Raw genomic sequence first — 60,948 nt, 5'->3', positions numbered from 1 at the left:
ATATAAGCGAGCGCCGCTCGTAAACCCTTTCAGTTATGATTGAACAGTGATTGGAGCATGTTGTCGCTGTTGTTGTGAAGCTAATTTCGTTTATCATGAAAGCGCTGATGAACGGTGTCACCAAGAGCCTGTTTGTGCACCTTAGGCCAGAAGGGAATCCATCAGGAGGAGAGTGATGCCAAGGTTCCGCTTGAAACATCGCAGCCGCCACCAACCACACACACTGGGAATTGAAAAATATATTCATGCGAAAGAGTTTATTTTAATGTTTTCTATCCATATAACACTGCAACCAAATACATTTGGTTTTGTGATTTTTCAATCAATCGTAATTAACAAGAAAGCTTCTGAATATTTTTTCCCCATCAGTGGAAAATTTTCGTATCCAATATTGGATGCATAACATGAAAAATGGAAAATGTTTCAAATCGCGAAAATCAAGTCATTTTCGAGCGATTATTTGCTTTCTACTCATATAATGCTGCGACCAAATACATTTCGTTTTGGATTTTTTCAATCAAGTGCGATCAACGTAAGACCACGTCTTTCGGCAATTTATTAGAGGTGCAATGAATCTTTAGGAATTCCCGCTCTACCCCAGCAAACATTAAATCGTATAATTTTGCACGTGCCAAGTCTTACAAGAAATCCGAATAAATCATAATCGCATATAATATCAATCAAAGTATGTATCGTGTATATTTGAAATCGCATAAAATGTAAAAACTCGATTTTATATACCATTATCAAATTAAGTCGCAATTCGATATAATAAACATCAATTTTATGATGTACATTGTCGTAAAATATATTTAATCCGCATCATATGCGTATATTACGCAGATGCAGTTTGTGTGTCGTATAAGCGTATAATTCAAATCGATTCAGTACTTTAGTAAAGCGTGTTGCATGCTGAAGAAAATCATGAAACAGTAAATCATATTAAATCCTAATAAAGAACATATTACATCATATTGAAATGTCATTGAAATGCTGATGCACTTGAAAGTTTTAACCGCTGTTAAATTGAATTTCAGATAGCCGCGCGAGATAGCTGGTGGATGATAATCCATACAACCGGAGTTCGAACCCACATCGGAGCAGTTTTCACCAAACATCAACCTGAGGCATTTAAAACATTCATATTCCACTTCCAATACAAATCAATCAAACAATTATTATTTCTACGAACATAAATACTCATATATAAAAATGGCGATTCGTGAGGTTGTAATAAACATTTCACGAAAATATTTTGCGCCATTTGTTTTTTTCTATGTCTGTAATAAATCGTATATAAGTATGACAAAAGTCGTATTTGGTGCCTTGACAATTCATGAATATATTTATATTAGATCGCAATTCAATTCCAACATAATCGCTATTATAGCCGTTCAAAGTTGCATATTCATCCAAAAAAATTCAGTAAGCATTTGCCATGTATGTATATGGCCTCCACTTTTGCATGCATATGCCAGTTAGGCGCATTATATGCCAACCAAATTTTAGGGCATATGATGTTATATATACGCTTGTTATGCGATTTAATGTTTGCTGGGACGCGCACTGGCAAACAATGTTTACTTAACAATTTCTCAAACGAGAAATGGGTGTTGTGAGAAAGGATTAGCGAACGCGAGAACGACAAACGGGAGAAGGATATGTTTGGAGGTTGAAGGAAATTGGCAGAAAACTTCTTCATTCTATCTTTCAAATAATGTGATTCATACCTCTTCGTTTTGCCAGAAAGAGATTATTAATGCTCAAAGGAGGAATCGAGTCCTCCGAAGAAATTACCCAGCGCAAATTAGAGTCGACTATCGATTGCGGCATTCGTACACAAATAATTTTATAATGCAGTTTCACCAAAGTGATTTCTTCGATATATTCACTACATCATGTCATGTATTTCATATTCTTCATTATGAAATCCATATCCATGGCACCTATCGGTATCGAATTATTATCGAAACCACGATTTTCGCTAAATGCTCCTTTCAGTTCGGCCTGTAAAAAACTTGTCTAAACTCTAATCCATCAAATTTGGAGCCCTGAAAAGGGCCGTTGATTATATGCTAAGCTAATATAGCACGCTCTCCTCGGATACGATGGGCCAGCTGGATATCCTTGGGCATGTTGTGACGCGTTTTGCATGGATAGCACACAAATTGGTATCTTCGAATAAGCCTCCTGCAGCGTCATAACCGCGGAACTTTGGAAGCGCAAGTCGGTTTTGAAGTCCTGAGCAATTCCACGATCCAAATGCTGTAAAGGTTGCTTGCGGATCAGCAGTTCGGTCGACTTCTGATAGCGACGAATTTCACGCAAAGTACCCGGTCGATAGCGATGTGGCTTCTTCATCTATCCTGCGGCTGGTGCGCTTATCCGAGCTGCTTTCGTGTGCCTTACCACCAAAAGACTAACGAGCTGTCGATGATAATTCGATACCGATAGGTGCCATGGATATGGATTTCATAATGAAGAATATGAAATATATGACATGATGTAGTGAATAAAGGGTGTGTCACATCAAATTGCATCACGGAAAAAACGCTGTAGAAATTTAATTTTTAGGAATTATATCTTCAGCTTTCGCTTATAATCAGATAAGAGTGTATAGATCACGTTGGCCATGCTTCACTGTCAATTTTTCGTAAATTTGGAAAAATGTCGTCGAGCGAAAAAGAGCGTCGTGAATTAATCCTGCGCACTCATTTCGAGAATCCGGAGTTGTCACATCGAGACATCGGTAAGATGCTGGGAATCGTCCAATCCACGGTCAGCAGAGTACTAAAACGATACTTCGAGAACCTAATCATCGACCGGAAGGTGAAGAACGGCAAAAATGGATGCTCCGTCAGTGAAAAAGATCACAAGCGCGTAGTTAAGCAGTTTAGACGTGATCCGAGGAGTTCGGTCGGGGATATCGCCAATAAGCTGAATTTGTCAAGTTCATTCGTCCAGCGGACCAAGCAGCGGGAGGGCCTGCGTACATACAAGGTTCAGAAGGCTCCTAACCGCGACGAAAGGCAAAACATGGTGGGGAAGACGCGAGCCCGGAAGCTGTACACCGAAATGCTGACGAAGCCTGGTAATGGACGACGAAACCTACGTCAAAGCGGACTTTCGTCAGCGGCCGGGCCTGTTGTTCTTCTCCGCAGAGGACAAATTCAGGGTTCCGGAGGAGATTCACAAGCAGAAACTTTCCAAGTTTGCCAAAAAGTACATGGTGTGGCAAGCGATCTGCTCTTGCGGAAAGCGAAGCGCCCCCTTCGTGATGACCGGCACGGTAAACGGGCAGGTTTACCTTAAGGAGTGCCTACAGAAGCGCTTACTACCACTATTGAAGCAGCACGAGGGCCCAACCATCTTCTGGCCGGATCTCGCTTCGTGCCACTATTCAAAGGACGTGTTGGAGTGGTACGAAGCCAACGGGGTCACCTTCTTGCCAAAGGAAATGAACCCGCCCAACGCGCCGGAGCTTCGACCAATAGAGAAATATTGGGCGATTATGAAGCAGGCCCTCCGGAAGAACCCAAAAGTTTTCAAATCGGAGGCGGACTTCAAGAGAAAATGGATTTCTGTTCAAAAAAAAACTACAACCTGACGTTGCACAGAACCTTATGGACGGGGTAAAGAGGAAGGTGCGAGCATACGGGCTTGGGCTCGAAGTATGAATAAAAAGAAAATGACAAAAGTTGTTTAATAGTTTTTATTTTACTGTCTAAAATTTTCAAAAGGATCGGTCTACTGGGCGAATTTCTACAGCGTTTTTTCCGTGATGCAATTTGATGTGACACACCCTTTATATCCCCATATCGAAGAAATCACTTTGATGAAACTGTTTACCGTTTGTCGTTTTCAATTGTTGGGAAAGGGCATTATTTTTGCTGAGTAAATTCCAAGAAAAAATCCATTCCTTCTTTAAGCGTGATTCATTCTGCTTCAGATCAACGGAACAGTATGATAATCATTTCATACAAAAGATAAAATGTCCAAGAGTTATATGATTGCTATTTATTGAGTCGAAAAATTGTTTCAATAGCTTAATGATAGCTTCGAAAACAGGTTATTGAAATCATTCGTATCCATATGTAGCGCGCCCACTTGGAAACCCATTAATCTTATTGGAATGTGAGATGGGGAAGCTCCGAGATGAAGACTAGAAGGTGGGAAGATTCACGGGTTTTGGTTGTGTTGAACTTTGATTGTATTAGTAGCCAGGAAGATAGGAAGTTCACATACCAGGCATACCAGTCAGTTACTCAAATGGTACAAAATTGAATGTGTCAACGAATAACGTTGAAAGAGGATATACAGAAGCTAATTACAGATATTCAAATCATATTTTTCGCATCATGTAAAAAAAAACAGAACATATCACGAACTAAAATGTTTAATTATTTCTTTGATTTCAGATATAGTATTCTAATGTCTACTAGGTTTGGATTCTAGAGCAACTTCATGGAAGTTCGACTTTTGTCAGCAATTGTAATTACTTTTTCACAATTAGGGTGCTAAAAATTTCAGTCGTCTAAAACTAAGACGCAAGCGGAAAGTTTTTCGTCTCAATCTAAGTCATACGGAGTCAATTATAATTATTTTTAAAGTTGGTTTTACGTGAAAAAAACTTGCAACCTTCCCATGCACTGTCAAATGTTTATCCGTCAGAGGAACAAAAGATTGTATGACTCTGACTTTGTTCGTTTACGTTTTTGGTCGACGTAACGAGAAGTAAAATTGAATTGAAATTATGTTTAGAACACTTCAAAAACACTGAAATTTCAGTTTCTGTTAAAATGTCGGGCCCTTGTGATTTTGAACGCTAGCATTGATTTAGGAAAAAAAAAGTAGTTCATTTCATTTGTTTATTTTTACTTTTAATAACAACACTTTTCCTATGTAGTGGACTATTATAAGAAAAGTAACATACATAAACAAAATCTGTGACGTCACAGATTTAAAAAATCTTCCCACCTTTCATTTTCCATCTCGGGGAAGCTCATACTTACGTCTATGCATTATGCTGTACACTTCAATTAGAGCCTCCGCACACTACAGACTTTTTTTCAGCCGACAGTTTGGTCGGATCGGCCTACTGGTGCAAAAACCGACCCAACTGAATCGGTGTAATGTGCGCACATGCATACCTCTCCGTACTGATTAAGAAGCCGACCGAACTATCCGTCGACAAGTCAGTCTGCAGTCTGCGGGGGCTCTTAATTTCGTTTTTGCAGGCCGAACCGAAAAATTTTCAGTCGAGTTAACTCTTTTTTACAGTAATGCTTTTGAATCCGGACACTTTGCATAACATTCAATATCATACCACAGCCATAACATTTTTTTCATGTTGAATTTATGCGATTAATAGTTACTAATATAGTTACTGATAGTTTCTTGATAGTTACTAATCAATCGCATTAATTCAACATGCAGAAAATGTTGTGGCTGCGGTATGGTATTAAATGTAACGCAAAGTGTCCGCCCACATTCCGTTTTGCCTGCCAAGATCGGGTTGATGAAATGTCAACAATCGACCTCAAATGCTGCCACCTTGCAATCGGGTTATCGACCTTTCATATGCATTCATCGAACAACTTGACGCCACTTTTTCGCCAACATGTGCAAGGCGTCGACCTGCTTCCAGCACTGCTTGCTGCTTGTTTGTATTGGTGTGTTATTGAAAATGAAAAGGAAATACTGTTACCGACGATCACCACCGAGATGGCAACCCGGCTGTAGACTTGCCACAAGGGTAATTATTTGACACATAAGAACAGGAAGTATAGCTGTCAGACAAACACTCATTTTCAATTGTAACACAGAACAGTTAGACACGCATAAAAATCGACAGTCTTGTGAATTATAAATTTGTACTTGCATTGGATTACTCAAAAACACTAAAACGGACTAAAATCTTGAAGCTAACTCCATCAAAAAGCGAGTTTGCTCTCTAGAAAGTTCCCGAAACACGTGTGGCGGAATTTGTTCGCAGTATTTTCCACGTAACAAATCTTCAAGATTTTATTCGACAAGTTGCAAATCGTTAGATTCATTTGCGGAGAACCCTTTTGCTGTGTCCAAGTGGAATTATGCCGTCGAGAAAAACGAGTAAAGGAGCATACCCGAAATCATCGACTCAACATAACCTCAACGTAACACCAAGAAATTGCAATGCGTGCAATGAGCCAGACTCCATTGACGATCAGGTCGAGTGCGAGAAATGTTTAGCATGGTACCATTTCCAATGTGCCGGAGTAAACGAATCTGTAAAAAATCACAGTTTCGTTTGTGCTGAGTGCAACTCACAAGTTCCGGTCGGGTCATCAAGTTGTCACTCTGGCAAATCCAACACATCGAGTGCAAGAGCGCTCCGAATGCAGATTGAGCTTCAACGTATGGAAGAGGAGAAATTATTACGCGAAAAGTTACTTCGCGAGCGGACGGAGGAAGAAAGGAGTATGCAGGAAAAGGAGAATGCGTTACATGAGAAGATTCTTCGGCAGGAAAAAGAAAGGAGAGCGAAGGAAATGCAGGAAAGGCAGAGCATCGAAGCGGAGCACATAGCGAAGCGGTTTGATATTATGCTCAGTCTCGTGGAGGAAAAACATGGGAGCGAAGGCTCAAAAAGTTGTGTAACAAGCAGGAGCGGCGTAAGCAAGGTAAAGCAGTGGTTAAATACCCAGCCGGCTACGACTTCGGAAACGATCTCCGGGAGCAAAATTACCCCGATCGTTATCCCGTCTGCCGATGAAGAGATAACCAAACACGTCAGCCAGATGCAGCAACTCGATATGTTTATTTCACCACAGAAGAAGGCAATTGTCAACGAAGAAGTACCAAACTTTGACATTTCTTCTTATGCTCCAGCCAATGCGATGGTGCAGCCACAGGTGCAACCACAGCCACACATTCCGGATTTCTTGAAACCAGGATTCATACATGCAGGTTTAACAGCGAATGTTTTGTCATCGGAACAGGCGAAGCTGTGCAAAACGGCTCTTCAAGTGGAGTCTCATCAACATTCGTCGAAGTTATTCGATCAACAACGTTCCCAGCGTGATGATCAATCGTGTTCGCAGCCGCCTCGAGGGGATCCTGTCACCACAAAGGAAGATTGTCAACCGAGGATTTCTACAGCATGGCGTCCCCCACTCCCAACGTACAATAAGCACCAGCAATCCATACATGAGGTAATGCCAGTAATGCAGGTAGGTTCAGGCCATTTAGTAAACCACAACACAGCTCATTGTATTTCAAGCACTATGATGATGAAAAACCCGGTACCGCAAATCAATACATCAGATATACCTTTATTGTATTCAACACCTAAAATTAATCACCCGCACCCGTCAGCCACTACGCGAAATGTGAATGTCGAAAGATCATATTATACCGATTATTGCAGTCAAATTCCTTGCCACGGTGATACGTCTCCCGCCACATTCACGAATTATCAAGCACCAATTATAACGCCACTTCCTGTTCCCAACGCTAATAATTTCGATCGTAATATAGCAGGACCATCTCCGCAACAGCTGACAGCACGTCACGTAGTACCACGAGATCTCCCAATATTTGAGGGGGATCCATCTGACTGGCCCATTTTTATCACAAGTTATAATAATTCTACTGAGATGTGCGGTTTTTCAGACGCAGAAAATTTGATGAGATTGCAACGCTGCCTCAAAGGAAGTGCTAGAGAAGCGGTAAAAAGTTTCCTCCTTCATCCTTCAATGTTATCACATGTATTGTCCACTCTTTATACTCTGTATGGGCGACCTGAGTTGATCGCAAACATGCTATTAGAGAAGGTGAGGGCATATCCGGCACCAAAACCTGACAAACTTGAAAACTTAATTCAGTTTGGTCTATTAGTGCAGAATTTATGTGGACATTTGCAAGCAGTAGGAATGAGTAATTACTTGAACAATCCTACTTTACTCCAAGAGCTGATTCAAAAACTACCAACCAATGTTCGTCTTGATTGGGCATTACATCAACATCAATTTTCCTCACCAGACATAACAACATTTGCGAATTTTATGTCGGCTATGGTGTCTGCCGTGAGCAATATAGTTCCGGTCACAGCGACGAAAATACAAAAAGAGTGGAGAGGTGAAAAGCAAAAGGATAAGGGCTTCGTTAACAAGCATTCAGCCGAGACGGTGGAAATCGATGTGACTACTTCAAATGAATCAACGGAAAGATATGTGAGGGATTGTGCAATATGCAAGAAGGCGGGACACAAGGTTAAGGATTGTTTCATATTCAAGGGGTTAGATATCGATGCTCGTTGGAAAATGGTGAATGAAAATCATCTATGTCGCCGTTGTCTCAATTCACACGGAAGAAGGCCATGTAAAAGTGATATTTGCGGGATTGATGGTTGTCAATATCGTCATCATAGACTCCTACACTCGCCTAAATTACAGACGGTTATCAAGCCAGTCGAATCTGCACAATCGTCGGGGGTTTTCTCATTGCATAGTGAGAATGGGAAATCAACTCTCTTCCGCTTAATTCCCGTAACTATTTATGGACAGCATGTTCATGTCGACACATTCGCTTTCATGGATGATGGATCTGAATTAACGCTGATGGACGAACGCCTCGCAGACCAGCTTGATATTAAAGGGCAGGTTAGCCCTCTCAGTATGCAGTGGACTAGCGACATTACTCGTACAGAATCAGATTCGAGGATCATGCAGATCAAAATATCCGGCCGTAAATCCAACAGGCAGTATCAACTGAAGGACGTTCGCACCGTAACTAATTTGAATCTTCCGTCGCAAACTCTTTCGTTCAGCGAATTGCAGAAGCGTTTTAATCATTTGCGTGGACTTCCGATGGAGAGTTATAGCAACGTGACACCTCAACTTTTAATCGGTCTCAACAATACTCATCTCAGTACTGCTCTGAAATTTAGAGAAGGCACAAGTGGTGAACCAGTGGCTACTAAATCAAGGCTCGGATGGTCGGTTCATGGGAATTTATCAGGTATTCAACGAGTGCAACGCGATCATCATCATGTTCAAGTCTGCAGACAATCGTCTTCGATAACGTCAAATGAAAAATTACATGAAATGGTGCAGAACTTTTTCAACGTTGAAAGTGTGGGAGTTTCCGTAGTTCCTCTTTTGGAATCAGCCGATGATGAACGAGCTAGAAGTATATTAAAGAATACCACTGTTCGAACATCCAGTGGACGTTATGAGACCGGACTTCTTTGGCGCTATGATTTCATCGAATTTCCAGAAAGCTGGCAAATGGCTGAACGTAGACTCCAGTGTTTGGAGCGACGACTAAGTGCCAATCCTGAACTGTACGAAAATGTGAGAAAGCAAATAACAGAATATGAGATCAAAGGATATGCGCATAAGGCTACTGAAGAAGAGCTACGCACAGCCGACTTACGTCGCGTGTGGTACCTTCCCTTAGGCGTCGTTATGAACACTAAAAAACCAGACAAAGTTCGTATCGTGTGGGATGCAGCAGCGAAGGTAGACAACGTTTCCTTTAATAGTATGATGCTCAAGGGACCTGACTTGCTTTCATCCCTTATTGGTGTGATATTCCGGTATCGTCAACGACAGATCGCCGTAAACGGCGATATTAAAGAAATGTTTCACCAGATACGCATTCTAGAAAACGACTGTCAGTCGCAGCGGTTTTTATGGAGAAGCGATCGATCACTTCCTATCGACATTTATATTATGAACGTAGCTACGTTCGGATCGACCTGCTCGCCATGTAGTTCACAGTATGTGAAGAACCTCAACGCACAAGAATACGAGAAACAGTATCCACGAGCGTCTTATGCTATCCAGAGGAATCATTATGTGGACGACTATCTGGATAGCTTTGATAGCATTAGCGAAGCAATAGAGGTTGCGAAGGAAGTGAAACTAGTTCATGCTAAGGCAGGGTTTGAAATGCGAAAATGGCTTTCGAACTCAACAGAAGTGACAGAAAAAGTTGGTGGAATAGTAACGGAATTCTGTAAATCTTTCACTAGTAATGAGAGTGAGCGTGTTTTAGGCCTGGTATGGTATCCAGAAGAGGATGTTTTCCGCTTTTCTCTGCTGATTCGCGAAGACTTGGTTACGATTATTGAAGGGAATGTCATTCCAACCAAACGTGAAGCACTACGACTAGTTATGAGCCTTTTTGATCCACTCGGTTTGATAACTATGATCACCGTACATGGAAAGGTGATTATCCAAGACATATGGAGGTCTGGTATAGGATGGGATGAAAAATTATCTTCGGAATTATTTTGTCGCTGGAAATGTTGGACAAAGGTGTTAACGAACCTTGAAGAAATCAAAATTCCACGTTGTTATTTCCCTCACTACGATCAGCATAGCTATAACACGCTAGAGTTGCATACTTTCGTCGACGCAAGCGAGTCAGCATACGCATGTGTAGCGTATTTCCGAATAGTGCAAAACGGTGTAGTAAGATGCGCATTGGTGTCGTCAAGAAGTAAAGTGGCTCCACTTAGATCAACATCCATACCAAGACTAGAACTGCAAGCTGCTGTCATTGGAGTACGCTTAGCAAGATCTATTGCCAAGGAACACACGATTAACATCACACGTAGAATATTTTGGACAGATTCCAGCACGGTGTTGTCCTGGATACACTCCGATCACCGCCGCTACAAGCAATATGTAGCCTTCAGAATCAGCGAGATTTTGAGTGAGTCAAGCGTGACAGAATGGAAATGGGTCCCAACGCGGAAGAATGTTGCGGATGAAGCGACTAAATGGAATAAAAATAACTTCTACAGCCCCAGCTCGCGATGGTTCACAGCTCCAGAGTTTCTTTATGAAGCGGAAGAAAACTGGCCTCGACAACATCCACTACAAACGCAGACTACCGAAGAAATAAAAGTAATCCACCATCACAGAGAAAGTACGGGAAATTGTATGATCACCTTTGAACGTTTTTCGAAGTACGAGCGACTTGTGAGATCAGTAGCGTATATTCATCGATTTGTAGAAATAAGTCGTAAAGTGACGTCGTCAGAGAATAAACCAAATGGACTTACACGAGAGAATCTACGAGAAGCAGAAACAACAATTTGGAAACTTGTTCAACAAGAATCTTATGCTGTTGAAATTGAAATATTAAAGAAATGTGTTAACGATCAACAGAAGCACATACGTCTGGGGAAGAAGAGTCCGCTCTACAAACTCTCTCCATTTATCGATGATTGTGGAGTCGTTCGTATGGACAGTCGCCTAAATAACGCTCTATGTGTGCCCAGCGAAACTAGAAATCCTATTATCTTGCCGAAAAATCACTACGTAACGAATCTGTTAGTCCACTCGTACCATCGTCGATTGGGACACAGTTGCAATGAAACTGCGGTTAATGAGCTCCGACAAAAGTTCCGTATTCCTAGCCTTCGTACAGTGGTTCGTAAAGTAGCGAAAAATTGTGCATGGTGTCGCATCTACAAAACCCAGCCGGCTATCCCTCGTATGGCCCCGCTGCCTCTAATTCGTCTGTCACCGTATATACGACCTTTCACGTTCGTCGGTTTGGACTATTGTGGACCGTTTCTAATACGGGTTGGTCGATCCACCGTTAAGCGATACGTTGCTCTCTTCACGTGCATGACGATAAGGGCAGTACACCTTGAAGTAGCGCATGCTCTCTCCACAGAATCCTGTAAACTCGCCATCAGGCGATTCATAGCCAGACGAGGATCACCTCAGGAGATTTATAGTGATCAAGGCACAAATTTTCAAGGAGCAAGAGGTGAATTACTTGTAGAGCTACGCAATATCAACAGAGAATTAGCTGGGACATTCACGAATTCTCTAACTCAATGGCATTTCAATCCACCGGCAGCTCCCCATATGGGAGGAATTTGGGAGCGGATGGTGAGATCCGTGAAAACTGCGCTATCAGCTTTGGCTGCTCCCAGAAGACCAGATGACGAATCGTTCCTAACAGTATTGACAGAAGCCGAGTCAATTGTAAATTCGTGACCGCTGACATATATTCCTTTAGCCAATGAAAACCAGGAATCACTAACACCCAACCATTTCCTACTGCTGAGTTCCACTGGCGTCGTTCAAACTACAAAGCTGCCTACAGAGGAAAGAACGACATTAAGAAATAACTGGAACTATGTGCAATATGTCTTGGATCAGTTTTGGAAGCGCTGGATAAATGAATACCTTCCAACTATAGCCGATCGGAATAAGTGGTTCGAAGAGGTCACGCCTATCAAAGTTGGTGACCTTGTGGTAGTCGTCGACGAAGCTATTCGAAACAGCTGGATACGGGGACGTGTGGCAAGAGTGTATCCTGGAAAGGATGGACGGGTGCGCAGGGCTGATATCAAGACAAAATCTGGTATACTTCAGAGACCGGTGACAAAAATTGTGGTGCTCGATGTCTCAACAAGTGGTATGGCTGAACCTCAGAATTCTTCAAGTGACCAGCAATACGGGGTGGGGGATGTTACCGACGATCACCACCGAGATGGCAACCCGGCTGTAGACTTGCCACAAGGGTAATTATTTGACACATAAGAACAGGAAGTATAGCTGTCAGACAAACACTCATTTTCAATTGTAACACAGAACAGTTAGACACGCATAAAAATCGACAGTCTTGTGAATTATAAATTTGTACTTGCATTGGATTACTCAAAAACACTAAAACGGACTAAAATCTTGAAGCTAACTCCATCAAAAAGCGAGTTTGCTCTCTAGAAAGTTCCCGAAACACGTGTGGCGGAATTTGTTCGCAGTATTTTCCACGTAACAAATACATTGATCGATTTTAATCATTTTATTGAAAAAAAAAAAATAAAAATTCATTTATAATAAAAATAAGGTATATAATGGAATCGGTGCATCCGGGTTGTCTGGATTGACGATTCAAATCCGACTGAGTACATTGATGAATACCTCCTTGCCCTTGATGACACAGATATGTGGCTGAGGAGAATTCTTCAATGTGCGTGAAGCACGGGATCTCCGATGGGGAAAATTGCTCGAAATACTATCGATGGCCAGGTCCTGCTGCTGTTGCTGTTGATGCTGTTCCCCGGAATAGCACCCTGGACTTAAAAAATACTGCTGCGGGAAAGCTGATGCTGTTGGCTGGTGTGACAGAAGTGGAAATAAGCAATGTGGTGATGAGGGAAATCATCTTTCTCATTCGCCGATTGATTGAGTCGGATGTATTCATAGCTGAAACAAAATAAAATGATTAGTAAGTGAAAAGCAGAAATGAATTCCCTACTCACCAGTTGTATGATCCGGATAAAAATGCGAACATTAAAATATCATGCGATTACGTTCGCTTACCTCGCCTATTTTCATTCTACTATACAACGGAATCAGTGCATTCGGGTTCCTCCGGGTGGTAATTCAGCTGAGCAAGTTGATAAATGCCTCCTTGTCGTTGAGTTTTCGTGTCTGAAGAGGATTTTTGAATGTGCGCGAAGCACGGAACCTCTAATGGGGAAAGTTCTTCGCAATACCATACCATGGTCAAATTCTGCTGCTGCTGCTGTTAATGCTGTCCCCCGGCATTGCCAACAGGGGTTGGAGGTTACTGCTGCAGGAAAACGGATGTTGTTGGATGCTGTGTTAGAAGTGGAAATCTGTGGTAATGGGAGAAATCATCTTTCTCACTTACCGATTGATGGAAGCAAAGGAGTCGAATGTATTCATAGCTGATAAGACAAGATAAAATAATTAATAATTAAAAAGCCGAAATATATTTCATACTCACCAGTTGTATGATCCATTTGTTTTTGTTTGAGATGACAGTTTAGCGGAGTGGAAAAAAGAACCACCAGTGACGCCATTTAGTTTGTTTAATTATTCAGTATTTTCGACTAACGAACTATTCGCGTTGACGATATTGGGGAAGAGGCATGACAGTATGGATTTGCAGAAGGAATGAATACACTTTTAAAATGGGCGCCCACAATCCAATCGACGAAAAAAACATCGACCTAACAACGACCGTAACGCTGTTACCTATTCACGATGATGACGATTAGGTATCGACATCTGGATACGGCATTAGTTTGTATGAGGCAAACTATTCTCTATCATATTAGTCGGCCCGAATCAGTTTATATTTGCTAAAATTTGTATGAAATTTTTTTCTTGGCATAATTTTTCTACTTAAAGTACGTTGTCATGACCCTAATTTGAATTATTTTCTATAGACGTTCAGATATTCTCAAAAAAACTTATCATTATAATATAAAAATATCTCAAAACATATTTTTTTATGACGTTTTTTTACCACTTGCAGGCAATAGTGATTTTCACTTACATAGAGTACTAATTTGATTAAGGAAAAATCATGTTCATTCATAATTTTCATTTTAAAAGTGTATTCATTCCTTCTGCAAATTCATACTGTCATGCCTATTCCCCAATATCGTCAACGCGGATAGTTCGTTAGTCGAAAATACTGAATAATTAAACAAACCAAATGGCATCACTGGTGGTTCTTTTTCCAGGGGTATGACTAAAACGTCAAATCCCTTATATTGCCAGTGTACCCAATATTGCTGCGGTTCACTGACATTTTGGTTCCATCAATTACTGTTGTTTACAACTCGGACCGGTTATATAGTCGAATAGTGGCTAACTTTAAACGCCATGTTAAATGTTAACAGCTCCATGAGAAACCGAAATATGAAAATCGCTCATGCAGTTAGGAATAAAGCATACTATCTCCGTGAATTCAACGATTTCAATCCTCCCAAATGATATGTTGGTAAACAAATGACGCCATATAGATTTTGATTTTGGGTAGCCTATATTCAATTGATGTCTAACCCCTGCTTTTTTCCACTCCGCTAAACTGTCATCTCAAACAAAAACAAATGGATCATACAACTGGTGAGTATGAAATATATTTCGGATTTTTAATTATAAATTATTTTATCTTGTCTTATCAGCTATGAATACATTCGATTCGTTTGCTTCCATCAATCGGTAAGTGAGAAAGATGATTTCTCCCATCACCACAGTGCGGATTTCCACTTCTATCACAGCAGCCAACAACATCCGTTTTCCTGCATCAGTAACCTCCAACCCCTGTTGGCAATGCCAGGGGACAGCATCAACAGCAGCAGCAGCAGAATTTGACCATGGTATGGTATTGCGAAGAACTTTCCCCATTAGAGGTTCCGTGCTTCGCGCACATTCAAAAATCCTCTTCAGACACGAAAACTCAACGACAAGGAGGTATTTATCAACTTGCTCAGCTGAATTACCACCCCGGAGGAACCCGAATGCACTGATTCCGTTGTATAGTAGAATGAAAATAGGCGAGGTAAGCAAAGCAAACGTATTCGCATGATATTTTAATGTTCGCATTTTTATCCGGATCATACAACTGGTGAGTGGGGAATTCATTTCTGCTTTTCACTTACTAATCATTTTATTTTGTTTCAGCTATGAATACATTCCACTCAATCAATCGGCGAATGAGAAAGATGATTTCCCTTATCACCACATTGCTTATTTCCACTTCTGGCACACCAGCCAACAGCATCAGCTTTCCCGCAGCAGTATCCTTTAAGTCCAGGGTGCTATTCCGGGGAACAGCATCAACAGCAACGCAGCAGGACCTGGCCATCGATAGTATTTCGAGCAATTTTCCCCATCGGAGATCCCGTGCTTCACGCACATTGAAGAATCCTCCTCAGCCACATATCTGTGTCATCAAGGGCAAGGAGGTATTCATCAATGTACTCAGTCGGATTTGAATAATAATAAATATGTTTAAAATCGATCAATGTATTTCCTTTTCATTTTCAATAACAAACCAATACAAACAAGCAGCAAGCAGTGCTGATAGCAGCGCTGCAAGCAGGTCGACGCCTTGCACATGTTGGCGAAAAAGTGGCGTCAAGTTGTTCGATGAATGCATATGAAAGGTCGATAACTCGATTGCAAGGTGGCAGCATTTGAGGTCGATTGTTGACATTTCATCGACCCGATCTTGGCAGGCAAAACGGATTGTGGGCGGGTTCAAATACATTACTGTATACTTACTTCGATGTTATTCGTTTCTCCCTCAGGGTAAGCAACGAATATAATAAGGGTGGGGTTTAGATTCTATACTTTTATGGTTTATAAAATGACGCTTCCTTTGCTTTCGTTCATTTCTTACTCTACTCTCGCACCGTGACGACTCGTTTGTTTGGGACCAAGCAGACAGCTCGTTAGTCTTTCGGTGGTAAGGCACACGAAAGCAGCTAGGATAAGCGCACCAGCCGCAGGATAGGTGAAGAAGCCACATCGCTATCGACCGGGAACTTTGCGTGAAATTCATCGCTATCAGAAGTCGACCGAATTGCTAATCCGCAAGCTACCTTTGCAGCATTTGGTTCGTGAAATTGCTCATGACTTCAAAACCGATTTGCGCTTCCAAAGTTCCGCGGTTATGACGCTGCAGGAGGCCTATTCGAAGATACCAATTTGTGTGCTATCCATGCAAAACGCGTCACATCATGCCCAAGGACATTCAGCTGGCCCGACGAATCCAAGGAGAGGGTGCTATATTAGCTTAGCATATAATCAACGGCCCTTTTCAGGGCTCCAAATTTGATGGATTAGAGTTCAAAAAAATTTTTGCAGGCCAAACTGAAACGAGAATTTTCGTTTGGATGCCATACAGCATCGAGAAAATTCCGGAAAGATCTAATCGTTGCTGAAAAATAATCTGCCAGTTCCCTGGGAATTGAAAAATACATTCATGCGAAAGAGTTTATTTTAATGTTTTCTAACCATATAACACAGCGACTAAATACATTTGATTTCGTAATTTTTCAATCAAGTGTAATTAGCTGGAAAGCTTCTGAAGATTATTCTTTCCCATCAGTAGGATATTTTCGTATCCAATATTGTATGCGCGCGCAACGGAAAATGTTTCGTATCGCGAAAATTATATAATTTTCAATCGATTATTGCTCAGTCGCCGAAATTTTCATACTCAGAGAGTTCATTCTCCCCTAGTTTGCCTTCCAAATTGCCATCGTTAACCACACCTTCTCTCGATTCAATCACGTACGAAAAGCATACTTAAATGATGTTCTGGTGGTGAAACCCATTCATTTTTCGTGAGGCGTCGTGCACAAATTACGTAACGCGACAAGGGGGGAGGGGGTTGATGTTGCATTACTTTCTGTTTATTAGAGATAGGAAATTGCGTTACGAAAGGGGGGGGGAGGGAGAGGGTTCGAGATCCGGATTTTTAGCGTTAAGTAATTTGTGCACGACGCCTGAGGACATCGACAAGACAACATCGTTACTGAACGAGCTGAACGGCGAGGGATCGAGGGATTCATTACCTGGCCTGACCTGACCTGAAATGCAATCAGTTTGTTTTAACTGTCAGGGAGCGCAGGAAAGCCGATCGATCAGAAGGAGAAGAGAAGGTGACCAAGAGAGTATCAGCATCGAAACACGGTTCCTCGGGAAGACATCGAAGCAGCCGCCACACATACACGCGCGCAACTCTTTTCGTTTGCTGGTTATCGAGAAGAAACCTGGAAAGAAATGATCGTTGCTGCAAAACAATCTGCCAGTTCCCCTTGGAATTGAAAATTACATTCAAGCGAGTTTATTTTAATGTTTTCTATCCATATAATACTGCGACCACATACATTTGGTTTTGTGGTTTGTCAATCAAGTGCAGTTAGCAGGAAAGCTTCTGAAGATTATCCTTCAGAACAAGGTTTTTTGTATCCAATATTGGATGCATAAAACCTTGAGCCTGCAACGTAATGCTCTCGTTTTTGAAGTCACCCAAATATTTATTTATTCATTCATTCAGGATGGATTTAGATTCAACTTCAAACAAATGATCTCTAAATCAACGATAGTCCTACGTCACCCTTGCGGTTATACCATAGATATAACCCACTTCCTGTTTTTATGTTCGTTTTTCGCGTTAGTCGTATTGTGTTTTTCTTTCCGCGTCATAAATTGAACGCTTCGCGTAGTGTGTGATGAGCACGAAGAAGAAGGCAGGCTCCAGCCCTGCAAAAAACGAACGCATTGCCAGTAGCAATAAAATTTCGAGGCAAGCGTCATCTAATGATGCACGCGATGTTGATGCAGTGAAAAGCGCTCGCACTGAACCGAGCCTTCGCGAGTGTGAAACCGCATCGAACAACAGCGAAGTAGGCGATTTCGGCATCGATGGGCAGAGTACAAGCTATGTGGCATAATTCCAAGATGGAAAATGAAATTTGGGAAGATTTTTAAATCTGTGATGTCACAGATTTCGTTTATGTGTGTTACTTTTCTTATAATAGTCCACTACATAGGAAAAGTGTTGTTATGAAAAGTAAAAATAAGCATATGAAATGAACGAACTAGTTTTTTTTTCTTAAATCAATGGTAGCGCTCAAAATCATAAGGGCCCAACTTACATTTTAGCAGAAACTGAAATTTCTGTATTTTTGAGATGTTCTAAACTTAATTTCAATTCAATTTTACTTCTCGTTACGTCGACCAAAAACGTAAATGAACAAAGACAGAGTCACAGAATATTTTGTTCCTTTGACGAATAAATATTTAACAGTGCTTGGAAAAAAGAGTTGCATGTTTTATTCATGTAAAATGCACTTGAAAATTGAATTCAATTGACTCCGTTTGATCTAGATTGAGACGAAAAGTTTTCCGCTCGCATCTTAGCTTTAAGGCCCATTTATACGTTGCTAGTAGCTGACTTGACAATGAGCAGCTACTGACCCGGTGGACTCGCTTGACAATTGGTTGACTCGCCTTGTCCGTTCACACAGTGTGAGCTGCTGGCGAGAAACTAGATACTACGGCACGGGTTTACCAGGGATGCCAGGCGACTTTTCAAATGTCCATCAAATAGTCAGAAACAGCAATCAGGTCCGAATTTGTCAAATGATTGGTCCAAAATCGACTTCTTTATTGGCAGTTTTCATCTTAGGTTTTCAGTTGAATGTATCATCACACAATTTTATAGCAAAACAAACGCTGATCGTGTTTAAAAATACATACTTTGTGCTGAATTTCTTTGAACTGAAGGTACTATCCGAAAAAGCAGAAAGAGAAAAGGATTCGGGCCAGGAATTAGATGCAAAGAAAAGGAGCAACAAATACAATATTGAAGGAACTCTACGATGAGGATCCCCGAGATTACAGAGCAGTGTTGATAATAACACCTGAACAAGTGAAAAAACTGTTGGATTTAATTGCTCCACGAATACAACGCCAAGATACAGTCATGAGGGATGCTGTACCTGCAAGAGTTAAATTAGAAATGACATTGATGTGCCTTTGTTTTGGAATATCGTTGGGATTGTTGTCGATATTTTTTAGAATCTCGAAAACATCCATAGCTCAGATAATTCCGAAAGGATGTGATGTTATAAATGGTAGTCTAAAAGATTTTTTTTTTTAATTTTATTTATTTTGTGAAATGAAAATGATAGTCGATTTGCAGGTGCAATAAATACGCTTCAAAAATTTTAATAATGAATGAAAATGTACTTTTTTAAATCGAATATGTATTCTGTTTCTTAGAACAATACTTTTTTTTGTAAGTTGTGATCTGATAATGATTCTATATTAGAGATTCTCAAGAAAACTATCTCAAAAAGAAAGCGTGCCCCGCCAGCGTGCAAAACGAAATAACAATTATTTCGTTTAGAAACTATGAGGGTTTTATTTGTTTTTCCAATAATTTTCAAGTCTATAAATATCTTAACATATTTTCAAATATCTTAAAAATAGAGACATTTCATTACATTTGGCATCACTGATTCGAACGCTAAATTCTGTTTTTGACGTTGTGAAGCATGCAAGTGCGAGTAAATTCAAAAAACTTTGAAGTAGCTCGCACGCCGGATCACACATGACAATAACTGGCATGATGTGTTCACACGGTGTGAGTAGCTGCACTGCAGTAACTGACTAGACCGACTCGTATGCTTACTCGCACCGTCTGAACCCGGCTTTAGACGAATGAAGTTTTCAGCACCCTAATTGTGAAAAAAGTAATTACAATTGCTGAGAAGAGATAAACTTCCACGAAGTTGCTCTAAAATCCGAACATAGTAGACATTATAATACTACTTCTGATATAAGAAGAAATCAAAGAAAAAATTTAACATTTTAGTTCGTGATATGTTTCTGCATAATGCGAAAAATGTGTTTTGGAAACATGTAATTAGTTTCTGCATATCGTCTTTCGACGTTATTCATTGACACATTCAATTTTGTACCATTTCAGTAACTGACTGGTATGCCTGGTATGTGAACTTCCTATCTTCCTGGCTACTAATACAATCAAAGTTTAACACAACCAAAACCCGTGAATTTTCCCACCTTGTATTCTTCATCTCGGCATAATTCAGTCTTTTTCCAAGCAGTTAACATTGTTTGTTTTCTGTCATCATTAGGGCTTCGTTGGTGCCTTTGAGAATGCATCAATGCATTAAACTGATGTTATGGCGAAGCAGGCGTTAACGTTGTGTGCCAAAAAAATATTTGGGGAATACCAAGCATCTTGAATGGGTTCGCGTGCCAGTCGCAAAACTGCCTTCAACTAGGATTGCATTTACGCTAATATTGAACATAATGAAGCGTTGCTACTGTTTTCGAGGTTGTAATTAACAAAAAGAGTTTATTTCGCTTGTTTAGTCACCAATAAAGTAAATGTCGTTCTGAAATTTTGTATGTGATTAGATTTCGCTTGCCAGTAGCAAAACTTCTCCACTAAGGGTGACAGCTGCGCTTCTCTCGAGCAGGAGAAAGTAATGCAACTTTCAACAACAACGCAACAGTTGTTTCTAAAATTTCACAGCATTTTAGAATAATATCCGAAGGTATAAATAAGCGACTTATATAAAATAACAGTGTTGTTCTACGTCAACAATGCGGTCATATCTTGGATACAACCTCCTACAATTTTTTTGCATAAGAACTGCTTGGAAGAATAAAGTGCACTACACATACACCATCCCGTCACCGTGAAGCCGTGTCAAACATAAATCCTATGTAGGTGAAAGAGCAACACTTTCCTTACAAGAAGCGAAAAATCTTGAAATTCAAATTTTATTTAAGATGTTTCGGATTGTCCGATTCTGTGCAAAAGGTAGTTTCATAATCACTCTCTTATAAAAGTCTTGGGCCTTATTGGCGAAAAACTCTAGTAATGGATTTTTACAATCTTCTTTCGATCCCAATTTCTTATCACTCAGGAAATTTTTGGCTGATACGTACATAGGTACCGGATTCAATTCCCAAATGGAAATTTCATGGAATAAATACGTCCGGATGATGATTTAAGTTGTTCTCTCGATTAGGATTCTATGCCTGTGATATAACCAGTCCATTTTTTAATCAATATGCACCCGCTCGCGGATAATCAGGGTTCTACTGTCATAATCTTATTTATAGAATAAAAACATTTGTTTGCAGATAATATAACTTACATATATTTTCGCAGACTAAAAAAACTGGCATCTCTGTAACTGAAAGGAACAGCCTGTATTTGTGAAGCGAGTATTATGTGTTTTTGAGAAGGAAAAACGAATTTTGAAGGGTAAATTATGAATGACAATTAACTTTTCCGAATGAAATTCGTATTCTATTCTTTTTTCTGCAAGTGGTGAGAAAATCCCATACAAAAATTGTGTCTGAAATTTACGTTATATTAAAATAATAAGTGTTAATAGGAATATCAGATAATTCAGAGCAAATAGGTTAAGTTAAAGTTAACTGTAAGGTGCCTATTACGACCATTACGACTATGATGATGATTGTTCCACAAAACCATCACTTCTCTCATCGAAAAACATGATGATTGTCGACGGGCAGTAGTGGTGCAGTCGGCTTTATAATATCGAGCTGCTCTGGGTGACTTACGAATATGAGGTCAAGAAGTCTACCGTTCACATTCGAATATCGATGAAACTGCTGTAATCCGATGGTAAACATAGTTTGAATAAGAACCTGCTTGTGCTCAGTAGAAACATTCGAGGGAATAAGCCCGTTTATATCTTCATCCAATTGCCACCGTATATGTGGGAGGTTGAAGTCACCTAAAGAGACTATGATGTCCACTGCAAAAGCACGATCAGCGATTTGTTGAACTGCACTGGCATGTGCAGAATAAGTGTCAACACTTGAGTTAAGCGGAAGGTAGACAGCAAAGAGATAGATGCACCGACATTTCCATCCTATACAAACTGCTACTTGCTCAAGATTTTCACAATTTGACAATATAACTACTACACTGTTGAGGTGAGATTTGACTGTAATCAACACACCTCCGCCACGAGAGTGTTGACTGGATTGTGCGCCACGATCACAACGGTAAATTTTATATTCGGCATTAACGATATCTGCACGAAGCCATGTTTCCGTGAAGACAAGCCACAACTAGAAGGCAGCAACCGCAGTTGCACAACTTTGGTACGTATCCCTCGTACATTCTGATAGTACAGTGGAAAGATTCGTCGGGATGAATCGTATCCAGGAGCAGCTTGACCCTTCAGCTATGTTGCTGCTCAGGTGTAGTGACTGGATTGAGAGCGACGGCTGGGTTTGCATCTTTTACAAAGTGAGTCGCTCGACTGGATATATCAGAAACACCTGGCCTTATTAAAGGCCTTGATTAAAGGATTGAATCACTTGATTTGTACGTATACCATCCGGTAACGCATCTTGCTTTCAGCTATTAAGCTGAAAGCAAGATGCGTTACCGGATGGTATACGTACAAATCATGTGCATAGTTACCTGCTGAAGAGGACTGGAGGACCCCCTCTCGATTTTCGTACACAGGACCGGGATGGCTGAAAGTCGATGGCTGGAATGTCTTGACTGTGACGAAAGAATTGGGGGCTTCCATAAGGTTTGTAGGCGTGCAATATCGTTGCAGCATCTCTCTAACGTAGGACGCTGAAATCGACTGGTATTACCGGTAGTGAAATGTCCAAAATGTCGGAACGGAAGTAACTCGACTGTGAAGGGAAGATAAGGGGCTTCCATTGTGTTTAGTTTATTGCGTCCCGTAAAAGAAGCCGCTTTCGAGATTTTCCTGATGCATTGTCCTCAAACTCTTGAAACATTAGTCCTTCTGGCCATGTTGCAGGATCAAGAGCTTTGCTTTTAAGCGATTTATCAATTCCAATCTTAAATGACACGAACGAGAGCGTGTTGATGTCCTTTCCTCTGAGCCTAACTACTGGAGGGTTCATTCGATTTCCAAATTAGCTTTCGTCATGGTCCGTACTACTTCTCCAGTGACATCATGGCGAATCCGAGAAAGATATAGCCAAAATTTCCTATCCTCATCGGCTTTGAAAATACAGATGCCACAGTATCCTGAGTGGGTTCACTTCCAATATTTATTTCCATAGTACGATGTACGATGTTTTGCGCCCTTCGTTGATCAATTATATAAATTGATCGTTGGTCAATAATATAAATCTATATATTGGGTTGGGGAAAAAGAAATGTCGTATATTGTCAATATATGGCAACACTCAAACATATCTTGTGTTGTACTTATCGCATCGGGTCATACTATACGGCTATTTAAAGACGACAATCTGTGCTACAAGCAGCGTTGCCAATGTTCCAGTTTAAACTGAATTCTTCCAGTTTTTTTTCTCGATTCAGTTATTTAGTTCTTCCAGTTTTTTGGAATATCGTCCAGTTTTATCCAGTTTTTCATATATGTGCCCTAGTTTTATTCATTTTATGTAAAATAAATTTACAATGATAAATATTATCTGTTCCTCCCTCTTCCTATTCCTTATGTAATTTTATTTTCTGACATTTATCATTCGACCTTGGACCGATCTCTCTTTTTTGCGGCAGGCGAGGTTGTAATTCGGTTCTTTCCATTTTGTTCAAACCGTCGGTGTTTTATCGAAAATTCCTAAACGAATAGCTTTCCCGAATGGTGGAAACTTATCGAACTACTTTGAAAACAGGGTATCACTCAATTGTTAATTTTATTTAACAGCCTACCCAAGAATCAATGTGCTACACTGTGTTTCAACTTATATAAATATCGGATGATCCAAACCATTCTGAAGTTCAGACCAATTGATCTACCATTCCATTCACGACTGGTACAATGTTCATAGAATGGAAACTTACTCAAAATAGTTCATAGAGTCCGCGTGCTATGCTGGCTCTGAGTTTATATAAATATCAAATGTTATAGATCCTCCAAAACATTCTGAAGTTCAGAAGGTCATAGAGTAAATGGTTTCCATTGACTTTAATTGATATGAGTATAAAACCCAAGTAACCTTGCTTCCGTTTACAACAAAGGGATATTTGTTTCTCATAGTCACTCAAAGGAATTTTAGTTCTAAATATAGTTAATTTAATTAATGCAAACAAACTCCCCTAAATAGCTAATGCATACTTTGCATAAAATGCATGTGAACCATAGTGTATATTTTACAAGAAAGCATACTATGCATATTTTTTTCAAAAGTACTTTCTCGGGCTAGAGAAAATATTTAAGGGTCCCTCATCTTGGTCTTGATACTGAAACTTGGTTTGTACAAGCCTAATATAAGATGTAAATTAGCAATGAATAATACCAAAAAAATTTGAGAGAAATAGCCTCTCAATACCAAAATTTTATAATTTCAATACCAAAGTAATACTTGAGCAACTTTGTTTGTGGCTATTTGAGTATTTAAATAACATTATGAGAAGTTTTTTATGGTATTTTTTTTGTATTGTGCTCATCCGTACCTTTTTGAGGTATCGAACTATAGGCAGTTTTCAGCGATTTTATAAAGCGATAAATACGAAACTCTTCAAGTTTTGTCCAAATAAAAATTTCTGCATAACTCAAAAACTAACCAAGCGAACGGAACCAAATTTGGCATGTAGAGGTTCTAGGAGGAAAGAAATGTTTTATTGTGGTACGACACTCCTCCCTCCTCTCTAAGAGAAGGGCTGTCATACAACTGAAACAAATATTTTTTGTATGACTCGAGAACTAATCAAGCAAACGGAATCAAATTTGTCATGTGGAGGTTTTAGAGAGCACGATATGTTTCTATGGTGTTTCGACACTCATCCACCCTCTCTAAAGGGGGGAGGTCACATAACATGAGAACTGAGCAAGCAAAAGGAACCAAATTTGGCATTTGAAATACAAATTTCTGCATATCCCTAGAACTAATCAAGCAATGGGGTAAGCGCAAAATTAGAGGGAGGAAACGTTCGATTTGAGACTTCATCATTCTATTATATTTTCTGTATCAAACATGTATTCCATGTAAAGGAGAAACATGTTATTTGCAAGTGATTGATAAACCTAGAACGAGAATTGTGTCTGAAAATAATTTTATATTACAATGACGAGTTTTGGTAGAAGTAATAGGAAATTTATAGTAAACGAAAATTGTAAAGAGTCAATTATAAGATCAATCAATAAAGAGTTCTGCGATTGAACCCCTGACCGTTCGTTTGGCAAGAAAACGTGAATGTTTGAAAGTTTTGATAACAAAAAAAAATCATTTTGGGCGGAACGAAGTTTGCCGTGTCAGCAAGTGAATTATAAAAAAACATGACAGAGATCTGCCACAATTCAGAATTACTCCATCATATAATCATCTAACAAAAAGGGAGTTTACGACAATTCTGAATGAGTTATCCCGGCTATACAAATATTAACAGATAAAATCGGTACATATTCCGAATTTAATTATTTATTTCCAGTTAATTTGAAATAGCGCTAGTGTTTAAAACAAGGTACATGATTCATTTAACATACTAAATATATTTCTAACGAACATTATTTACGTCGGGCTGGGTTGCCTGCCCTCAGGATCGATTAAATCATTTCCGTTGCCGTTGGGAGAAGAATCTACAAAAAAACTATCCTGAGAACTTTCTCATAAACATGAGACAAAAGCAAAAATACCGTTCTCAAAATTAGTTTCGGCTTCTACTACTGAAACCGTCGTATCCTGCCCTCCCCCAGAATCCACTGAATCAGTGGCCTTTGGTTTGATTTTCTTCTTCAATTCCACGTGGCCGAAACAGTGTTCACACTCGTCCTCACTTTCCGACGAGCTTTCACCAAACTCACGTGGTTTTACGTAAATACAGCAGCATTTGGACTTCTTCCGGTTCATGTGTTCATTGTCCACAGTGCCATTAGACCATTGCACTTTCTTCGACGAGTGAGGCTTCTGTAGACGTAGTCGTAATACAGGTGGCTCCTAAAATACGGAAATTGGTAAATAGTGGAAATCGTAGTCAACATTCATTGCAAAGGATGTTCTTTTGTAGAAATTAAAGTAACGTTATGTGATGAGTGAACACTTTATTTTTAAAACATAGCGTAACAATAGAAGATAAATGCTATTGGATGATTCTCTTTTCACGAAGTTGCTCGATCTGCTTCTCACTATAGTTGAGCAGAGCACGCAGCACCTCGTCTGTGTGTTGCCCCAGCAGTGGAGGAGCAGTTCTCGCACAATTCCTTGCTTCACTGTATACAACCGGTGGCCCAACCACTTGTACTTCGCCCGCAGTTGGATGACTTAATCTCTTAACAAGATCAATATCCCGGATATGTGGATCCTGGAACACCTCGGCTATCTTATTGATGGGTCCAACAGGGAAAGGCGCGTTCGTAAAGATTTGCATCCATTCGGAGGAGGACCGTTTTGCAATGATTTGAGATAAAATAGACACCAGTGTCTGGCGATGCTCCACTCGTGATTGATTTGTAGCAAATCGCTCGTCTTCTGCAATCTCGGGAATATCGAGGTAATCGCATAGAGCTGTAAACTGATCATTGCTGCCGCAACCGATCGTGATATGCCCTGTGCTCGTCGCAAATGCTTCATAAGGGACAATGCTCTCGTGCGCAGTGCCCCACCGCTTAGCTTCTTTTCCAGCGTTTAAATAATTGCTCGCTACATTTATCAAACAGGCAACCTGCGTCGACAACAAATTGACATCGATTTTTTGTCCACGATTCGTTCTCTGACGTTGAAGCAATGCAGCCAAAATCGCTCCGTGAGCATATAATCCGGTAGCGATATCAGTGATGGCCACGCCTACCTTCGCAGGTGGACCATTCTCATTTCCTGTGATGTGAAGAAGACCACCAATTGAAGCAGCAATAACATCATACCCAGGCTTGTTCCTATACGGTCCGGTTTGACCATATCCAGTGATGGAACAGTATATAAGCGAAGGAGCGATCTCTTTAAGATCATCATAGCCAAGTCCCATTTCGCTCAATTTACCTGGGATATAATTCTCGACTAAAACATCACATTTCGACGCCAAATCATGGATTATTTCCTTCCCTTTCTTCAAATCAATGCAAACACTTTTCTTATTACGATTGGATGCGGTAAAATAAACAGAGTCTGAGGAGTTTTCCAAAAAAGGAGGTCCCCATTTTCGGGACTCATCTCCGTGGAAAGGCTTTTCGATTTTATAAACATCAGCTCCCAGATCAGAGAGAATCATCGTGCAGTAAGGTCCAGCAACGATACGTGTGAGATCCAAAATCTTTATCCCCTCTAAAGGATATTCCGTTGACGAAATACTTCGGTGGAAACATCTTGTTAAAAGCGGTGGAAGAATCTCGCGGCGCAATAGATAATTAATGTACCCTCTCATTTTCTTTTAAGAAGAAAAAGTTTGGCAAACACAGATAACAAGCTTGATATGGTTTGAACTGAATGTTTCCGACTAACACAATGAAATATTTTCCATTTATGAATTCCATTATTTCTTTGAGGTTTACCTGATTGCTGGTGCCAGGTATTTCATTTGATGTTAATGTTTCGGTGATAGTTCTGCTAGTACTTGATGAAGCCACACCGGCGTGCATTGCTGCTTCTGAATGTTCTGTTGCCATTTGAGGAAATAGTCATTTAAAGTAAAAAACGAAAAATATAATATATCTTTCCTATATATAGTAATATGCGTGAAGTTCTTTTGAGAGTTGTAAACAAATGTAAACAATAACATAATTTTAACAAGGTCATAACACGCAAGGCGCGTAGAAGTATATCCTAAGGTGGGCCAACTTGCTAAAACCACTCTTCAGCCATCTTGGAAGTCTACTGTGTTTTGTTTTTAAACAAAACACAATACGCTTGTGCCCAAGCTCGCCTGTGATCAGTCTGTCTCTTTCACGTTTCAAGGAAAAAAATCCCCTTCTGCTTTCTTCCGTACTTTTTTATATACCGCTCCCCTAACCAACTTAGTAACGAAACGACCTCACCTAGTACCATAGACCCGTCTTGATAACACGATTAGTATTCTGTCCGTGTTCGCTTACATTTTGCTTATTTCAAACAGATGTCGTCCAGAAAAATCAATAGCTATATTCGACGCAAGGCGCTTGTATAAATGTATAACAGGTGAAGCAACATCATCACTTCATGAAGAAGGGGATTACGGTTTGTGGAGCGGGGGTTGTTTGTTTTGTTATTGCTAGGATACGCCATTTTTGCATTTTCACATGCGAGAGTAGTGGATGAACTGGATGAGAATGAAATTCTACAAAATCATCTCTTCTTTTTCACATAAGTTTGCGAAAGCCGAACATAGTAGCCATCGTTCGAATAAGCGTCGTGGCAGTTTGTAGAGAGCCGCCGGCAGCTGTTTGTAAACAATACCGACAGCAATTCCAATATGGCTGAAAGTGCATTTCATATGATCGTTTCACCTGGTATATATAGAGGCGCCTTGATTCGACGGAGATCATTTTAGTTGTAAAATTTTAACACTGCCGGCTTCTGAATATCATTTAATTTCGCAATAAAAATGCCAGATTTTTATTACATTTACTCACTAACTATGTAGATTCATCATTACAGGATGGAATCATCCTGCAGTTGTCTTATATAATCTTATAGCAGGACGACATCGTCCTATACCTGCAAACTGGGTGACTAATTTTGTCAAAAACAAATCAAGGACGATAAATCTGAAGGTATGTCATTTGAAGATATTTTACTTGGAGCAGTAATGGCCAGATATAGGCATGGCACGGGCCAAATTGGATTTTTCATCATAGCCGCGGGCCGCAATTATTTTTTCCCACTACTGTTCATAATCAAGGGTAAAATATACTTATTTAACTGGTACTCTCTTTAACTAATAGCGAATTCGTTTTTAAAACTGAGTCAGTGCCAAACTGACTCTGTAATAAAAAAACGTTTTCAGTTTCATGAATGTGGTGTTTTGTTGGTGTGCGTTATATAGTCTGATTTGTTTATATTCGCGACGATAAATGTACAGTGTCGACGTCTAATGGCGATATTAATGCTTGGGAGGTAAATTATTCTCTATCAGATCAGCAGGGCCAAGTGCAGTGTAAAAATATAAAATTTTGAATGAATGTTTTCACTTCATATTGTTTTATTACTTAAAACATGTAGTTCTGACACTTACTTAACCATTTGTCGATGCATTTCCTGGTTTTTCCACAAATAATTACTATTATAATATAAAATCATCATTAGCCACAGTTTTCGTTCAATATGTTTCTGTGATATCGAAAACAAACCTCTTATTTCATCACATGAAATAAATATTCGATACGTTAAAGTAAATTTTCATTCATAATTTTGATTTTGAAAGCAGGTTTATTCCACCTGAATATCCATCATTATTTTCGCCTCCCAATGAAAGCACACGTAGCTTAATGCCGTCTGCTCGAATATACTTTCAAAATCAGAATCCGAATTGGATTACGATTCCAATAATACAAAAGCAAAAGCAGCAGGTTTTTCATCTTCATAGTTTTTATTTTTAGATTATAATATACTCGGAACTTGACAGTTCGGTATAGTTGTATTGGTGAACCCGAGTGCCAACCCGTGAAACATCTCAGTGCGAAACTAACAGCTTTCGGGGCGAACCAGTGCGACACTGAGTGCGAAACTGACTGAATAAAAAAACGTTTTGACAGCAGTTAGTGCGGCACTGAGGTTGAAACTGAACAAAAACGAATTCGCTCTAACTTTCTAATTTAAAAGAGAAAGCATTCAATTCTATATCTAGAAATTCAAGGTATAGAACATTTTCTGCAAAACTATTCGACTTAAGGTGGCCGTACACTGTTTGCCCGGAGGTCAAATATTTGATATTTTTTGGCAGATAAAGTTTGATTTGATATTTGTACAAACACTATTTTGTTTGCCACTCTTCAATTTTCAACAGTAGTAAACAATATCAGACACCGAACATGGAAAAAATCAACTGAAATATTCAAGGTAACCTAACAATGTACCGACAGGTTCGAAGAACAGACTGAAAAAATATTTTAGGCATCCAATAATTGAATATTTGCTTGTCGTGTTTTGTGTACAATATATTTGATCAGTACACGTTGACCAAATTTTATCTGTCAAAAAGAGTCAAATATTTGGCTTCGGTCAAACAGTGTATGAGCACCCTTAGGAATGGGCGCTCTTTATAAGAAGATCGATCTTGACGAATCGATTTTTTAAACGGCGTAGGGATCGATTCATTGATTAAATCGGTACAAAAGATTCGATCTTTGCCGAATCGATCTTTTAAAGATCAAAAGCATTTTTTCCAATTTTTGTACTTATTTTATATGAGCATCGTCTTTTCTTCAAACATGGAATCAAAATTTCATGATCTATATATATAAAAATGGAGTGATGTCTGTCTGTCTGTCTGATTCTTATAGACTCGGAAACTACTGAACCGATCGACATGAAAATTGGTATGTAGGGGTTTTTGGAGCCGGGGAAGGTTTTCGTGATATTTTGAGACCCCTCCCCCCTCTCTAAGGGGGGGCTGCCATACAAATGAAACACAAATTTCTGCATTACTCGGAAATTAACCAAGCAAACGAAACCAAAGTTGGCATGTGAAAGTTTTAGGGTCCAATAAATGTTTCTATGATGGTTAGACAGTCCTTCCCCCACTCAAAGGGGGGGCTGCCATACAAATGAAACACAAATTTCTGCATTACTCGAGAATTAATCAAGAAAATGAAACCAAATTTGGCATGTGGAGGTTTTAGGATGCAATAAATGTTTCTATGGTGATAAGATACTCCTTCCCCCTCTCTTAGAGGGGGCTGCCATACAAATGAAACACAATTTTTTGCATTACTCGGAAATTAATCAATCAAACGAAACCAAAGTTGGCATGTGAAAGTTTTAGGGTGCAATAAATGTTTCTATGATGGTTAGACAGTCCTTCCCCCACTCAAAGGGGGGGCTGCCATACAAATGAAACACAAATTTCTGCATTACTCGAGAATTAATCAAGCAAATGAAACCAAATTTGGCATGTGGAGGTTTTAGGATGCAATAAATGTTTCTATGGTGTTAAGATACTCCTTCCCCCTCTCTTAGAGGGGGCTGCCGTACAAATGAAACACAAATTTTTGCATTACCCGAGAATTAATCAAGCAAATTAAACCAAATTAGGCATATGGAAACTTTAGGGTGCAATGAATGTTTCTATGGTGGTTAGATACCCCTTCCCCCTCTCTTAGGGATGGCTGCAATACAAATAAAACACAAATCTCTGCATTACTCGAGAATTAATCAAGTAAATGGGCGGGACGAAGTTTGCCGGATTAGCTAGTTATATATAAAAATCAAAAGCAGTTTGTTTTGCTTCTCAACATGAAGGCAACTAAAAATAGATCTCTGAATAAAAAAGTTTTCCAGAGCATGGAATCATTAAATAAAATAAATTAATTGAAAAAGCATCATTAGAAACCCAGCGACCTTTAGAAGTTGTCGCTTCTGATCCTGTCAGAATTTGTACGGAATCAAATTGAAGAATGATCAAACTGACTCTATTAGCAAGCCAAATGAAGTGTTTCAAAGCAGTCAAACGTTGCCATTATGTATATAAATTTTATATAGATCAGGCGATCTGAAAAATCTGACAAGTCGAAGCACCAATCAGTGTCGCATTGGAGGCGATTTTGACCTGTGATTGGACATAGGCGATGAGAGTGGTACAGTCTCGGCGTCTGGTGGCGACTGTCAATGTGGGGCCATAATTTGGCCCCGACTGTCCAATTAAACGTGTCGCATTACAGGTCTGTCCAATTACAAAAATGTCACATTAAATGTAAATTACTGTACAAAATTCTTAGGCCATCTGTTAAGTATGCAAACTCTACAATATCTACGTCTCTGATATGCCCCCACTTTATGTACCGCTCATGCAACTGTCATTATTGACTTCCTGTTTATTTTCTCCTTTTGTCATTCCAAACGTAACCGCTATTAATAAAACACGTTGTTACTTTTTCTCTGAGTATACTCATCGTGTTCGTGTTTATTTATCCCGATCCGAAAGTCCATCCGCCGGATAATTTCACCATCTACACACTAGGCCACCTAAGTTGGAAACCAACTCAACAAATATCGCAAAAAAGTTGAGAGCATGTGTAATCAAATGGGAGCATACAAACTGGCATATGCATGCAAAAGTGGAGGCCATATACATACATGGCAAATGCTTACCGAATTTGTTTCGATGAATATGCAACTTTGACCGGCTATAATAGCGATTATGTTGAAATTGAATTGCGATTTAATATAAATATATTCATGAATTGTCAAAGCACCAAATACGACTTTTGCCATACTCATCTACAATTTATTACAGACATAGAAAAAAAAACAAATGGCGCAAAATATTTTCGTGAAATGTTTATTATAGCCTCACGAATCGCCATTTTTATATATGAGTATTTATGTTTGTAGAAATAATAATTGTTTGATTGACTTGTGTTGGGAGTGGAATATGAATGTTTAAAATGGCACAGATTGATGTTTGGTGAAAACTGCTCCGATGTGGGTTCGAACTCCGGTCGTCTGGGTTATCATCCACCAGCTATCTCTCGCGGCTATCTGAAATTTAATTCAACAGCAATTAAAACTTTCGAGTGCATCAGCATTTCATTGACATTTCAATATGATGTTATATGTTCTTTATTAGGATCTAATATGATTTACTGTTTCATGATTTTCTTCAGCATGCAACACGATTTACTACAGTACTGAATCGATTTAAATTATACGCTTATACGACATACAAACTGCATCAGCGTAATATACGCATATGATGCGGATTAAATATATTTTACGACAATGTATATCATAAAATTGATGTTTGTTATACCGAACTAAGACTTAATTTGATAATGGTATATCAAATCGAGTTTTTACATTTTATGCGATTTCAAATATACACGATACATACTTTGATTGATATTATATGCGATTATGATTTATTCGGATTTCCTGTAAGACTTGGCACGTGCACTTTTTTTATTCAATCTAGCATGTCGAGTCGCGCGTAATGTGTGTCGGTAACCTTTTCGTTCATTTGCTGTTGATTTCTGCGTTCGTTGAGTTTCAATCATGGAGGTCAGATGATTTTTTCAGATGTTTTCACATGGTACGAAAAATATCATCAAATGTATTCACAATCATATTGAAGGAAACTAAAATTCATTACTTAATTTTGAACAATGCTTGATAGATTATTCATATATAGAGCATTCATTAAACTTACTTTGAGGTTTTAAAGTTCATCTCAATGAATGTGAACAAATGTATATATTATGTAACCACGAACTAAAGTTTACTGGCAAACTACACATTCTTTCACATCATCATTTTCATTAGTGACAACGTGACGTCATTTACATTCGCAATGAGATACTTTCATCCGACATAAGAACCTTTCATTTTCGTTTGACAATTTGATATCTTCGCTTCAGTGTGAAGAATAAAATAAATGAACGTGAAGCGGAACGAAACTGTATGAAAGAAGAGTGATATTCTTTTTATTGAGCACGTAGAAAGTTTATTTTTAGCCTGCATGAGTTTGCATGAAATTGGAAGGCGATAGGCTCATTATTAAGTGACGATGTGTAAATTGAAGTGAAATTGTAAGGCCTTGGTGAGAAACAAAGGAGCGATAGTCAATAGACACTGGAATGATGAATGAACTCGACTGCCCTATAATGACGAGAGCGCAGCAAAAATCTAAGGAATTCTCTCCCAAACTTTCTCTCCCTCATAGGTACCCACGCATACATGTATTCCGTTCTTTCTCATAAAATTTATGCGAGTGTGAGCAGAACAGCACCAATAATGTGAAGAAGTCCTTTGAGTACTGTTCGTGCCACGCGCAGTGAGCGCAAACGTGTTCTGACATGTTAGGACAATATCAATTGAAAACCTCCATTTTGTCTGCCACACTAATTTTCGGTTCATCACCATTCATTCCATTCTATCACATCACCCAGCAACGTGCGAGAGTGGAATAAATGGAATAAGTACATTACAAACGAACAGCACCCGAGCGAGCCGAACAAAACCGAAAGGACAAACAAAAGGAGCACAGAACAGAACATTCATCTTGGCCAGCAACGTGAAGGTGTCTTACCAAGTGATGCGTAATTAGTGAAATATTCAGAAAATTTGGACTATAAACCTAGTGATTTTTAGTTCTATAGTTTGCTTAGCCAGAACCATTCCAACCGCAGTTAGCCCGGTTTATGCTTGGATCAGCTTTGGTTGACCAAAGTTTCTCACAATGTTATTTTTATTCAATTGTTTGGAAGAATTTTCAACTATATTCACATTCTCGCCCATATGAGCTATTTTTTTCAAAATCAGGTTGCGGGCCACATGAACAGCGGCTGATGGTCACCACTGACTTAGAACATTCCTACCGGTGGGTTGCTAGAAACGTTAGTAATTTCACAACTTCAATCGTTGCTACTTTGGATAGCATTTTCGCACCGGTCGTTGTTATCATGGTTGTCATTTTACTACTGTCTTTTTTACATCGGTGGTTATCAAACGAAGTTACCAATACCGTGTAGTAAATGTATCAATCGTTGGTAGAGATGTGTATTCTATCTGGCATTCATTTCACATACGGTTAATAATATGTACAGGAAATATGTACATTCTAATAATCTTTGCATTATCAATGATTTGGTAGCTTCTGGGTGTAGGAACAACGCTATATGCTTATTGGAAATTGGCGATTGACTCTGCGATGATTGACTTTTCGTTTGTTTTTGATAATCCAAAGCACCAAACTATATGCACATCTATATGCAATCCGTTCGACAGACGGTTGGCACAACCATGACGTTGAAGACATTGACATAAATAATCACAATCATTGGAAAATGGAAAATATTTTGATTAAATTATTTAAATGTTCACTCATGTCCACTTATCAGTTTTCTAGAGTAAAAACTAGAAGTGGGTTATATCTGTGATATAGCCGCAAGGTGGACGTAGGACTAACGTTGGCTTAGCAATCAATGAGTAACAAGCATATATCTCTTGCACATTTCATGTTTCGAATAAAGTGATTACCACTTCGTTTAGCCGGAAAGGAATTATTAACGCTCAAAGAAGGAATCGATTCCTCCTCGGAAATACATAGCGCAAATAGTACAGCATAATGCGTAGGCGTGTGAGCGAGACCTTCCGCATCTCACACCGTAATACAACTGAATGCATTTCCGAACGTACGTTAGCTTGAATGCGGATTTATGTTATTCCAATAGTCTATTTTCAAGGAATTTTAAAGCTATTGAAACAAGTTTTCGGGTCAATAATTAACAATCATATAACTCTTGGACATTGTGTCTTTCGAAAGTAATGATTCACGCCCAAATTCACGCTGTGGACGCGACCAAATTACTGATTCGCTGATAATTCTAGCATTGCAATAATTGCATCGAACTGACGTCATTGCGTTAAGGCTCTGAGCTACACAATTGTGCTAGGCTATCGTCAGATCAGCAAGAAAATAAATGTTCTGGAATTTTGTCTGTGATTTGGTTTCGCATGACCGTAGCAAAAGACCATGTTCTCACTACAGCGGGACGTGTCTTCGGCGTGTTCTATGAAAATTGTCAATGTGGTGTTTTGAATGAAAGAATGAAAATTGGTTTATTTTTCAATATTCCAACATCGTTGGGCATAACCGGCTAAAAACTAGGAGGGTAAAAAACGTAAACAATAAAAAATCAAAAAAAATTAAATTATGTCACTACTACAAACAAAGATATGCTAGAGAAAAGCAGAGTATTTTCGTTTGCACGCCATCCACACGTCAAAACTACGCTCACGAGACGTCAGCCTGGTGTGAACACCCCGCCCAAGCCACGCTGACGTCCCGCTGCAGTGAGAACAAGGCCAAACTCTCTACACAAAGGATGACAGCTAAGCTAATCTAGACCGGAAATTTTAACAAAAAGGACTTCTGTTGAGAAGAGCGCAAAACGGAGATAAGTGTGTGTATATTTAATTGCTTCAAGCCATCGATATATAGATATTTGTGTGTGTACGTGCGTACGTTTTAACGTATTGCGCTATTGCGGGTGAACATGTCGATCCAAACGTGGCGACATGGAGAGGAGATAGCGAGAGGGAAATATTTGCGCTAGGGTATTAGGCGTCGTGTACGAATTACGTAACGCTAAAAATCCAGATTTTGGACCACCTCCCCCCTACGTAACGCTATTTACTATCTCTAATACACAGAAAGTAACACAATCTCAGGTGTTAAGGTTGTGCACAACAAAATTTTTTGGGAATACAGTGGAACCCCGATTATCCGCGAGCGGATGATTCACGGTGCGGATTATGCGCATTCCATAGTAAATCAATAGACATTCCCGGAATTTGTCAGTTAATGATAGTTTCGTGTACTTTTGTTTTGATCATGGCTTTCACGTTATCTGACTACTCGTGTACACGACTTTGTAGATGGATAGATTATTGATTTCAGTATAGACAAAACATAGTTTTCATGCTGAAATATCTTTTTTTTTAGTGTTTGGAACATATTTTTAGTCCTTTATTGAGTTATCCGCGATTTTCGTTATTCGCGATGAGCTAGCCAGACTATTCCGCGGATAATTGGGGTTCTACTGTACCAATATATTCAATAAGTTATAATAAGTTTGTTACGGGAGAAAATCGACGACTAGCCGATCGGTACTGGGTTTGGACACCAACCAAACCAAACCAAATCAAACCGACCAATAATATTCGCAGTTATAAACAAGCAACTTGGATTGAACTACAGTGTAGTTCTACGTCAACAATGCAGTCGTGTCTTGGACACAACTTCTTATATTTGTTGTAAACATCAAGCTCGGAGCCCAAATTATGGCCTCAGTTAAAAGACGTCAACACTAACCACTCTCATCGCCAATGTCGAATTGCAGGTCAAAATCGCCTCCAATGCGATATTGAGTGGTGCCTCGTTTCAAATGTAAATTACTGTATTAACGTTCAAAGCCTTGCACTCCAAGCATTACTCTCTCATTTTCGAAACTTTGAACATACACCCCGGAACCGAAATGAAAGACGTAATCCTACGTCAAAACACTAAAAACCAATACATAGTTGATAGACCGTTTTGAAAGCATATAATCTACTTGAGAGTATTTTTTCATCATTTTCTTATATAATATAAATTGGTTTATTGAAAAAATAATAACACTGAATTCTGAAGATTTTGAAAATTAGTTAGAATCCACCAAACATTTTATATCAAAACGACAATTTTTATGAGTATCCTTTTTTCAACACAATGGAGCGTGTAATGTATCGTGACGTCACAAACGTATAAGTGTGCTTTTTGCATTTTTCACCTCCAACTTATTACGTTTTCGTATCTACCTATACTCTTCGATACATTGGCATAAACGTATGCGTGGTGACAGTGACAGTGAAGTACATAAAGGAGAAAGCTACACGCTCTCTGACAGGGATCCATTTTACATATTGGATTGCAAAGTAATTTGTGTTATTGTATCATTATCCAATTTATCGAAAATATCGATATTAAAGCAAATTTGCGATAACACAAAACCGATCCTTCGAAGCGTTCAACGTTTGCAATATCACAGGCAATCGTTGCAGAACGATACATCCCACAAGTGAGGCATAAAAGTCACGCAGCAAAAATTGCTCTGCGACCGAGAAGGCGAAGACTTCCACGGAAGACACCTGTGCAAAAGCAACCATTTATGGACTTGCCAAGAAATTTGCATGATTGCTATTTCTTCTATTACTCAACATGTAAAAAAGGATCAAACTGCGAATATCGCCATGAACCCGCGGCCCTCGGCCACGAGGAAACTTGCAAGCTGTGGGCAGAAGGTAAATGCTACAATCGCACTTGCACGATGCGCCACATGAAGATCGAAAAGCCTCGTTCGGCAACACCGTGCTTTTGGGAGGATCAACCTGGAGGATGCCGCAAGCCTCACTGTGTGTTTCAGCATAAGGTACCGAAGCCTAGTGGCGCTTCCCATCCGGCTACGACGAGCAGCATGATACCCCAGGTACCACAAGCTGCTACTGGGGCTACTGCCACTACCGCTGCTGCGACCCATTTGCTTCATACACCTTCTCCAGCTGTCGTTTTGGACTACAATTATGCAGCTCTGCTTCCTCGCATTATCTAAAACAAAAATAGACGTTTTCTGAAACAAACAACAGGATCCGGAGTTCAGTATACTCTGTTCATACGGCAACTTCAACTTCCAAAAGTTGTCGGAGGAAAGGTTAGAGAATACGATCCCGTTGTGTCAGGTATTTCTTTTCCTTAAAAGCTACACACTTTCCTGGTCCCTTAATTTATCACCGTTATTCGCACTATCACTATTATTCTTGTGTTCGCTCTATTGCTATTTATTTTATAAACAAATGAAAAGTGTTAGATATTGATGACCACGGTATTCTGCCACTGTTAGAAGCTCTTGTTAGATATTAAAACGTGTAAACGCATTGCTTCTATCTCTCCATCAGTGCAATAGAATTTACTATTCTGCGAAAAGTAGCAATAGTGAATAACAGAAGTGGTGATGATCCCGTGTATTTGGATTCAATTCTCGTGGTAATTTTCATTGTTCTTTTCAACTGATCATTCATTCTTTCATTTATTGTTTATTCTACATAATCAAATGTTTGAGTTTTTCAATACAATAAAACATATAATGTTATTATGTTCACTTTTATCCCTATTTATGGTCTACAGGAATAGAATGTGGATATGTTTTTGTATTTCTTCTGATTTTGGGACGTGTTATCAATTTATTCTTATTATCTACAATATACAGAAACCCTAAATTATTGAGAATTGATCTGTTTGGCTGTAAATGTTCTCAAGTAGATTATTCAAAGGCACGCAATCCAGAAACTCTAAAAACTAGAAGAACGAATTTTAACAACCTAACATTAATTGGAACGGTTTAGTTAAGCAAAAAACCAAGCATCCGTTAGTTTGTATAATCTTTCAGAACATAACATCCTAATGCGGAAAAGTAAAACCGATTGTCGTGTTTCAATTTCTTAGATGCAACGGTTCCTCAAGAATCATAATGAGCCACAGCAAAATACGGTGTGCAGATCGAACATGCGACGTCTGGAATCGTTTTGAATATTCACACAGCGTATGCATAAACCGAGTATCGGTCATAAGCCGTATCCATATTCTCTATATAAAAATGTAGCAAAAGTGGAAATAAATGTAGTACCAGTTATCTAGCTGTTCTAAAGCTTTCTAATAGTATTTATTTTTTTCGTCATATTTTGCATCAACTAGAACATCAACAAAAATGAGTAGAGTAAACTAATGTATACAATAATATGGAATAATGATTCTTTGTGAACCGTTCGTTAACTCTTCTAAACTAGCTTTGAGTGAATTACTTAGATGAAGTGTAGCTATATTACATGAAAAAAAAAACATTGAAGAAAATATGAATTAGAAATTGACGATGGCTCGAAGCTAACATGTAACGTAAAACAATTTTGAGTATTTTCATGGAAATCAAGTTATCATAAAAACAACACATACAAATATGTTCGATTGACAGCAAAAAAAAATGTATAATATTCCTGAACAATTATACTACACATTAAAGTAATGAGAAAGTGAACAGGATGGAGCCGCAATAACCACAAAATGTTAGCTAAAACGAATAAAATGAGAGTAAAAAAATTCAAAACATCCGAGAAATAGAAGATTTGCTATACAAAATTATTAATTACAATACCACCCCTATAACTGCAAACAGTTTGGAAGTGTAAGTCTAAAATTATCAATAAAGCAACAGAAAACAACCCAGATATGTATTTATTTTGTTTTATTGTTCGAAGGCATTTTTGTTGGAGAAAAACAGTACTGTAAATTGCCTATTGCTCGATACTGTGGGTCCTGTAGGGTCCTGGACACAGCGGCATCGCAGGGAACGAAGCTGCTGCAGATTTACCGGACAGTTTTTCACTCGGGGGTACTGACGACATGAAGTTGTGGATCATCAACTCTTCTCGCACCTTTTGGCCTGAAAGGTGATTCGCAAAGAGAGAGACAGTTCCTCAGAAAAGTCATGATTACAGGGTTCGAGGACGTAAAAATGATACCAGAACAACGAATCCTGTCCTGACCGAGGACCGGTCATTGTTCGGTCTCACACGGATTCAACAGAGCACCTTTCCATCCATTATACGACCCCTTTCAAAATCACAACTCCGTCGAACACTTCCTGTGATGTTGCCCGAAATATGATGATCTGCGAAAACTCTATAGAATCAGCGGGAGCATACGAGACATGCAGCAGTAGGAAACAGTAATTATCACACTCCTTCCTTCATTATTCCGGGCATTGATGAGACTAAAATAAAGTCATGAGGCATATGATGAAACAGCTACCTGCGGATAATGGAAATCCGACATGCCCCACGATTTTATTTTAGTCCCATCAATGCCCTAGAATAATGGAGGAAGGAATGTGATAACTACTAACTGCTACTTGCCTAATTATTTTCTAGCTTTTAGTACATTATCTGTATGATTATTACGTTCAATCACAATGAAACCGTTTAACTTAAAAAGATTTTTTCACTTATTTTATTTTCTAGTCTTTAGTACATCATCTGTTGTAACATTAGTATATTTCTCTACAGTGAAATCATTCAACTATGTTTTGAAATTTTTCTTTCTTACCTATTTTTTCGGAATATCTCCATGATGTATGTACTGTATTCAATTAGTCCAACGGTACTCAACATTTTTTTCCAAAGGGGCCACAAACAAGAGTTAGTCATGGTATAGCGGGTTGCGTTAAGAAGAATATAATAAAGAAGGGTAGTTTCCTAGACACGAGCGCATTGTTAACATAGAACTGCGAAAATATTGTCGGCGAGAACAAACATTAAAGAAATTTAATAATATAACTCGTTGATACAAATATTTGATAGCAATGACAAGGCCCGATAAATGAATGCTTTCACTGAGTGATTAGCGTGAACGTTACGCGAAACAATTTTAGTAGATTGCCCAATTAATACTGATCATTAACATGTACTATTGATTACCTGCTTTCTTGAGCACTGAAATTGAAATATTGATCTTTTTCAATGTATAAGAAGTTTATCAGTATCTCTTAGCAAAATTACATCTCTAACGCAGAACGGCAGCAGAAAATCCGAATCTAATGTATTGAGTGGTGGCGCCGAGAGCGAAAACAATAGCAACAGAACAAATTTTCAGCTTCAGTTTTCCTCCGAAGAACACAACTCTCAACGCTGAACAATACCTTACGCCTTTTTCAACCCGGAAACAATAATTGATATCACGAAAATTGAATGACCGATTGACAAAAATCACAAATAAGTTATTCACTATTTATCAGTCATCCAGGTAGTGACCGGGTGGCAGTACGCTTAGTTTGATTTTTCAAATTGGTCTTTTTCAAGCCTAGAAGCGAATGAACCGAGAAAGCATAAAACCAATACAACATAATTATACTAATAAATCCGAACACACTGCACACACTTCACAGAAGCTTGCTTTAGTCAAAAATAAATTTGAAATAGATTTTTAGAACGCATGCAAATTTCTAAAATAACTCTTTGGTCTAAACTGACCAGAAGTCTCGCGTTACGCGCTATTTGGCAAAATAAACGAAAATGTCCCGCGATACCAATATATTTCAATATCACAATATGATCATGTTGATTTTCTTAAATGGATGAACCTCAAAAAAAACTTTTATTTGGCAGACTGTTAAAGAGCGCTTCTAAAGCATCCAAAGATTAATACGTTGAGCTGGTTTCATCGCACCGACATTGTGCTTTTTGTTTAGAGAGTGTCAACTGGAAGCGACAGCAACAAAATTGGAAAATGATTTTTATGAAAGTCCCCTATGCATCTGCAGGGACCAACGAGAGTCAGACGAAAAGTTCATCTTTGGTCCCGTAGCTCGATCAGGGTTTAATATTTTAAATAATCCGGAAGAACTAGTGTATACTCGACAGGAAGAGGCAGAGTTGTTTGATGAAGTATTCTAAATGAAGCGCTGGACGGTCTTACGGAAGTTGGTAGGAACCTGAACCATGGCCGATGAAAATATGTATATCGGCGTGTTATTTTACTTTTTCGAGGCTTTGGTGGTCGTCTATAATGGGCTGATCGCAGGTTCGGCATAAAGACCACATCACCTTCCCAACTCCGGCAAGCACTTCGTACTATATATCTCCCCGTTAATCGACGTAAATTGTAGAATTTGAATCGTACTTGCCAGGCGTAAATGCTCTGATTGAGCGAGTGATTTACGGGCGTAAAAAAATCTAAACCACCGAAAAATCATAACTGAATACCGATACTCAGAAAGAAATAATACTGATCAGTTTAGACTCGCTAAACTATGGTTTTTGTTCACATAACGTTTTGTTTTTTTGTGTCCCGCGTTAGACCTCTGACCATCTGGTCACTTTACTTTAGTCGGAAGTTTTAATGGCCCTGAAAAGGACCAATGAATTTGCTCTGTTTTGTAGACGCAGCTGTAGATGGTTGATTCATGATTTATTCTTGTTATCGCGACAAAAATACTCGGGCTCTGAACAATTCGCGTTGATGGCGGAATGGTGTCGACATCTGGATACGACATTAGTTTGAATTAGGCCAACTATTCTCTATCAGATTAGTCGGTCGTAAGGCAGTTTTAAATTGCTAAAATTTGTATGAAATTTTTTTCTTGGCGTTATTTATCTACTAGAAGTGCGTTGTTATGACCCTAATTTAAACTATTTTCTATGAATTTTCAGATTTTCTCACCAAAACTTACCATCATAATATAAAATTATCTTTGGACACAATTTTTGTATGGTATTTTTTTACTACTTGCAAGCAAAAGTAATTTAATTTACATAGAGTACTAATTTGATTTGGGAAGAATAATTTTCATTCATAATTTTTATTTTTAAAGTGTGTTCATTTCTTCTGTAAACCCATGTTGTCATGCCTACTCCCCCATTCCGTAATACGAAGCTCAATGCAGTCAACGCGAATACACGTAACGCACTCAGTATGCATTGCGGCATTATTCTCAAACTCCCACTACAGTTATTTACTCGAAAACGCATAAAATCAACAATTCGTACATCCTCCACGGTAAGAAAACCAACAACGTATTGCCTATTTCATATTTCTATACTGCCGTTCTACGCTTAGTTGTCCCATGTTACTTGCACTTGCACTAATGCACTCATTTCTGGTTTGGAAGAACGAAATAAATCGCAAACAAATAATTGGCGAATGCTTAATAACAATGAGATTTATATTCTGCAAAGGTGTTGCAGATCACTCCCTTCTTCATAAAACGATGTTTTTGTGCACAATCCTTCGAAAAAAAAAACACAAAAAAACTTATTGTTTGTTCCCAATATTTCAAAAAAACAACATCAAGTTCAATTGTCCCATGGTGATATTCTAGGCATAACTGGCTCACCATGAATTTTTAAGCCCGTAACCAAGATTGATTGTTTCAAGTGAGGGGATCTATTCAGATTTCAATAAACAATAGTTTACTGCTTATAAAAAAACTCAGTGTATTGCTAAATTGAGATGCTTAAAGCTTCTGGTAGACAAATGTGCTAGAAAACTTTGATTGCGTTTTTCTCAGTTGCTGATTTTGGAACATGGGACAACTATGCGTAGAACGGTAGTATATTTCTCTTCTGTTTTGATTCTGCTCTATACTATGCTTGCTTCTCGCATATTCTAAAGATGCATTCTGTTGTGAAAAATATTGTTCGACTCAGTAGCAAAATGAAACTGAGGTTCCCAGCAAACATTAAATCGTATAATTTTGCACGTGCCAAGTCTTACAAGAAATCCGAATAAATCATAATCGCATATAATATCAATCAAAGTATGTGTCGTGTATATTTGAAATCGCATAAAATGCAAAAACTCGATTTTATATACCATTATCAAATTAAGTCGCAATTCGGTATAACAAACATTAATTTTATGATGTACATTGTCGTAAAATATATTTAATCCGCATCATATGCATATATTACGCTGATGCAGTTTGTGTGTCGTATAAGCGTATAATTTAAATCGATTCAGTACTGTAGTAAATCGTGTTGCATGCTGAAGAAAATCATTAAAAAATAAATAATATTAGATCCTAATAAAGAACATATTACATTATATTGAAATGTCAATGAAATTCTGATGCACTCGAAAGTTTCAACCGCTGTTGAATTAAATTTCAGATAGCCGCGCGAGATAGCTGGTGGATGATAATCCAAACGACCGGAGTTCGAACCCACATCGGAGCAGTTTTCACCAAACATTAATCTGTGCCATTTTAAACATTCATATTCCACGCCCAACACAAGTCAATCAAACAATTATTATTTCTACAAACATAAATACTCATATATAAAAATGGCGATTCGTGAGGCAATAATAAACATTTCACGAAAATATTTTGCGCCATTTGTTTTTTTTTCTATGTCTGTAATAAATCGTATATGAGTATGGCAAAAGTCGCTTTTATAGCCGGTCAAAATTGCATATTCATCCAAACAAATTCGGTAAGCATTTGCCATGTATGTATATGGCCTCCACTTTTGCATGCATATGCCAGTTAGGCGCATATGCCAACCAAATTTTAGGGCATATGAGGTTATATATACGCTTGTTATGCGATTTAATGTTTGCTGGGTTGGCACTATATTTAAAGAACTTTCACTGATAACCAACGACATGCATCGACAAATCTTGACTAAGATGGACTTTCAAGCAGGTGGTCATATTAGTAGCAGTAGCAGCTATACTGGTTAGATAAATATTACCACAAAGGTGGAAGGCCAAAGGGCGGAATAGATATCGATTATCACAAAAGTGGTAGGCCGTTGGGCTAAGGAAAATTACCACTAAAGGTGGCCGTACACTGTTTGCCCGGAGGTCAAATATTTTATATTTTTTGACAGATAAGGTTTGATTTGATATTTGTACAAACACTATTTTGTTTGCCACTCTTCAATTTTAAACAGTAGTAAACAATATCAAACACCGAACATGGAAAAAAATCAACTGAAATATCCAAGGTAACCTAACCATGTACCGACAGGTTCGAAGAATAGACTGAAAAAATATTTTAGGCATCCAATAATTGAATATTTGCTTGTCGTGTTTTGTGTAGAATATATTTGATCAGTACACGTTGACCAAATTTTATCTGTCAAAAAGAGTCAAATATTTGGCTTCGGTCAAACAGTGTATGAGCACCCTAATAGTGGTAGGCTACTTGGTGAGGGGCGGAGAAACAAACGATTCTTTTATGCTACTTTTAGGTAGCCAAAAAAACAAAAAAAGCAGTAAAAGCGATTCAAGGTTAATCAAGCAGATAACGATCAGAGACACATGACAGGAGTACGTTTTAGTGTGACACTTTACGGCAATGGAATAGTGGGAGATACCGCAGTTCAAATTTAAGCAACTACCGCGGAATATCATCCGCAGTGAATGGCTCAAATATAGACGGCATTTTGAGTACATTGTAGCGGCGACCGGGGAGTCGGATATCAAACTCTGAGCATGAATCTTCCACCAATAACTATGTCTACAAATGGTAGTAGTTACACCAGTTCAGTGAGCGATATCAACAAAATCCAACATTCTGTGCGGTGAGAGTGTTTTCGCTGCGGTAAAGTAAATCATACTGCCCATTATCCAATGTGTCCAGCTAAGACCAAAGAATGCAATAAATGTCATACGGGCTCACTGAAACGGAAATCAGAACAGTCATTCCCACAGAATAGGCGACCAAAAATCGAACGTGTACACGAAATTGCTAATAGAGAAAATACAACCGATACCCGAAATTTTATATTCAGTATTAGTGATGGCGACGACTTCGAGTGGCTCAAGCTTGGAGGTGTGATGACACAAATGATGATTGATTCAGGGTGCAAGAAGAATATTGTTGATGAAAGATCATGGCGGTACCTGAAAGCAAATGGAATTAATGTATGGAATCAATCGACTGAGCGTGCTGAGATATTTCTTCCTTATGGTAGTCCAACTATGCCATTAACTGTGCTGGGAAAATTAAATACAACGGTGTCACTCGAAGATACAGGAAAAACTATCGAATGCCAAGCATCCTTCTATGTTTACAGGGTAGCCAGCAGTGTTTACTGCGTCGTTTAACTGCAACTAAATTAGGCGTATTGCACATCGGTTTACCTAGCACTTATGTTAGCCCGATTGATCCGAAGGAAAGTCATCCTTTCCCTAAAATCAAAGGAGTGGTAGTTCAAATTACAATTGATAAATCAATTACACCAGTGTGTCAGCACCCTCGTCGTCCTCCAATTGCGCTGATGACCCAGATAGAAGAGAAACTCAGGTAGCTATTGGCTAACGATATAATAGAACCTGTCGAAAGTGGTTGTCAATGGGTTTCTCCATTGGTCACGGTGATCAAGAACAATGGGGACTCACGTTTATGCGTGGATATGCGCCGAGTGAATACGGCGATTTTGCGAGAACGACATATAATGCCTACCATTGAAGAGTTTCTACCATGACTCGCTTCTGCGAAAATTTTCAGCCGTTTGGACATAGAAGAGGCCTCTCACCGAATAGAGCTGGATGTAGATAGTAGTTACATCTCAACTTTTATTACCCACATGGGGTTATTTCGGTACAAAACGTTTAATGTACGGAGTGGGGGTTGCGCCTGAAATATTCCAACGCATAATGGAACAGATTTTAAGTCCATGCAGTAAAAATGCAGTGAATTGATCTTCGGTAGTTCCGAAGAGGAACACGGTGTGGCTCTGTTAAGCAACCTGAATGATAGAGGAGTACTTTTGAACCAATCGAAGTGTATTTTTGAAGTATCGAAGCTCGAATTCTTGGGGTACACATAATCGCACCAGAAGGAGTACAACTATCGGAAAGCAAGGTTGAAGCTCTACAAAATTTTATAGCTCCGTCGACTCCGGAGGAGGTCCGCAGTTTTTTAGGCCTTGTTACATAGGTTGGCAGATTCCTCCCTCATCTTGCTACAGTCGCAACATCTCTTCGTGAGCTCACGCATTCAGGTGTCAAGTTTTATTGGGACACGGAACAGGAGAAAACATGAAATTGAAACAAATGATATCAAACGCTGAATATCTTTAGTTTTTTGATAACACACTTCGTACTAGAGTGATAACTGACGTTTCTCTGTTAGCATTAGGGGCTGTTTTATTACAATTTAAAGGAACAAACGACCATGAACCTCGCCCAATCGCATATGCCAGTAAAACCTTGACAGTCGGAGCGTCGATACTGCCAGACTGAAAAGGAAGCGCTAGCTTTAGTCTGGGCAGTGGAGAGATTTTCAATATACCTCATTGGCCGCGTGTTTGAACTGGAGTCAGATCACAAGTCTTTTGAGGCAATTTTCCAACCAACGTTTGCGCCTTCAATCCTTCTCATTCATTGTGAAATACCGCAAAGGAACAGGCAATATTGCGGACCCACTTTCAAGATTGGTCAACAATCCTACATAGGAATAATTTGACTTGTTGAGTTGTTGAACATATGGGAATGTAATTTCATTTTCTCTTTCTATATATTACTCTTGAGATAAGACATGACTTTTATGTATAATAATGAACATCTCTTTCTGGTTTGAATTGTGAGAAGCATTTAATATAGGTCAATGCTAGAATCATTTTGTGAGAACCATTTCTACAATTTTGTTGTATAATAATGCCTTCTTTAGCTCATAGAAAACCCGAATTTATCCACCTCACGATCAGTACATTCTGAGCTACTCCCATATGGGATTCCGAATTTCAATCCCTTTATCCTTCCTATTCTCTTGTAATTTGATATATGAGACACGAGGTTTCATATAATTATTTAAAAAGAAACTGGTCAACAGCATCGGTCAGGAACGTAACCTTCATATAAAACATCTGATGGATTTCAAGGAATTTTCTAAGAGCAGAAAGTGGTGCAGATTTTCTTTAGACGGATTTCTAAATTATGAAAAAAGAATTTCAAAACAGTATCTTGAGAATGCTTTGCAATGATTTTTTTCTTGTTTGAAGCTTATTATCAGTTCAGTTCAGTTTGTTTTTAAGAAACATTAAACATTGCAGTTCATTTGGTTCTTGAATCTATTATAACTTTTTTAATATTCTTTTATTCAAAGCATGTCTTCAAAACAACATTTTTGAACATATTTATTACGTGAAAAGTAAAAAAATAATGGTCTTATTCTTTATAACTATCGTGCGAATGTTTAAATTACAAATACCTGCTCTACAATGTTGGAAAAATGGTTATTATTCAATACTCAAAATATCAACAAATTAATATTATACATAATCAACCATAATGATCGTCCGAGTCCAAATAAACAAATTTACATCCTCTGGATACGTCAGGATTTCGTCTAAAAATGCCACCAAGCGGGTAAATTGCTGTTTATTTGTCTTTTCTTTCCTAAACAAGACAAGATTCAAAATGTTAGCAAAAAAGCTAAATAAATACGAAACTAAACTTACTCCATTCCGCGTGACATACTTTCACCATCTAAAACACAAGTGACAAAAATACCTGTTTTTCTCCGTGACATGATACTAACGTGGTATTCATAATAATACCGAGTTTATCAAAGTTGTCACGACGGATGAACTCTTCCGGATTCTACACACACGGTGACAGCCGTAATAAGGTTGTATGCAATTCAGTTCGTTTTCACCGTGAAGTGACGTTCGTGATCAGGCCCAATGTGAAAAACAAATAAAAACAGGACATTCAAATCTAAAACATTATCTTGTTGTAGAAACTTGCACAAGTATGTTTACAAAAATATCTAGTTATAAGCGGAAATGTCCAATTATTCGTGTCTTATTACAGGTCTGTCCAATTAGCTAGATGTCGAATAAGAGGCGAATCTCTGTACTTCTATTTACCTTGGTGCATACAATTGTAAAACTCCAACTTCTGCAAACCCTATCTCTGTTGACAGCAAAATTGTCATCCCTTGTGATTTTGCTCAAGTTGCAAAATCGTGAAAAATTGTTGACGAGTGCTCCAAAACAATATTTTTACAATAAAACGCATTTCTGTGGGTAAAAGTAAATTTGTCAGCATTATGGCAAATGCTTTGGTGCGTTTGAATTCGCTCCCACGGAAGCAAATAGGTGAGCTATATCAACGACGCCTGAACTGTATATTTTCGACTTATAATTTAATTATGTAATTTTTCGTCCAATTCTCTCATTTCAAAACAAAGGCACTCTGGTTCCCGTTCTGAGAAATAGCAATCCGTCGGTGACGATACTAGTTTCGAAACAACAGACTCGCCAACAGTCCGCTCAAGCTTCGGCGCCACCACCACAAACAAAAACCAAGTTCGGTCCTCTCGCAGATCAGGATAGAATCTTCACTAATCTCTATGGAAGGCACGACTGGCGCTTGAAAGGAGCCCTAAAACGGGGTGACTGGTACAAGACCAAAGAGATCCTGCTGAAAGGAACCGAATGGATTATAAGTAAGTGCTAGAGTTATGGTTGCTTATTATTAGATGTGTTGGATCGTTGTATGTTCCTATCGCGAAGACAGGGAAAAGAATTCCCAAAAGTTGTCTGTTCTGATCATTAGTTTATATGTTTTCCTAATTTAATTTGGCTTTAAATTATTTTGTATTAAGAACTGCAAATTAAAGTGGAAAAAATACTTTTTTTTAGATGAGACGAAAACTTCGGGTTTGCGTGGACGTGGAGGTGCTGGTTTCCCCACCGGTATGAAATGGTCTTTCATGAATAAGCCGTCGGATGGACGACCGAAGTATTTAGTGGTGAACGCGGATGAGGGCGAACCTGGAACATGCAAGGACCGGGAAATTATGCGTCATGACCCACATAAACTGATCGAGGGCTGTTTGATTGCTGGCTGTGCGATGGGTGCCCGTGCCGCTTACATCTATATTCGGGGAGAGTTTTACAATGAAGCCTCGAACATGCAGCTAGCAATTGCGGAGGCGTATCAAGCTGGTTTGATTGGTAAGAATGCTTGCAACTCGGGCTATGACTTTGACGTATTTATGCATCGTGGTGCTGGAGCCTATATTTGCGGTGAGGAAACTGCTTTGATCGAGTCTCTGGAGGGAAAGCAAGGTAAACCACGCCTGAAGCCTCCATTCCCAGCTGATATTGGTGTTTTCGGATGTCCAACAACGGTTTCCAACGTGGAAACGGTAGCTGTTGCTCCAACTATTTGTCGTCGTGGCGGAGCCTGGTTTGCCAGCTTCGGACGCACTCGTAATTCCGGGACGAAACTTTTCAATATATCCGGTCATGTTAACACTCCATGCACCGTTGAGGAAGAAATGTCTATTCCGCTGAAGGAACTCATCGAACGTCATGCTGGAGGAGTCCGTGGAGGTTGGGATAATCTGCTAGGTATTATTCCTGGTGGATCATCCACACCTATTATTCCGAAGCATGTCTGTGATGACGTTCTGATGGACTTCGATGGTTTAGTTCAGGCTCAGACTTCGCTTGGAACGGCCGCTGTGATTGTGATGGATAAATCGACCGATGTTATAAAAGCTATCTCTCGTTTGATTGACTTCTACAAACATGAAAGTTGTGGCCAATGCACACCGTGCCGGGAAGGCATTTCATGGATGTATAAAGTCATGCATCGCTTTGTGGACGGTAATGCCCGACCAGATGAAATCGATATGTTGTGGGAAATTTCGAAGCAGATTGAAGGCCACACTATTTGTGCCCTAGGTGATGGTGCTGCTTGGCCAGTACAAGGTAAGACTATGGTGATGTTGATGATTTGTGTTTGTTAGAACACTTTCTTTTTTCAGGGCTTATCCGCCATTTCCGACCCGAAATCGAAGCCCGCATGCAGAAATACGAGCAGAAAGCGGCTGCTAACAAGGCTTAAATGTTTATATTATTCATTTGATTGAAATAAAATGATTCTTAGAAAGTATTTTCTTGTTTTTTATCGAATTCTGAAATCTTGGTCAACTTAATTCTTTACACATTTTGGGCCCTATTACAGGAATCGAGTCGATAAGAATTTTGCTCGTTAGCTCTATTTTACTGTTATGGGCCCTATGATTGAAATCGAGGCGACAAGAATTTCACTTGTTAGCCCTTTTTTTATATCCGATAGCATCGAGCGAGTGATAGCTATCGGTGCGGCTTTCAGAATTTTTCGAGCTGTTTGGTTTGCTTGTCGCATACCCTCAGAGAATAATTTTGTTTTGGTTTGCGTCCCTGATATTTTACTTGGACAAACATTTCGGAAACACCCAAAATATATGCAATCGCAAAACATGAAATTCGAGGTCGGTACGAGATTATCTCGATTTATAAAATACGAGATTTTGCTCGATGTGATAGTGATAGTGATTGTATCGAATCCTCGATTCGATTTCTATACAGAATAGGCCCTATGGCTATAAGAATTTTGCTGAATTCGATAGCATCGAGCGAGTGATAGCTATCGGTGCAGCTTATATGCCGGTTGGTGATTTCAATAACCTGTTTTGAAAGCAATTTTAAGGCTATTGAAACAAGTTTTTGGATAAAAAAGTAGCAAGTATATAATGCGTAGACATTTTATCTTTCGAATGAAGTGTTTATCATACCATTTCGTTCAGTTGTTTAGGAACTATTAACGCTCGAAATCTCGGTCACTGAGTTACGCTTTCGTTTTCGAAACTTTGATTTTACACCTCGGTATAGAAATGAAAGACGTAGTCCTACGTCAAAACCTAAATAAAGGGTGTGTCTCATCAAATTGTATCACGGAAATAACGCTGTAGAAATTTAATTTTTAGGAATTATATCTTCAGCTTTGGTTTTATAATCAGATAAGAGTGTATAGATCACGTTGGCCTTGCTTCACTGTCAATTTTTCGTAAATTCGGAAAGATGTCGTCGAACGAAAAAGAGCGTCGTGAATTAATCTTGTACACTCATTTCGAGAATCCGGAGTTGTCACATCGGGACATCGGTAAGATGCTGGGAATCGTCCAATCCACGGTCAGCAGAGTACTAAAACGATACTTCGAGAACCTAACCATCGACCGGAAGGTGAAGAACGGCAAAAATGTATGCTCCGTCAGTGAAAAAGATCACAAGCGCGTAGTTAAGCAGTTTAGACGTGATCCGAGAAGTTCGGTCCGGGATGTCGCCAATAAGCAGAATTTGTCAAGTTCATTCGTCCAGCGGACCAAGCAGCGGGAGGGCCTGCGTACATACAAGGTTCAGAAGGCTCCTAACCGCGACGAAAGGCAAAACATGGTGGGGAAGACGCGAGCCCGGAAGCTGTACACCGAAATGCTGACGAAGCCGCATTGCCTGGTAATGGACGACGAAACCTACGTCGAAGTGGACTTTCGTCAGCTGCCGGGCCTGTTGTTCTTCTCCGCAGAGGACAAATTCAGCGTTCCGGAGGAGATTCGCAAGCAGAAACTATCCAAGTTTACCAAAAAGTATATGGTGTGGCAAGCGATCTGCTCTTGCGGAAAGCGGAGCGCCCCTTTCGTGATGACCGGCACGGTAAACGGGCAGGTTTACCTTAAGGAGTGCCTACAGAAGCGCTTACTACCACTATTGAAGCAGCACGAGGGCCCGATCATCTTCTAGCCGGATCTCGCTTCGTGCCACTATTCAAAGGACGTGTTGGAGTGGTACGAAGCCAACGGGGTCACCTTCGTGCCAAAGGAAATGAACCCGCCCAACGCGCCGGAGCTTCGCCCAATAGAGAAATATTGGGCGATTATGAAGCAGGCCCTCCGGAAGAACCCAAAAGTTGTCAAATCGGAGGCGGACTTCAAGAGAAAATGGATTTCTGTTAAAAAAAAAACTACAACCTGACGTTGTACAGAACCTTATGGACGGGGTAAAGAGGAAGGTGCGAGCATACGGGCTTGGGCTCGAAGTATGATTAAAAAGAAAATGCCAAAAGTTGTTTAATAGTTTTTATTTTACTGTCTAAAATTTTCAAAAGGATCGGTCTACTGGGCGAATTTCTACAGCGTTTTTTCCGTGATGCAATTTGATGTGACACACCCTTTAGTACTATAGTATCGAAAAGTTGCAAGATTTTTATAATCGCTGTATCGCCCTCAAAGGCAATTATGTTGAATAATAAAATTGAATTTTGCAAAGAAAAAATAGTTTTACTGCGTTACCTTATGAATTTTTCAGTCGAGCTGTTAAGTTTCATATATCTTTTGGTTTCATTAATATTTTTTCTCGAGCACATTTTCTAGAGTTTTCATCACTCAGGCGTTTTTTTATTATGGATTTATTGGGGGCAATGTTTATTCACCTAATCAACGATTTATCAATAAAAGTTTTAAATCTATATGCATGTATTTCCAAAAAAGTAGTTGTTTTGAATTTGGTGTGCTCCCGTGGCCGAGTGGTTAGCGTCATAACTAACATGCCGGGTGTTCGGGTTCGATTCCCGTTCTGGTCGGGGGAATTTTTCGTCAAAGAAATTTCCTCCGACTTGCACTGTGATCACGCGTATTCTAGAGCTTGCCACTCAGAATGCATTCAAGGCGTGTTATTTGGCATAGAAATCTCAACTAAGTACTAATAAAAATGACGCAAGTAATACTACGTTGAGACGGCGAAGTTCATCTAGGAACGTTAGTGCCATTGAAGAAGAAGTTGTTTTGAATTACTCATTTTCGTTCGATATGATTTGAAGACACTTTCCGTGCCGTGTTAATATATTCAAAACAGTCATTTGGCATCCCTGGATATGAGTTCAACGTAGAGATGGGCGAGCGCTCACGAGCCGCTCATTTGAGCCGGTTCGACAGAACGAGCGTGCGATCCACGGTTCTTTAGGCTGATGTCACATTAGGCGGATTCCGCGAGTAAAACCGCAGCGGAGGATCTACAGTGTATTGTGAATGAGCCATGTTACACAGAGCGGGGCGGTTTTGGAAGCGATTTCAAATCGAGAAAAAAAACCGTCGCGATATCCGCGGCGGCGAATCTGCCTAATGTGACAACAGCCTTAGGAATGAACCGCGGTTCAAAAAAGAGCCGCTTTTCAAGAGAGTCTCGGCTCAAAAAAAAACAGCGGTTCAAAAAAGAGCCGCTTTTTGGAAGAGTCTTGGCTTAAAGAAAGCCGCGGCTCAAAAAAAGAACCGCTCTTTGAAAGAGTCTCGGCTCAAAAAAAAAAGCCGCGGTTCAATAAAGAGAAGCTCTTTGAAAGAGTCTCGGCTCAAAAAGAGCCGCTTTTTGAAAGAGTCTCGGCTAAAAAAAGCCGCGGTTCAAAAGAGTCTCGGCTCAAAAAAGTGACGGCTCATTTTAATGAACGAGCTCTGAGCCGCTCACTAAAATGAACCGTTTTGCCCACCTCTAGATCAATGTTTACATTTGGTTGTGTTGTTTGGAAAAGGCCCATTTGAAAATCTATAAAATCTTGCAATTACTGAATTGAATTTGATGATTGCAGTTGAATACATACATTGCTTATTCAGTACTAGTTTAGCCGTGAAACAATTTTTGAAGATAAAGGCGGTACAGAAGAATACCGTTGCTTTAAATCAACAAGGTGAATAAACTCATCAAACAAACTAGACGATTCGACTGATTCATCGGCGAGCGCCGGCAAACGGTCGTCGAGCCAGACGAGTTACTCGCCTGTTTTTAGTCGAGTTCGGCTTCTGGAATATGAAAACAAACAAGACAAGCGCTCGTCTTCATGAATAGGGCCCTATGTCTCGATTGTAGCTGGGACTGGTATCAGAATGAACAGATGTAGATCCCAAGAAGTGAGTCTTCATCAGTAAGTCTAGTACTTCTGAGGGGGGTTTTGTGAACGAATCGTTATCCTTTATAAGAGTCATCCCGTTCGAGTGGTATTTTGCCAGAGTCTTATTGAGTCTAGCAACGATTGGGGTATTATCCATGCTTTCGCGGTTACATCCCCAGGATTTTAGTTTTGATCGTCTCAGTTCTCTGCAGTAATCAGGTCTCTTATATTGAGACCAGTCCGAGGTAATTTTTGCTCTGTTGAACAGTTTCCGCGCTGTTTTGCGAAGCCGCTCGAGCCTTTTATTCTACCAAGGAACGTTTCTTGTTGAAGAAACTCTTCTTAGTGAGCAACTATTGTTTAAGGTAGAGACTATCGTTTCGTTCAACTCTTTTGGAGCAGATTCAAGCTACTGAATCGATCTAATTTTTGACTTGAAAGTTTTTGACAGGAGTTCAAGTGAATACCGATCCCAGTTGGTATTTTTTTCAAATCTCGGTATTCTCTCTGAACTGTCATGCCACCATCCCATTCAAAGATAATGTGTCTATGATCAGATAAAGACGCCTCTTCGGAAACGTGCCAGTTATTAATGTTGTCTAGAATAACCGGGCTACACAGCGTTAGGTCTAAGACTTCTTGTCTGATAGCGTTCATGAGTGTTAGTTCATTTCCTTTGTTAGCAATATCTATGTTGTTTGACGAGAGAAATTCTAAAAAACACTCACCTCGGTAGTTGATGTCGGTACTTGCCCAAATGGTGTGATGGGCGTTGGCATCACATCCGATGATGAAGTCTTCGTTAACACATTGAACGCTTCATTTGTTCGGATTCCAAGAATGAGATCGTTTCCTTCGGTGTAAATGAGACGAAAGCGAGCCATCAGTAGGTCTTGTTAGATTCTTGGCAAACCAAGGACTTAACCATCAAGGGTAGAAAACACGGGTTATTTCGTGATCCATCCGTAATAGACGGAACGCGAAACACGAGAAAACTCCTGAACGGTCCGCAATGTGTTAATTTCCTTGCGGTAGTTTACAATATTTATTTAGTCAACAGGTAAAATGTTCACCCCAATGACAAAAAATATACTTGCACTATACAAATTAATTTAGGGCACTTATTTTTGTAACGCGAAACATTGAAGTCAAACACATCGTAGCATCTGTTGAAGATTCGCCACATCCTTCGCATGAGCTCGTTAAGTCCGCAGTTGATTCGTGAAGGACGGTTGAACAGGAAAATTTGTAAGCTTAAATTACGACTGCGGGTGTTTATGTGAAGGCAACTCAACAGCGAAGTGCAGACGATGTTTCCCAGTATCAGATCACCAATGAAGCTTGCCATCGCAATGTTGCGTCTCGCCTACAGTACTTCTAGATATGTAAGCATACAACAGCTTTCATAACTGGGTAAATTGTTAATGTCATTCCACGGAAGATGCCTCAGAGCGAATCGAATAAACTTCCGTTGAATAGCTTCGATGCGATTCGTCTCGTTTTATTAGTATGGACACCATACTACAGCCTAGTACTCTAAAATAGGCCGCAGCAATGAGCAACACAAAGCTTCAAAGCAATATACATTTCTGAAAGCGACATGACCCTTGAATGTGAGCTCAGAATCAATGAGTGTTCCCAGATCCTTGACAGTTGATTTCCGTTTCGAGCTAGTGCCCGATAGGACATAATTATGATGATCAATGCACGTTGTCTGCCGAATGATGTTATGGAGCATTTTCACTAAATCTGTAGTCGTCGAACGCTTGGGCATGAAGTCATGCTGGTCCTCCGAAACGCTGTGGGCGAAGTTTTGAGCCAGTTTTTCGAGAATAATTAACTCGAATAGTGGAGGCGATCTGGCGTAGTGGTAACATCCATGCCTCTCACGCTAAAGGTCACGAGTTCAATTCTCACTCCCGACATTCTTCCAAAAATGGAAGTAAAAGTGACGAACCAGCCAAATGAGTTGAAAGTCACTATAATACAGATAAAAAAAAAAAAATAACTCGAATAGCTCGAATAGCAACTCCGCCTGCGAATGACGGATCCCAATAATAGCATGTTCGAATAAGAACCTGAAATTATTGAGAACCAGAGCAGTGGGTCCAAAGCCCCAGTAAAGGAGGATGGTTGTAATAGCTGTTATTCATGGTTATTATGGAAAGGAAGTAATGTATAAACCCCTAATCCAAGGTGTAATGTGACCCGTGCCGAGGGATGAATGGTAGGGGGGGGGGGTCTAAACCCTGCCGATAACGGAGTCTGTGGAGCTCCAGGGCACCCTCCACAGTATCGTCTGCCCTTGCTGCATTAAGCCGGTCACTGATACAGCGGACCTTCTTTACCGCGAGACTCATGGGACTTCTATGAATAATCCAAATGATAACAATGAAAAAAAATTCGGGTTCCGGCAGCCTCTCTCTGTCGGAAAAAAAACCTCCATAGAGATCGACTCTATGAGTATTGAAGAGGATGAAGTACTGAGTGACGCACCTGTTCAGTCATGCTCCTCTTCCATCCTTAATACTCCGACTCGTTGTGAGTCGCTAGAGGATGATAGTGACGAATGTAGCGTCACTACAAAAACTGAATCTAAAGTTGTAGATTCAGTCGAGGTCCACTCTTCGTGGAAAAAGAACCTCACCAAGGGTCAGAGAAGAAAGCTGAAAAATTTGGTCGCAGCTGAGATTCCTGCAAAGGAAGCTCGGCTGAAAGCACTGAGTCACCATATCTCTGGACCAACAAAACGCCCCCGAGGATCGGAGCTACCTAGTAGTGATGAAAAATCGATTCCTAAAAAATCGAAGCAAAATCTCTGCTCCCGACAAAGAGCGGGGCAGAATGAGCAGAAAAAAGTTGCACAAAACACTCTTCAAAACAATACCACAACAACCACTATCGAATCTGGAATGTCCTTCAAAGAAGCCTTAGAGCAGATCAAAATTGGTATTCTCCCGGAGAACTATCCCTACACTGAACTGACTACAGCTCAACTAGATTCTATTCAGAATGCTCTACTCACTGCAATAGAGCAACAAAGAAATGAACCGGTGAAACCCAAGTTTTTCAACTGCTCATTTAAGTCGGGTTATCTAATTCTTTCTTGTAAAGACCATCAAACTTCGGAATGGTTGAAGAAAGTGGTTCCCATGATAACCCTAGAGGATAACATAAAACTGGTTGCTCTAGACGCAAAAAGTATTCCGCATCCAGAGATTCTTCATGCCTTTTTTCCACAAAGTGCAACATGCAGTGACGAGAGACTCAAAAGCCTCATTGAGAGCCAAAACGAGAATCTCTCCACCGATAAATGGCGAATACTCAAGAGATCCAATCCCAATGAAATCCACGCGGATTGGACGCTAACAGTCGATGAAGCTTCAATGCGTCAACTTGTTAGCAACCACTTCAAAATAAACTTCCGATTTGGCGAAACTAAGCTGAGGAAAACTAATCCAAAGCAGCGCCAAACCACAACTCAAAAAAAGTCCAGCGTGCTCGAAGGAGATCTGGTGTCAAGAAACGAGAAACTTCATAACTCCAAAAACCCAGGTAATCTGAAGTCTTCAGAGCCCAGTGACTCCATACTTGAGGAGCCACAAAATGCTCGAAAAGTCTCAGCAGGGTTTCTGGTGAAACGAAGTTTCCTCGAGAAGTTTCTCCGAAAAACAAGGAACTTGACAATCTGACTGTTCCTGGCCCAAGCGGTTCAAACATAAAAGCAATCGCAAAAAGGGTAGGAACTTCAACTACGTCAAGTGAAAAAGGTGAGTTTCTTCAAACCCCCTATCACGCCAGATCCTAAACGAGCATGGACACTGGAACAAGCAAGAAACCTGTCCATAATTTCAACAAAACAGATGGGGCTCCGATTCGCCCAAATAAACCCCCGGATCGGTCAACCCAGCCTAATGCAAAACACTAAAGTTTTGCAAATAAACCTCCATCACGCTAAAGCAGCGTCGAGCGTGTTATCCAAGAGGTTTACAAAAGACGCTGTGGATCTAGCTCTTATCCAAGAGCCTTGGGTTCACAAAGGAAGCATACTAGGTATTCAAACAGGTTCATGTAAGTTGTTCTACGATGACAAGCATGACTCCCCAAGAGCTGCTGTCTTAGTAAAGGCAAACATTAAATGCTTTCCTATTACAGAGTTCATTCAAAGGGACATCGTCGCGATCAGAGTGGAAGTACCAACCGCCAAAGGAAGATCCGCCATTATAATTGCGTTGGCTTACTTTCCTGGCGACGTTCCTGAGGTTCCCCCACGAGAGGTAGTGGCGTTTATTAACTACTGTAGGGAAATCAACAAGGACTTCATCATCGGATGTGATGCCAACGCTCATCACACAATGTGGGCAAGTACCGACACTACCTACCGAGGTGAGTGTCTTTTAGAATTTCTCTCGTCAAACAACATTGGTATTGCTAACAAAGGAAATGAACCAACATGCATAAACGCAATCAGACAAGAAGTCTTAGACATAACGCTGTGTAGCCCGGTTATTCTAGACAACATTAATAACTGGCACGTTTCCGAAGAGGCGTCTTTGTCTGATCATAGACACATAATTTTTGAATGGGATGGTGGCATGACAGTTCACCGAGAATACCGAGATCCCAAAAAAAAAACAACTGGGATCGGTATTCCCTTAAACTCGACTCAAAAACTCTAAACTCAAAAATACGGTCGATTCAGCAGCTTGAATCAGCTTCAAGAATTAAACGAAACGATAGTCTCTGTTTACAACAACAATTGCCCACTAAGAAAAGTTTCTTCGACAAGAAACGTTCCTTGGTGGAATAAAAGACTTGAACAGCTTCGCAAAACAGCGCGAAAACTGTTCAACAGGGCTAAAATTACTTCGGACTGGTCTCAACACAAAACGACTCTAACTGAGTACAGCAGAGAACTGAGACGATCCAAACGAAAATCCTGGGTATATAACTGCGAAAGCATTGAAACTACTCCAACCGCTACTAGACTCAATAAGACTCTGGCAAAAGACCACTCAAACGGGCTAGGTTCCCTTAAAAAGGACGACGGTTCGTTTACAAAAACTCCCTCAGAAGTACTAGACTTACTGATGAAGACTCATTTTCCGGGATCTACATCTGTCCACTCGAATACAAATCCTATAATGGTATATTTTCTATAATGGCGACACAAAATGCTCTCGATGGCATCCCACAAGATCTGAAAGTGCAAAGGATGTCGCTAACATAGTTGCTGGGTTAGTCTTCACGAGAACCAGAGTAGTTAACGCGGTGAGATCCTTTCTACCTTACAAATCTGCAGGTGCAGATGTAATTTTTCCAGCCCTGATTCAAAATGGAGAATCAAAACTAATTCCACCTCTAATCGAGATTTTTAAGGCAAGTCTGATACTAGAGCACATTTCTTCGATATGGAGACTTGATAAAGTAGTTTTCATTCTAAAAGCGGGGAATCGTGACAAATCACTCCCAAAGGCATTCAGACCAATTAGTTTACTGCTGAAACTATGGAAAAAGTATTGTATGAATACATAAAGACTGTATTCATGTCCAAATGCCCATTATCTAAATACCAGTTTGCCTACCAAACAAAACCAAAAGGCAAATCCACAGTAAGGCTAGGCGCAAATTGAGAAGCGTATAGCGCTCGTAAACGAACGCGAGACTACCAACACGACTCATACGTGCCACAAACGTAGCGTGGTGGAGCGCATATTGAGTCGCAGTTTGGTGTAAATAACATGCCACTCGCATACAATG

General features: G+C 39.5%; 5 protein-coding genes and 2 long non-coding RNA genes across 9 annotated transcripts; 4 read left to right on the top strand and 3 right to left on the bottom strand.

Annotated features, from left to right (window-relative positions):
- The first annotated feature begins 6,092 nt into the window (after window positions 1-6,092).
- LOC129773676 (uncharacterized) lies at window positions 6,093-12,539 on the top strand. The gene is made up of 3 exons (XM_055777321.1): window positions 6,093-7,211; window positions 8,436-11,993; window positions 12,042-12,539. Exons 1-3 carry the CDS (start codon window positions 6,093-6,095, stop codon window positions 12,537-12,539), a joined length of 5,175 nt encoding a protein of 1,724 aa, XP_055633296.1.
- Window positions 12,540-12,840: 301 nt separating this feature from the next.
- Window positions 12,841-13,966, bottom strand: LOC129778077 (uncharacterized). 2 transcript variants are annotated; one of them, XR_008743362.1, is made up of 4 exons: window positions 13,768-13,966; window positions 13,672-13,708; window positions 13,277-13,590; window positions 12,841-13,220 (listed from the first exon to the last, which is right to left on the bottom strand). It is a non-coding gene; the product is annotated as an uncharacterized LOC129778077 (long non-coding RNA). The 2 variants fall into 2 exon arrangements; XR_008743363.1 differs by having other exon boundaries at window positions 13,277-13,617; window positions 13,768-13,965.
- An 872-nt stretch (window positions 13,967-14,838) lies between these two features.
- Window positions 14,839-15,758, top strand: LOC129779459 (uncharacterized). Of its 2 annotated transcripts, none has more exons than XR_008743662.1 (3): window positions 14,839-14,897; window positions 14,957-15,333; window positions 15,456-15,758. It is a non-coding gene; the product is annotated as an uncharacterized LOC129779459 (long non-coding RNA). The 2 variants fall into 2 exon arrangements; XR_008743661.1 differs by having other exon boundaries at window positions 14,957-15,399.
- A 9,959-nt stretch (window positions 15,759-25,717) lies between these two features.
- LOC129776789 (E3 ubiquitin-protein ligase PPP1R11) lies at window positions 25,718-28,042 on the bottom strand. Its single transcript, XM_055782640.1, has 3 exons — window positions 27,803-28,042; window positions 25,955-26,255; window positions 25,718-25,897 (listed from the first exon to the last, which is right to left on the bottom strand). Exons 1-3 carry the CDS (start codon window positions 27,914-27,916, stop codon window positions 25,830-25,832), a joined length of 483 nt encoding a protein of 160 aa, XP_055638615.1. The 5' UTR covers window positions 27,917-28,042; the 3' UTR covers window positions 25,718-25,829.
- On the bottom strand, window positions 26,262-27,792 carry LOC129776788 (succinate--hydroxymethylglutarate CoA-transferase). Its single transcript, XM_055782638.1, has one exon. It carries the CDS (start codon window positions 27,673-27,675, stop codon window positions 26,398-26,400), a length of 1,278 nt encoding a protein of 425 aa, XP_055638613.1. The 5' UTR covers window positions 27,676-27,792; the 3' UTR covers window positions 26,262-26,397.
- Window positions 28,043-37,790: 9,748 nt separating the features above from the next.
- Window positions 37,791-40,199, top strand: LOC129775754 (zinc finger CCCH domain-containing protein 11A-like). The gene has a single exon (XM_055780823.1). The coding sequence runs from the start codon at window positions 38,093-38,095 to the stop codon at window positions 38,531-38,533; it is 441 nt and encodes a 146-aa protein (XP_055636798.1). The 5' UTR covers window positions 37,791-38,092; the 3' UTR covers window positions 38,534-40,199.
- A 9,196-nt stretch (window positions 40,200-49,395) lies between these two features.
- LOC129776446 (NADH dehydrogenase [ubiquinone] flavoprotein 1, mitochondrial) lies at window positions 49,396-51,387 on the top strand. Its single transcript, XM_055782100.1, has 4 exons — window positions 49,396-49,580; window positions 49,673-49,930; window positions 50,127-51,203; window positions 51,260-51,387. Exons 1-4 carry the CDS (start codon window positions 49,532-49,534, stop codon window positions 51,337-51,339), a joined length of 1,464 nt encoding a protein of 487 aa, XP_055638075.1. The 5' UTR covers window positions 49,396-49,531; the 3' UTR covers window positions 51,340-51,387.
- Window positions 51,388-60,948: the final 9,561 nt, after the last annotated feature.

This window comes from Toxorhynchites rutilus, chromosome 3 (genome assembly GCF_029784135.1).
Source record: "Toxorhynchites rutilus septentrionalis strain SRP chromosome 3, ASM2978413v1, whole genome shotgun sequence".
Taxonomy (NCBI): domain Eukaryota; kingdom Metazoa; phylum Arthropoda; class Insecta; order Diptera; family Culicidae; genus Toxorhynchites; species Toxorhynchites rutilus.
The sequence above is the reverse complement of the archived record's forward strand: the minus strand, read 5'-3'. Positions and strand labels throughout refer to the sequence as shown.

Bases quoted from the DNA above. Each gene is read 5' to 3' on its own strand.
- LOC129776789 (XM_055782640.1), bottom strand. From the start codon at position 27,916: ATGGCAACAGAACATTCAGAAGCAGCAATGCACGCCGGTGTGGCTTCA. The intron at 26,256-27,802 runs GTAAACCTCAAA...TCCGTATTTTAG, and splicing joins TACCTGGCACCAGCAATCAG to GAGCCACCTGTATTACGACT. The intron at 25,898-25,954 runs GTATTTTTGCTT...GTTTTTTTGTAG, and splicing joins CGAAACTAATTTTGAGAACG to ATTCTTCTCCCAACGGCAAC.
- LOC129776446 (XM_055782100.1), top strand. From the start codon at position 49,532: ATGGCAAATGCTTTGGTGCGTTTGAATTCGCTCCCACGGAAGCAAATA. The intron at 49,931-50,126 runs GTAAGTGCTAGA...ACTTTTTTTTAG, and splicing joins AGGAACCGAATGGATTATAA to ATGAGACGAAAACTTCGGGT. The intron at 51,204-51,259 runs GTAAGACTATGG...TTCTTTTTTCAG, and splicing joins TGCTGCTTGGCCAGTACAAG to GGCTTATCCGCCATTTCCGA.
- LOC129775754 (XM_055780823.1), top strand. From the start codon at position 38,093: ATGGACTTGCCAAGAAATTTGCATGATTGCTATTTCTTCTATTACTCA.
- LOC129776788 (XM_055782638.1), bottom strand. From the start codon at position 27,675: ATGAGAGGGTACATTAATTATCTATTGCGCCGCGAGATTCTTCCACCG.
- LOC129773676 (XM_055777321.1), top strand. From the start codon at position 6,093: ATGCCGTCGAGAAAAACGAGTAAAGGAGCATACCCGAAATCATCGACT. The intron at 7,212-8,435 runs GTAGGTTCAGGC...CCTAAATTACAG, and splicing joins AGGTAATGCCAGTAATGCAG to ACGGTTATCAAGCCAGTCGA. The intron at 11,994-12,041 runs GTAAATTCGTGA...AATGAAAACCAG, and splicing joins TGACAGAAGCCGAGTCAATT to GAATCACTAACACCCAACCA.